Source organism: Salmo salar, chromosome 12, assembly GCF_965601325.2.
Source record: "Salmo salar chromosome 12, fSalSal1, whole genome shotgun sequence".
NCBI classification, from domain to species: Eukaryota; Metazoa; Chordata; class Actinopteri; order Salmoniformes; family Salmonidae; genus Salmo; species Salmo salar.
This window is the reverse complement of record NC_138302.1, coordinates 8,202,567-8,274,655: the sequence shown is the minus strand read 5'-3', so window position 1 is coordinate 8,274,655 and position 72,089 is coordinate 8,202,567. Positions and strand designations below refer to the sequence as shown.

Below are 72,089 nucleotides of genomic sequence, written 5' to 3'. Positions count from 1 at the left end.
TATTATTCATAAGAACCTTAAACTATCTTTTATTCTATGTGCTTTAATTTATACAACTCTGGACCAAATACAATCAGTGTCTACTCGCTGTTAATCTTTATGTGTATGCTATTTACTGTTATTAATCTAGAATTTTAGAATTATTATTCGCATGCTTCCTGACATATTATTTATATCTCACACGTATACGACTATAAGTTCTTCTTATTTTCCTGTCGTTCCCTGTGACTCTTGACTTTATCAATATATATTTTATGTGTAACAACACCTATTAATTTCCTTAATTATCAATATAGAGATGTTCTGCTAGAATGATTGATCCCCCACACCGATCCTGATATACAAACACCGCAACCCGTTTTATTTTTAGGTTTTACTGCCTGTTTTTCTTCTTCTCGCGATTGTTGACTGGATTCTCCTCACATGCAATCACTCATCCCAGCATAATAACTCTATCTCTCTCGAAACTTTATCTATAGAGGGGACTCTTGATCGGACATTAGGTCGCATACGTATGCAACTATAAACTCTTTTCCAGGGGTCGTAAAGCCCTAGTTAACAGCCTATTTATCTGTTGCTTCATGTAACTCTTGACACTAATATCTGTTTCTCACTCCGCCATATTAGGTTTCTCTTCTCCCATGGATATCAGACCTAAATAAACTCTATCTTTAGGTACCGACTATCCCCCTATGGACTCTTGACCCTTTTACTACGTTATCAGGTCTCACCAAAAGCCTTAGTTTAGTTTTATGCAGTGGCCACAGTTGCCCAGGGTCGTTTCGGACCCTGTATCTCTTTCGAATTCGTATCCTTTTGAATTTACAACTGATTCCTGCCTTTCATTCGCGCAGAATACTTGATTCCCTTTAAAACCGATTTTTCTCCACGCGAACTTCTGAAGCCAGGTCACCAGCTATAATATTCATCAATTTCAGCGTCTAACACCCAGAGTACATTAAAATCCTCTTCTTGCTCCCTCCTTTCACTCTCACATCAATCCTTTCACTCACAACAATCGCTTCCTCATCAAATGCCAACACCCAATTGTGTCCCTTATTCCATCATGCAATGCAGACATACAGGTGTATTTCTCATTTCATCATGTAATGCAGACCTATAGGTGCTTCACTCATTTCATCATGCAATGCAGACATACAGGTGTATCACTCACTCCTTATTTAATGTAATCATACAGGTGCTATTCCCCAAAACAATGAATAAAGCTTACTAACCTTGTTATTTGCAGCTGAGTTTTTCAATGTTCGTTGAATCTCGTCACCACCTCTGTCGCGTACCAGTTTGCCACCGGCCTGTAAAGAACCCACAGTAAAGGGCCAGGTCTTTGATTTACGGATATTTCCGCCCGTGCACGGTTTCCGTGTCTCCTTGGAACGACAGCGGCAGTTTGAGATCCGGCTCGAAGGACCAATTGTTATAAGAATTTTATATCTTGATGATAATAATCAATAATCAATTCGCCTTGACTAATGCCCAAGGTTTGTAAGAAAATGGGTTAAAATAATTAGGCAAGGACTTTCTGCAAAAGGTTTCTGTAGCTTTATTCAGAGAACGTTCTGCCGTCAGGATAACAAAACAGTCATTATATAGTTCTTGCTTACTTACGCACATGCATTTACACACAATCTGTTGGTGACCTGCAACCCCCATAGACTTCTCACACTGTTTATCACCTTCTGGCTCAGCCTGTTCCTTTCCTTCAAGGTTAGGAACTCTCTGAAGTTTTACTCCCTTGACCATCTGCTTCTCTAGCTCTCTATACTAATTGCATACACACATTTCTTTCCGGGACTTTCCGGGACTTTCCGGAACTAATCAGACCAATCGATCCCTACATTGATCATTACATTGATTATTTATTAACCATGCTGTATGACTAATAATTCATCATGGTTTATTGATTCATTTACCTTTATTAGATAATTCTCTTATCAAATACACACAGGGGAGAAATCTTACAAATGCTTAGATTGTGGAAAGATATATTACTCATCACAGTCACTTAATAGTCATGTGAGAATCCACACAGGGGAGAAGCCTTACCATTGCGCAAAGCTTTTTACCCATTTATGATGCCTGAAAGTTCATGAGCGAATTCACACAGGGGAGAAGCCTTACTGCTGCTCCCAGTGTGGAAAGCGTTTTACCCAGTTAGGAAACCTGAAAGCTCATGAGCAAATACACACCGGGGAGAAGCCCTACCACTGCTCCCACTGTGGAAAGAGATTTAACCATTCAGGAAAGCTGAAAGAACACATGAAACTGCACACAGGTGAGAAGTCCAATGAATGTTCAATACACACAATAGGTTGATCAGTAGCCAGCTAGCTAGATGTACAGTCCAATATGAATATTCCATACACACAATAAGTTGATCGGTAGCCAGTTAGCTGCTAAGTCTTAACACCGCTAGCTATCACAGCTAGCTATCAACAAAGTCAAAATGCACTCCAGAAATGGTGGTAAAGCCATACCGTATAAAAAACTCAAGACAGATGTGATGGAAACAGGTTTTCAGAAGACTGAGGTGGGTTTTCCTCAAACCTTTTACCTGGGCTTTGCTCCTTTCATATTTATTTTGATCCTGACAAACTCCCCAATCCCTGCCAGTGACAAGCATTCCCATAACATAATGCTGCCACCACAATACTTATTGTGTGGTTTACCTCCAGGTCATCAGACGGTTAAATAGTCACCTCTAGCCGGCCTCCGCCCAGTACCCTGTCCTGCACTTTAGTCACTGTGATTAGCCGTCTACCACCCAGTACTCCACCCTGTATTCTAGTCCAGGCTCATCCTATATAACTACTGCTGTACATACCTTTTCTATTCATATACGGTCCGTAATGTCTTTACACACCATCATGTACATTGTAAACAAACTATATATTTATATTCCACACTCTGGCATTGCTCGTTCTGCAATTTCTATATTTCTAAATCTTTAAAAGGAATCGTATGGATTTACATGGATTTTTTTGTATTGTTAGTTAACCTGTTAGGGACAGACGTTCCACTAGCGGAACGCCTCACCAATATCCAATGGTATAGAGTGGCGCGAAATACAAATACCTCAAAAATGCTATAACTTCAATTTCTCAAACATATGACTATTTTACTCCATTTTAAAGACAAGACTCTCCTTCATCTAACCACATTGTCCGATTTCAAAAAGGCTTTACAACGAAAGCAAAACATTAGATTATGTCAGGAGAGTACCCTCCCAAAAATAATCACACAGCCATTTTCAAAGCAAGCATATATGTCACAAAAACCAAAACCATAGCTAATTGCAGCACTAACCTTTGATGATCATCAGATGACACTCCTAGGACATTGTTATACAATACATGCATGTTTTGTTCAATCAAGTTCATATTTATATCAAAAAACAGCTTTTTACATTAGCATGTGATGTTCAGAACTAGCATACCCACCGCAAACTTCCGGTGAATTTACTAAATTACTCATGATAAACGTTCACAAAAAACATAATTATTTTAAGAATTATAGATACAGAACTCCTTTATGCAATCGCGGTGTCAGATTTTAAAATAGCTATTCGGTGAAAACACATTTTGCAATATTCTGAGTACATAGCCCGGCCATCACGGCTAGCTAATTTGACACCCACCAAGTTTGGCCCTCACCAAACTCAGATTTACTATAAGAAAAATTGGATTACCTTTGCTGTTCTTCGTCAGAATGCACTCCCAGGACTTCTACTTCAACAACAAATGTTGTTTTGGTTCGAAATAATCCATAGTTATATCCAAATAGCTCCGTTTTGTTCGTGCGTTCAAGTCACTATCCTAAGGGTGACGCGCCGGCGCATTTCGTGACAAAAAATGTCAAAATATTCCATTACCGTAATTCGAAGCATGTCAAACGCTGTTTAAAATACATTTTTATGCAATTTTTCTCGTAAAATAGTGATAATATTCCAACCGGGCGACGTTGTGTTCATTCAAACACTGAAAGAAAAAAATGGAGTCGTCTTGTGCACGCGCACTCCAGTGTCATTGTTCTCAGACGGACCACTCACAAAAACCCCTGCTGTTTTTCGCCCAGAGACTGCAGAGCTCTCATTCCACTTTCTGGCGCCTTCCTAGAGCCAATGGAAGCCTTAGAAAATGTCACGTTACAGCAGAGATGCTGTATTTTTGATAGAGATGCCCTAGAAGGAGAACAAATTGTCAGACAGGGCACTTCCTGTATAGAATCTTCTCAGGTTTTGGCCTGCCATATGAGTTCTGTTATACTCACAGAGACCATTCAAACAGTTTTAGAAACTTTAGAGTGTTTTCTATCCAAATCTACGAATTATATGCATATTCTAGTTTCTGGGCAGGAGTAGTAACCAGATTAAATCGGGTATGTTTTATATCTGGCCGTGAAAATACTGCCCCCTATCCCAACCAGGATATTACAGCACTGTTTCACTACACCTACGATAACATTGTAGAAATGTGTATGAGACCAATAACATTTGATTTGATCTGGTCAGAGGTGTATTATTGACTATATGTTTGTTTTACTCCATGTGTAACTCTGTGTTGTTGTATGTTGTCGAACTGCTTTGCTTCATCTTAGCCAGGTCGCAATTATAAATGAGAACTTGTTCTCAACTTGCCTACCTGGTTAACCTGTTGGGGGTAGGGGGCAGTATTGACACGGCCGGATAAAAAACGTACCCGATTTAATCTGGTTACTACTCCTGCCCAGTAACTAGAATATGCATATAATTATTGGCTTTGGATAGAAAACACCCTAAAGTTTCTAAAACTGTTTGAATGGTGTCTGTGAGTATAACAGAACTCATATGGCAGGCAAAAACCTGAGAAGATTCCTTACAGGAAGTGCCTTCTCTGACAAGATCTTGTTCTTCTTGTCTCTGTTTATTGAAGACTGAGGATCTTTGCTGTAACGTGACACTTCCTACGGCTCCCATAGGCTCTCAGAGCCTGGGAAAAAGCTGAATGATATCGAGGCAGCCCCAGGCTGAAACACATTTGCGCTTTTGGCAAGTGGCCGATCAGAGGACAATGGGCTTAGGCGCGTGCACGAGTCGACCCCATGCTTTATTTTCTTTCGTCTTTTTACCTAAACGCAGATTCCCGGTCGGAATATTATCGCTTTTTTACGAGAAAAATGGCATAAAAATTGATTTTAAACAGCGGTTGACATGCTTCGAAGTACGGTAATGGAATATTTAGACATTTTTTGTCACGAAATGCGCTGTGCTCGTCACCCTTCTTTACCCTTTCGGATAGTGTCTTGAACGCACGAACAAAAACGCCGCTGTTTGGATATTACAATGGATTATTTTGGACCAAACCAACATTTGTTATTGAAGTAGAAGTCCTGGGAGTGCATTCTGACGAAGAACACCAAAGGTAATCAAACTTTTCTAATAGTAAATCGGAGTTTGGTGAAGGCTAAACTTGCTGGGTGTGTAAATAGCTAGCCCTGTGATGCCGGGCTATCTATTTAGAATATTGCAAAATGTGCTTTCACCGAAAAGCTATTTTAAAATCGGACATATCGAGTGCATAGAGGAGTTCTGTATCTATAATTCTTAAAATAATTGTTATGCTTTTTGTGAACGTTTATCGTGAGTAATTTAGTACATTTTTAGTAAATTCACCGGAAGTTTGCGGGGGGTATGCTAGTTCTGAACGTCACATGCTAATGTAAAAAGCTGGTTTTTGATATAAATATGAACTTGATTGAACAAAACATGCATGTATTGTATAACATAATGTCCTAGGGTTGTCATCTGATGAAGATCATCAAAGGTTAGTGCTGCATTTAGCTGTCTTCTGGGTTTTTGTGACATTATATGCTAGCTTGAAAAATGGGTGTCTGATTATTTCTGGCTGGGTACTCTGCTGACATAATCTAATGTTTTGTTTTTGTTGTAAAGCCTTTTTGAAATCGGACAGTGTGGTTAGATTAACGAGAGTCTTGTCTTTAAAATGGTGTAAAATAGTCACATGTTTGAGAAATTGAAGTAATAGCATTTCTAAGGTATTTGAATAACGCGCCACGGGATTTCACTGGCTGTTACGTAGGTGGGACGAAATCGTCCGACTGGCCCTAGAGAAGTTAAATAAAGGTGAAATAAAAATAAATAAATAAACATCAATTTACAGAAATACTCAAACGTTGATAAAATATAAAATTGTTATGCATAGAATTAAAGATACACTTCTCCTTAATGTAACCGCTGTGTCAGATTTCAAAAAAGCTTTACGGCGAAAGCACACTTTGCAATAATCTGAGTACAGCGCTCAGTCACCAAAACAAGCCATACAGATGCTCGCCATGTTGTGGAGTCAACAAAAGTCAGAAATAGCATTATAAATATTCACTTACCTTTGATCTTCGTCGGAATGTCCATATTTATGTCCAAATACCTACTTTTTGTTCGCGTGTTCAGTTCACTATTCCAAATTCAGAAGGCGCATGCACTAAGTACAGACAAAAAGTCAAAAAAGTTGCATTACAGTTTGATTCTATACATCGTTTGACATGTTTCTACAATCTTTAGGATGTTTTATCATAAATCTTCAATAATATTCCAATCGGACAATTCCTTTGTCTTCAGAAATGAAAAGGAACTCAGCTCGCTCTCACGGCCGCGCACGTGACTGAGCTCATGGCATTTTTCCAGACACCTGGTTCAAACAGCTCTTATTCTCTCCCCATTCACTATTTTGGATAGGCAATCACTTGAAAAACTACAAACCTCAGATTTCCCACTTCCTGGTTGGATTTTTCTCAGGTTTTCGCCTGCCATATGAGTTCTGTTATACTCATAGACATCATTCAAACCGTTTTAGAAACTTCAATGTTTTCTATCCAAATCTACTAATAATATGCATATCCTAGCTTCTGGGCCTGAGTAGCAGGCAGTTTACTCTGGGCACGCTTTTCATCCGGACGTGAAAATACTGCCCCCCTACCCCAAAGAAGTTAAACAGCGTGTGTCGAACCCTTTCAACAACGGGGAGATTTTTTTGATGTGCTTTGTGTCTTTGACGTAAAAACAAGTTTTGGACTTCCACACAAAATTACTACTTTACTTATTTTATGTAAGTGTGTAGGACGCGTTCTGTATTATACAGCTATGAAAGTTATATATTTAGAACCACCTGCTCGATTGGAATCTAGCGAAGTCTGTTTCTTCAATGTCCTAGAACTGTTTAGTTTTTGTGTTCTGACTTCTAAAACAGACTTAATAAAATAAGTAATGTAAACATTATTAGTAGTTACCAGGAAGCTCTACATTTGTTTTAAAATCACATTAAGATTGTTAAAACTGGCCTGAGGTTATTGAGGGATCTGATTATTATTTACCCTCGTAGCAAGGCCGTTTTATCATGTGGAGGTTTCATTCAGGTCTCTATTTTTTTTTTTAAACACACTGGCTTTGGCAGGAGAAAGACCTGACTCAGAGGAACCAGAGCCAGGGACGTCCAAACCAGCAAGACGACTCCACTGTTCCCACTGTGGAAAGTGTTTCAATCATTTAGGAAAGAGTTTTAACTGGTTAGGTGCCCTGAAAAGACATGGAAGAATACACACAGGAGAGAAGCCTTACCACTGCTCCCAGTGTGGAAAGAGTTTTTGCAGGTTAGGTGGCCTGAAACAACACGAGAAAATACACACAGGGGAGAAGCCTTACCACTGTTCCCAGTGTGGAAAGTGTTTCAAGCAGCCAGGGGAGCTGAAAAGACACGCGAGAATACACACAGGGGAGAAAACTTACCACTGCTCCCAGTGTGGAAATAGTTTTGGGCTTTTAGGGAACCTGAAAAGACATGAGAGAATACACACAGGGGGAGAAGCCTTACCACTGCTCCCAGTGTGGAAAGAGTTTCAGCTGGTCAGGGTAGCTGAAACAACATGAGAGGATACACACAGGGGAGAAGCCTTACCACTGCTACCAGTGTGGAAAGAGTTTCATCTGGTCAGGGTCTGAAACGACATGAGAGAATACACACAGGGGTGAAGCCTTACCAATGCTCCCAGTGTGGAAAGGGTTGTAACCAGTTAAGGGATCTGAAACAACATGAAAGAATACACCCAGGGGAGAAGACTTACCATTGCTCCTAGTGTGCAAAGCGTTTGCCCATTTAGAAAGCCTGGAAGAACGCATGAGACTGCACACAGAGTAGAAGGCTTATAAAAATGCTCAGACTTTGGGAAAATATTACTCATCACAGTCACTTAAACGTCATGAGAGAATTCTCACAGGAAACAAGACATTCTTCTCCTAGCATGTATATTGATATTTCACATCACATTGATTTAAAATTCATCAGAGAACATACACAGTGCTCCCGTTATATTGTTCACTCAGAATGTTTACCTGTTTATACCATATGAAATTGAATTGTACAAAGTATACTGAAACATATATTTGTGTTTTTATTAGAAAACATGAAGTGAATATGGAGTATGTCAGTTTGAATATAGTGTAGATCAGATTCCATGTGTTTAAATGGTCCTTTTTTAAACTCTGACTGTGTGTGTGTTTATCTGGGTGTCATTCCTCCAGCATGACAGATAATCAAGTGATATTTGGATGTGATGCATTTGCTCCATTGTTTGCATTTGCATTGTTGGCCCACTGATGGTTTAATGAAATGAAAACGTTCACAGACTGTAATGGAAAATGGTAATTGTAAACTAAGCAAAAAAGAAACGTCCTCTCACTGTCAACTGCTTTTATTTTCAGTAAACTTAACATGCGTAAATATTTGTATGAACATAAGATTCAACAAATGAGACATAAACTGAACAAGTTCCACAGACTTGTGACTAACAGAAATTGAATAATGTGTCCCTGAACAAAGGGGGGGTCAAAATCAAAAGTAGCATTCAGTATCTGGTGTGGCCACCAGCTGCATTAAGTACTGCAGTGCATCTCCTCATGGACTACACCTGATTTGCCAGTTCTTGCTGTGAGATGTTACCCCACTCTTCCACCAAGGCACCTGCAAGTTTCCGAACATTTCTGGGGGGAATGTCCCTTAAAATGTTCAGACTCCGTAATGGAGAATATTAATTGTATGTGTCCACATAAATGAGTATGTGACTAACCTTGTGAAACTGTCCTATTATAATCTCCTGTTCTTGTGTGTAACTTCCTGTGTTGCAAACCAATTTGCACCTGCGTCCTTGTAGAAATAAAGTCCTTCCGAGGAACAGGAAACTATAAAGATATGTGTTCGTCTCCCAATGCTCCGGAATTCTCCACTTCGCTGTGTAACTAGTGTATAAGAGATCATACAAAGATTTTTCTGTGACTTGTGGATGATGTTATAATTATTTGTTGGTCTGATTTGATTAATGAGGAGCATCCAGACGCTGCACTTGATGACTTTATGAAATTGCTTCTTCCAATTATTGATAAACATGTACCTGTTAAGAAACTGACTGTTAGAACTTAATTCTCCATGGATTGATGAGGAATTGAAAAACTGTATAGTTGAAAGAGATGGGGCAAAAGTAGTGGCTAATATGTCTGACTGCAAATCTGTCTGGCTTACTTACTGCACATTGAGAAATGATGTGACCAAACTCAACAAAAAGAATAAACTTTATTATGAATCCTAGATCAATGATATAAAGAATGGTGGAAACAAACTTGTAAAAAAACATAATGAAAGAAAAGCAGTGCAAGTATTGAATTTTGTAAAGTTAGTGTGGGAGAGGTGGAAGAATTGTTATCGATCATGAATGACTGTCACGTCCTGACCATAGTAAGATGTTATTTTCTATGGTAGATTAGGTCAGGGCGTGACGGGGTGTTTTGTGTTTTTCTATGTTTTCTATATCTATGTTTAGTTCTAGTTTTCTATTTCCATGTTGTTTTTGGGGGGGATGATCTCCAATTAGAGGCAGCTGGTCCATTGACCATTGCCTTTCTAACACACAGTGACTTAGGGTTCATTTTGCACTTCCTAAGGCTTCCACTAGATGTCAACAGTTTTTAGAACCTTGTTTCAGGCTTTTGCAGGGAACAGAGAGCAAACAAGAAGGCCGGGAAGTCGGTGACTCAGAAAATGACATGAATTCATTGGCGCGCATTCACGTGAGCAGGTAGCTGTGTTCCATAACGTTTTTCAAGACATTGGAATCGTCCAGTTGGAATATTATTTACGTTTTATGTAAAAAGGCCCTAAAGATTGATGCTATACAACGTTTGACATGTTTCTACGAACGTAAATAGAACTTTTTTTGACTTTTCATCGTGAAATTTTGGGCGTGCTTCCTACATTTGGAGTAGCTTACTGAACGCGCAAACAACAAGGAGGTATTTGGACATAAATTATGGACTTTATCGAACAAAACAACATTTATTGTGGACCTGGGATTCCTCGAAGTGCCTTCTGATGAAGATCATCAAAGGTAAGTGAATATTTATAATGCTATTTTTGATTTTAGATGACTCCAAAATGGCAGGTATCTGTATTGCCTGATGTATTTTTCTGAGCGCCGGACTCAGATTATTGCAAAGTGTGCTTTCCCCGTGAAGATTTTTTGAAATCTGTCACAGCGGTTGCAGTAAGGAGATGTTTATCTATAATTCTTTGAATAACAGTTTAATATTTTATCAACGTTTATGGTGAGTATTTTTGTAAATTGTTGTGCTGATTCACCGGCAGTTTTGGAGGCAAAATATTTTCTGAACATCACGCGCCAATGTAAAATGGGTTTTTTGGATATAAATATGAACTTTATCGAACAAAACATACATGTATTGTGTAACATTGAGTCCTAGGATTGTCATTTGATGAAGATCGTCAAAGGTTAGTGCTTAATTTTAGCTGTATTTCTGGTTTTTGTGACCCCTCTCCTGCTTGGAAAATGGCTGTGTGGTGTTTCTTGTTGGCACTCTGTCCTAACTTCATGCTTTCGCCGTAAAGCCTTTTTGAAATCGGACAATGTGGTTGGATTAAGGAGAGGTGTATCTTTAAAATGGTGTAAAATAGTTGTATGTTTGAGAAATTTGAATGATGAGATTTTGTTGTTTTGAATTTGCCGCCCTGATATTTCACGCTAGCGTCCCACATAGCCCATAGAAGTTAAGGAAGTGTGTATGTCGCATTCTGTATCATAAAGCTATGAAAGTTATAAATTTAGAACCACCTGCTCGATTGGAATCCAGCGATGTCTGTGTCTTCAGTGTCCTAGAACTGTTTCATTTTTTGTGTTCTGACTTGTAAACAGAATGAATAAAATAAGTAATGTAAACATATCAGTAATTACCAGGAAGCTCTACAACATTTGTTTTGAAATTACACCAAGATTGTTAACTGGCCTCCGGTTATTGAGGGATCTGATTAGGATTTACTCTCATAGCAAGGCCGTTTTATCATGTGGAGGTTTTATTCAGGTCTCTATTTAAAAACAAATCAGTGTCTTTGGCAGGAGAAAGACCAGACTCAGAGGAACCAGAGCCAGGGACATCCAAACCAGCAAGACGACACCAGTGCTCCCAGTGTGGTAAGAGTTTTAACCAGAAAGGACACCTGAACCAACACGAGAGAATACACACAGGGGAGAAGCCTTACCACTGCTCCCAGTGTGGAAAGTGTTATAACCAGTTAGGGGACCTGAAACGACATGAGGGAATACACACAGGGGACAAGCCTTACCACTGCTCCCAGTGTGGAAAGCGTTTTAAGCAATTAGACACCCTCGAAGGTCATGACTGTATACACACAGGGGAGAAGCCTTACCACTGCTCCCTGTGTGGAAATACTTTTAGTCATTTAAGGGACTGCAAAAACCATGAGAGAATACACACAGGGGAGAAGCCTTACCACTGCTCTCAGTGTGGCAAGTGTTTTAACCTGCTAAGAGCCCTGAAACACATGAGAGAATACACACAGGGGTGTTCCCATTGTAAAAAAAAGTTTTAAACAGATAAGCTACTTGAAAAAACATGAGAGAATACACACAGGGTAAAAGTCTTACAAATGATCAGACTGTGGGAAGACATATTACTCATCACAGTCACTTAAAAGTCATGTGAGAATCCACACAGGAGAGAATAATTACTTATCCTAGTGTGTAAATTGATATTTCACATCACATTGACTTAAAATTCATCAGAGAACATACACAGTGCTCCCGTTGTCTTATATTTTTGACCGATAATGTGTTTACCTGTTTATACCATATGAAATTGAATTGTACAAAGTATACTCAAACATATATTTTTATGTTTTTATTAGAAAACATGAATTGAATATGGAGTATGTCAGTTTGAATATAAAGTAGATCAGATTCCTTCTGTTTTAAATGGTCCTTTTTTAAACTGTGTTTGTCATTCCTCCAGCACTACAGATAATCAAGTGATATTTGGACGTGATGCATTTGTTCCATTGTTTACATTTGCATTGTTGGCCCACTGATGGTTTAATGAAATGAAAATGTTCACAGACTGTAATGGAAATGTGTGTCCACATAACTGAGTATGTGACTAACCTTGTGAAACTGACCTATTATAATCTCCTGTTCCTGGAAGTATCATCCTGCGTTGCAAACTAGCTTGGACCTGTGTCCTTGTATGAATGAAGTCCCTCCCAGGAACAGGAAACTATAAAGATATGTGCTCATCACCCAATGCTTCAGGAATTCAGACTGTCTCCTCTGCGCTGTGAAACTCTGTTATTCTCTCTGAGCTCAGAAATAAACAATCTTGGTTTGACTTGGACTCCAGCAGATCCTTATTTTATAATATCCACCACAACTCTCCCACAGATTGCTGTTTCATCGTTGTCTCAATGAAGAGTTCTTTGTTTTACTTTCCTGGGGGCATTTACAAGCCTCCCACTGGTTGAAAAACATTATGTCCATGTCATTTCAACAAAACAAATCCATGTGATGATGTTTAATTAATGTGGAAAACTGATTGGATTTGTAAAAAGCCATGATCAGGTATTTTTTCACCGAACTGGCAACCTAAATCCAATGACATGTGACATTTTGTGTAGTAGTAGGACTGCGACTTCCTATCTGACTGGTAATAGGACTTCACTGCTACTTCCTATCTGACTGGTAATAGGACTTCACTGCTACTTCCTATCTGACTGGTAATAGGACTTCACTGCTACTTCCTATCTGACTGGTAATAGGACTTCACTGCTACTTCCTATCTGACTGGTAATAGGACTTCACTGCTACTTCCTATCTGACTGGTAATAGGACTTATATTTATTCAATCAATCAATCAAATTTGTATGGCCTTTTTTTTTTTTTTACCTCAGCAGTGGTCACAAAGTGCTTTTACAGTAATCTGGCCCAGAGAAACCTTGGACATACAGGGCACCACTGCTCCTGCCTTTCTCCCTGTGTGATGTCATATCCTTTTCCTGTTAAGGCACCTGACCAGCTGAGTGCAGGTGGGCACTCCTGTGAACATGGGGGTGAAGATCAGACAGTGAAGAGACTCCGGGGGCAGGGATGAAGGCTGTAGGAATGAAGATATAAGATAGCATAACTTTCTGTAGGCAGTATAGCATAACTTTCTGTAGGCAGTATAGCATAACTTTCTGTAGGCAGTATAGCATAACTTTCTGTAGGCAGTATAGCATAACTTTCTGTAGGCAGTATAGCATAACTTTCTGTAGGCAGTATAGCATAACTTTCTGTAGGCAGTATAGCATAACTTTCTGTAGGCAGTGTAGCATAACTTTCTGTAGGCAGTATAGCATAACTTTCTGTAGGCAGTATAGCATAACTTTCTGTAGGCAGTATAGCATAACTTTCTGTAGGCAGTGTAGCATAACTTTCTGTAGGCAGTGTAGCATAACTTCCTGTAGGCAGTGTTTGAAAGTAGTGGAATAAATGACATGGAATTAAAAGGTGTGGTGTTTACTAATGAGTATGTACAATGTTTATTGTGTGATCAAAATCTACTATAAAAATGATAGTCGTCTTAGTTTACCATACTTAATTGCCAATCAACTATCCCAGCATGAACAGCAGCCTCAGAACAAATTCTTATTTACAATGGCAAAATGCCTGCTGTTGGGCAGTAAACACAGATCAATGACAGCATGGCAAAATGCCTTCTGTTGGGCAGTAAACACAGATCAATGACAGCATGGCAAAATGCCTGCTGTTGGGCAGTAAACACAGATCAATGACAACATGGCAAAATGCCTTCTGTTGGGCAGTAAACACAGATCAATGACAACATGGCAAAATGCCTTCTGTTGGGCAGTAAACACAGATCAATGACAGCATGGCAAAATGCCTTCTGTTGGGCAGTAAACACAGATCAATGACAACATGGCAAAATGCCTTCTGTTGGGCAGTAAACACAGATCTGGTTATTTTGAAGATACTTTTTATGAAGTTGTTAGCAAGAATAAACAATGCAATTAACATTTTCCCAAACTAGTCAGCAGATGATTTTTTCAAGTTGTTTCTTGCGTGACGTATAATCTAGTGGACAGGACCGTTCGACACAAGGCTACTGATTCAGACAGATCAGTAGCTTGCTAGCCAACGTTCTATACTGAAAACGGGTACATTCTGAAAGATTTTGTTGATGTGATAACAAAAATGTTATTCACTTCTGAATTCAGGATAATGCTGTTTGTTTTATTTTACTTAAATGTTATTTATGTCTTATACTATGCGAATACACTACCAAGCAATGCAAGTAGATATTTGGAATGAACCCCAAAGCAGTTTTTGATCAAGAATTTAAGAAAACCAGTAGTCATGATCAGACTATGCTTCCTATTCAGGCATCATATAATGCACAGCCACATGCAAATACATGAACTCCACCAACATTTAAAAAAAAACTTTAACATGACTACTGGTGATGGTTAGATTGCATTATTTTTCTTTGTACATGGTGTGCCCGCCTCCTGAGTCTGACTAAAAGTCCACTCGGAATACCTCTTCTCTACCGTCGGCGACGAGCCCTGGGGGGTACGAACAAAGGATGCAATTCTGGAAAGTCGTATTCTTGGTCGTAATGCTGGTGAGTTACCGCCGCTCTGATATCCAAATGTTATTTCCGGCTGTATTTAATAACACAACAAACATTCTGGGCTAACAGAAATAACACACACAAAACACTGCAAAGTTGCTAAGGAGCTAGAAGCAGAGTTTAGAATATGTCTCTTGGGAATATTTTAACTTGGCACATACTGTGCATTGGGAAAGTATTCAGACCCTTTGACCTTTTACCTTATTCTAAAATGGATTAAATAGTTTTTTTCCCTACACACAATACCCCATAATGACAGAGCGAAAACAGGTTTGTATTTTTTTGCAATGTTGTTAACAATTATAAATGTACGCGACCCACCATTAACAGGGTCATGACCCATACTTAAGAAAGGCGGTTGTAGGGTCATACCCAAAACTCGATGCAGTAATCGCTGCCAAAGGTGCTTCAACAAAGTACCGAGTAAAGGGTCTGAATAGTTATGTAAATGTGATATTTTCATTTTTTATTTTAACCTGTTTTTGCTTCGTCATTCCTGTTTCCATCACAGCTGTTGAGTTTTTTACATGGTATAACTTCATTCACATAAAAACTTTCCGTAATGGTTAATCAAGCTATATACAGCCTAATTATTTTCCACTCAGGAAGCTCTGGTAAACAGTGGATGTAGTGCACTGCTTCCACCACCAGGCCAGGAGGGCATTTTGACTTAGCAAGCTAGCTGTGTTAACAAGCTAGCTGTGTTAGCAAGTGTTCGAATCTGATATAGGAACAAAGAGTCAATTATATTTTATATTAATGTCAATATTTATTCAGCAGTTAATAAATGGCAAATGCAAATTCCGTATACGTGTTCACTGTAACATCACGCAGGATGAAAATAGGGAAGCCCCAACACCCCAAAATCCCCTTGCTTTATACTCTAACAGAGATAGTTCCTGTTTCTGAACAGGCCTGTTAGAGTAGAGGCTCAGCGTGGTTTAAACTTACTGGCCCATCGCTGGTGTTGGCGCTTAAGCTAGTCCAGCCCCTTAGCGCTGTAGCTCCGTGGTCATCTTTGCAGAAGCTGGGTCTCGGGTTTGCGCCCTCGTTGTTGTGCACTGAAGTTTCCTGTTATGTTCTTTCTCAGTGTTTTTCCATTGTCCTTTCACAACCCTTTAAGCTGTTGCATTTAACACCGTTTCGATCACGCCTGTCTGCACCCTACTTCCCTACACACACACACATCTTTGCATTATACCAGTTCTTTGTTTTAATATTGCGCTACAAAGTTTCATTATACTTAACAGCTTAAAAGTATAGCTTAAAGCTTAGCACCCCATTATGAAGGGCCAAATCTCACACAAGCTAGCTGTATTAACTAAAGACGTAGCAGCTAGCTAACTGGCAACTGATCAACCTATTGTGTGTATTGAACATTCATATTGGTCTGTAGCAGCTAGCTAACTGGCTACTGATCAACCTATTGTGTGTATTGAACATTCATATTGGACTGTAGCAGCTAGCTAACTGGCTACTGATCAACCTATTGTGTGTATTGAACATTCATATTGGACAGCCTTACCTATAGAGTAGCACCACCACCCATCAGCCCATTCTCTTCTTGATGTCAAAGCTGCAGTGTATTGTTGCTATAGGAGATTATGAAAATAGAAGTGTATAATTATTACTTGTAAACTTCAAGATACTGTTTGTCTCTATGCAGATGTAGAAGCTGAATAGGACAATACATTATCAATAAATAGGTGATTGTTCTTTTTTCACATCATACTAAGCATACTGAGCCACAATCTGTAAAATGTGACCATACTATTTATTTCAAGCCCCACTAAGCTGTCACCATACTATTCCTTTAAAGCCCCACTGTCAGATATAAATCATCAGAGTGGGAAACCAACTGAAATGGAAACAGTTAACAGAAGAAAAGAAAGAGAAAATCAGGACAGAAGAAAAAGGATATCAAAGTGAAACAGTTCTCTAAAGACACAAGAGACAATAATACAAGAAACAACACTTCTGTAGCTTGTCAACTATGTGTCTGTCTATCCCTGTTCTCTCCTCTCTGCACAGGCCATACAAACGCTTCACACCGCGTGGCCGCTGCCACTCTAACCTGGTGGTCCCAGCGCGCACGACTCACGTGGAGTTCCAGGTCTCCGGCAGCCTCTGGAACTGCCGGTCTGCAGCCAACAAGGCTGAGTTCATCTCAGCCTATGCTACCCTCCAGTCCCTAGACTTCCTGGCGCTGACGGAAACATGGATTACCACAGATAACACTGCTACTCCTACTGCTCTCTCTTTGTCTGCCCACGTGTTCTCGCATACCCCTAGAGCATCGAGCCAGAGGGGTGGTGGCACTGGAATCCTCATCTCTCCCAAGTGGACATTCTCTCTTTCTCCCCTGACCCATCTGTCTATCTCCTCATTTGAATTCCATGCTGTCACAGTTACCAGCCCTTTCAAGCTTAACATCCTTATAATTTATCGCCCTCCAGGTTCCCTTGGAGAGTTCATCAATGAGCTTGACGCCTTGATAAGTTCCTTTCCTGAGGATGGCTCACCTCTCACAGTTCTGGGTGACTTTAATCTCCCCACGTCTACCTTTGACTCATTCCTCTCTGCCTCCTTCTTTCCACTCCTCTCCTCTTTTGACCTCACCCTCTCACCTTCCCCCCCTACTCACAAGGCAGGCAATACGCTTGACCTCATCTTTACTAGATGCTGTTCTTCCACTAATCTCATTGCAACTCCCCTCCAAATCTCCGACCACTACCTTGTATCGTTTTCCCTCTTGCTCTCATCCAACACTTCTCACTCTGCCCCTACTCGGATGGTATTGCGCCGTCCCAACCTTCGCTCTCTCTCTCCCGCTACTCTCTCCTCTTCCATCCTATCATCTCTTCCCTCTGCTCAAACCTTCTCCAACCTATCTCCTGATTCTGCCTCCTCAACCCTCCTCTCCTCCCTTTCTGCATCCTTTGATTTTCTCTGTCCCCTATCCTCCAGGCCGGCTCGATCCTCTCCTCCTGCTCCGTGGCTCGACGACTCACTACGAGCTCACAGAACAGGGCTCCGGGCAGCCGAGCGGAAATGGAGGAAAACTCGCCTCCCTGCGGACCTGGCATCCTTTCACTCCCTCCTCTCTACATTCTCCTCTTCTGTCTCTGCTGCTAAAGCCACTTTCTACCACTCTAAATTCCAAGCATCTGCCTCTAACCCTAGGAAGCTCTTTGCTACCTTCTCCTCCCTCCTGAATCCTCCTCCCCCTCCCCCCCCTCCTCCCTCTCTGCGGATGACTTCGTCAACCATTTTGAAAAGAAGGTTGACGATATCCGATCCTCGTTTGCTAAGTCAAACGACACCGCTGGTCCTGCTCACACTGCCCTACCCTGTGCTTTGACCTCTTTCTCCCCTCTCTCTCCAGATGAAATCTCGCGTCTTGTGACGGCCGGCCGCCCAACAACCTGCCCACTTGACCCTATCCCCTCCTCTCTTCTCCAGACCATTACCGGAGACCTTCTCCCCTTCCTCACCTCGCTCATCAACTCATCCTTGACCGCTGGCTACGTCCCTTCCGTCTTCAAGAGAGCGAGAGTTGCACCCCTTCTGAAAAAACCTACACTCGATCCCTCCGATGTCAACAACTACAGACCAGTATCCCTTCTTTCTTTTCTCTCCAAAACTCTTGAACGTGCCGTCCTTGGCCAGCTCTCCTGCTATCTCTCTCAGAATGACCTTCTTGATCCTAATCAGTCAGGTTTCAAGACTGGGCATTCAACTGAGACTGCTCTTCTCTGTGTCACGGAGGCTCTCCGCACTGCTAAAGCTAACTCTCTCTCCTCTGCTCTCATCCTTCTAGACCTATCTGCTGCCTTTGATACTGTGAACCATCAGATCCTCCTCTCCACCCTCTCCGAGTTGGGCATCTCCGGTGCGGCCCACGCTTGGATTGCGTCCTACCTGACAGGTCGCTCCTACCAGGTGGCGTGGCGAGAATCTGTCTCCGCACCAAGCGCTCTCACCACTGGTGTCCCCCAGGGCTCTGTTCTAGGCCCTCTCCAATTCTCGCTATACACCAAGTCACTTGGCTCTGTCATATCTTCACATGGTCTCTCCTATCATTGCTATGCAGACGACACGCAATTAATCTTCTCCTTTCCCCCTTCTGATAACCGGGCGGCGAATCGCATCTCTGCATGTCTGTCAGACATATCAGTGTGGATGACAGATCACCAGCTCAAGCTAAACCTCGGCAAGACGGAGCTGCTCTTCCTCCCGGGGAAGGACTGCCCGTTCCATGATCTCGCCATCACGGTTGACAACTCCCTTGTGTCCTCCTCCCAGAGTGCTAAGAACCTTGGCGTGATCCTGGACAACACCCTGTCATTCTCCACTAACATCAAGGCGGTGACCCGATCCTGTAGGTTCATGCTCTACAACATTCGCAGAGTACGACCCTGCCTCACACAGGAAGCGGCGCAGGTCCTAATCCAGGCACTTGTCATCTCCCGTCTGGATTACTGCAACTCGCTGTTGGCTGGGTTCCCTGCCTGTGCCATTAAACCCCTACAACTCATCCAGAACGCCGCAGCCCGTCTGGTGTTCAACCTTCCCAAGTTCTCTCACGTCACCCCGCTCCTCCGCTTTCTCCACTGGCTTCCAGTTGAAGCTCGCATCCGCTACAAGACCATGGTGATTGCCTACGGAGCTGTGAAGGGAACGGCACCTCCATACCTTCAGGCTCTGATCAGGCCCTACACCCAAACAAGGGCACTGCGTTCATCCACCTCTGGCCTGCTGGCCCCCCTACCTCTGAGGAAGCACAGTTCCCGCTCAGCCCAGTCAAAACTGTTCGCTGCTCTGGCACCCCAATGGTGGAACAAGCTCCCTCACGACGCCAGGACAGCGGAGTCAGTCACCACCTTCCGGAGACACCTGAAACCCCACCTCTTTAAGGAATACCTAGGATAGGATAAAGTAATCCTTCTAACCCCCCCCCCCCCCCTTAAAAGATTTAGATGCACTATTGTAAAGTGGTTGTTCCACTGGATATCATAAGGTGAATGCACCAATTTGTAAGTCTGCTAAATGACTTAAATGTAAATGTAATGTAATGAAACAATGGAGCAAATGGATCACTATCAGAGGGGTGTATTATGACATCAGATAGAACTACTCAGACATTCCAAATATCACTTGATTATCAGAGGGGTGTATTATGACATCAGATAGAACTACTCAGACATTCCAAATATCACTTGATTATCAGAGGGGTGTATTATGACATCAGATAGAACTACTCAGACATTCCAAATCAAGCTTCATCCAAATCATGAAGGTGGATATTGATCCAACCATTTCAAAAGTAATGACCGGGCTGATGGAAACAGGATATGCCTTTCCAATTTTATAAATGCTGACAGACGATTTGTTAGTTCGTTTGACGTGGTGGGGTCTTTTTGTGTCAGTTAACATGTATAAGCGAGAATTGGTGGTGGTAACTCCTTTATGAGCAAATATTTAGAGTCACGCGATGATATGTTGTGTGGTCCTCCCACTACGACTTAGGAAACCATGCAGTTTATTAGGCTACAGATGAAATAAGTTATGAACTTCACAGTGTGGTGAAAGTGCATGTGATGAGCTTGATGCTCCTTTCCAATACACTTTGAGGGTCTTATTCTGGTGAAATGATGAATGATGCTTGGCTGCCATTTGACATTAAAATAATATCGTTCTTATCCATAATAATCTCATCATGTAGGTAGCCTACCAGCACTGTATCTGTGAGCTGCTGGCTACAGTGCACGGGACAAGAGCAGGTTTGCTATTTCACGCAACAGTTTAAAACCATCAGTAGAGTTGAAAATGTGATGGAAACCCATTTAACTTGTATTTTTCATTCGGTACAGATGGGAATTTAACAGTAAACGTTCTTGTTTTGTGCATTACGTCATCACGCAAAGCCTTTAATCCGCAATAAGTCTGTTTGATGGAAACATTTCTGGTGGGAAAGCGCGTATATTGTTATATGCAGATTTGAGAATATTCACATGGAAATCTGTCGCAAATTGCATGGAAACTTAGCTACTAAGGTGGATATTGATCCAACACCTGCCGCTTATTCAAACCATCACACGGCACAGACGTCAGTTCAACATCTAGTTTCTATTTACATTTCTTTGAGTCATCAACTACAGTGAATTCAACATGAAATCAACACAAATGTATTTATTTATTTCACCTTTATTTAACCAGGTAGGCTAGTTGAGAACAAGTTCTCATTTGCAACTGCGACCTGGCCAAGATAAAGCTTAGCAATTTGACACATACAACAACACAAAGTTACACATGGAATAAACAAAACATACAGTCAATAATACAGTATAACAAAAGAAAACAAAAAGTCTATATACAGTGAGTGCAAATGAGGTAAGTTAAGGCAATAAATAGTAATTACAATATAGCAATTAAACACTGGAATGGTAGATGTGCCGAAGATGAATGTGCAAGTAGAGATACTGGGGTGCAAAGGAGCAAGATAAATAAATAAATACAGTATGGGGATGAGGTAGGTAGATAGATGGGCTGTTTACAGATGGGCTATGTACAGGTGCAGTGATCTGTGAGCTGCTCTGACAGCTGGTGTTTAAAGCTAGTGAGGGAGATATGAGTCTCCAGCTTCAGAGATTTTTGCAGTTCGTTCCAGTCATTGGCAGCAGAGCACTGGAAGGAAAGACGACCAAAAGAGGAATTGGCTTTGGGGGTGACCAGTGAGATACACATGTAGGTTGCCAGTTCGGTGAAAAATAAAAAATACCTGATGTTGATGGCTTTTTACAAATCCAATCATTTTTCCACATTAATCAAACATCATCACATGGATTTATTTTGTTGAAATGACATGGACATAACGTTCATTCAACCAGTGGGAGGCTTGTAAATGTCCCCAGGAAAGTCGAACGAGGAACTCTTCATTGAGACAACGATGAAACAGCAATCTGTGGGAGAGTTGTGTTGGATATTATAGAATAAGGATCTGCTGGAGTCCAAGTCAAACCAAGATTCTTTACTTCTGAGCTCAGAGAGAATAACAGAGTTACACAGCGCAGTGTAGACAATCTGAATTCCTGAAGCATTGGGTGATGAGCACATATCTTTATAGTTTCCTGTTCCTGGGAGGGATCATTTTAATACAATGACGCTGGTTTGCAACGCAAGATGATACTCCCAAGAACAGGAGATTATAATAGGACAGTTTCACAAGGTTAGTCACATATTCAGTTATGTGGACACATACAATTAACATTTTGCATTACAGTCTGTGAACATTTTCATTTCATGAAATCATCAGTGGGCCAACAATGCAAATGTAAACAATGGAACAAATGCATCACATCCAAATATCACTTGATTATCTGTAGTGCTGGAGGAATGACACACCCAGATAAACACAAACACAGTGTCAGAGTTTAAAAAGGACCATTTAAACACATGGAATATGATCTACTCTATATTCAAACTGAAATACTCCATATTCACTTCATGTTTTCTAATAAAAACAAAAATATATGTTTGAGTATACTTTGTACCATTTAATTTCATATGGTACAAACAAGTAAACACATTCTCAGTCAATAATAAAAGACAATTGGAGGACTGTGTATGTTCACTGATGAATTTCAAGTCAATTTGATGTAAAATATCAATATTCACACAAGGAGAAGAAATTATTCTCTCCTGTGTGGATTCTCACGTGACGCTAAAGTGACTGTGATGAGTAATATGTCTACCCACAGTCTGAGCATTTGTAAGACTTCTCTCCTGTGTGCAGTCTCATGTGTTCTTTCAGGTTCCATAACCGGTTAAAACACTTGCCACACTGGGAGCAGTGGAAAGGCTTCTCCCCTGTGTACTCGCTCATGTCGCTTTTTCAAGTCCCCTAACTGGTTAAAACACCTTCCACACTGGGAGCAGTGGTAAGGCTTCTCCCCTATGTGTATCATTTCATGTTGTTTCATGTTCCCTAAACGGGTAAAACTCTTTCCACAATGGGAGCAATTGTAAAGCTTCTCCCATGTGTTTTCAAGTAGATTTTCCATTGAAAACCTTTTTCAGACTGGGAGCAATGAAAAGGCTTCTCCCCTGTGTGTATTCGCTCATGTATTTTCAGGTTTCCTAACTTGGTAAAACTCTTTCCACATTGGGAGCAGAGGTGTCGACTTGCTGGTTTGGACATCTTTGGTTCGTCCATGTTTGGTTTTCCTCCTGCCAAAGACAATGTTTATTTTAAGACAGACCAGAATGAAATCTCCACATGATAAAACTGCCTTGCTATGAGGTTTAAACCAAATCAGATCCCTCAATAACCTGAGGCCAGCTTTCAAACATTTCATAATTTAAAACAATCTTTGTGTGATTTTATAACAAATGTTGTAGAGCATCCTGGTAATTATTGATATGTTTACATTACTTATTTTTATTTCTGTTTCATAAGTCAGAACACAAAACACTAGACAGTTCTATGGCACAAGACACAGACATCACTGGATTCCTATCAAGCAGGTGGCTGTAAATATATAACCTTCATAGCTGTATGATACAGAATGGGACCTACACACTTCCTTAAAACCTAAAATAAGGTTTTAAGAAGACCAACATTTTTTTTTACATTGGAGACAGACACAAAGCACATCAGTAACACCTCCCCATTGTCGATGGGGTCGACACAATGGCATTTCTTTATTTAGACGTTCACACATTTGAACTATCGTTAATGTCATGATATTTTGGGTAATGTAAAAAAGAAAGTGAAATATTTTGGGTAGATGTTATTAAAAATATAAATGTGTAAAGTGTTGGTCCCATGTTTCATGAGCTGAAATATCCCAGATTTTTTCAATACGCACGAAAGCTTATTTCTCTCAAATTTGGTGCACAGATTTGTTTATATCCCTGTTAGTTAAAATTTCTACTTTGCCAAGGCAATCCATTTACCTGACAGGTGTGGCATATTGTTTAACACTTTTTTGGTTACCCTATGATTCCATAAGTGTTATTTAGTAGTTTTGATGTCTTCACCATTATTCTACAATGTAGAAAATAGTAAAAATAAAGAAAAACCCTTGAATGAGTAGTTGTGTCCTAACTTTTGACTGGTACTGTATATGGTTGATTCTGTGGGAAAGTCAACCTGAACATGTGTAACGGAGGTAAGAACGTGCCGTAAGATCACTCCACAGCTAGCTTGAAACGTCACAGATGGAGCTATCCAACTGGTACCTTTTGTATAGCTCAATAGGTTTATTGTCAAGGAGAGAGGTCACGCATGTTGAGAAGCAGAGGATCACTAGTTTGAGCCAAGTATGGGGACAGTGGAGGAAGCTAAACTGTAAGCAGCACACTAATGTCAGTTACATGAATAAAAAAAAGTTAATCAACAATGTTCTTTAAAGTCTATATGTTGGAGTTTATTTGACCTGGTAAAGTAGATTTCACAGCTTAAAGAAAAGGCTTACACAGCTTGTTTAAAAATATATACATACAGTTGAAGTCGGAAGATCACATACACTTATGTTGGAGTCATTAAAACTCGTTTTTCAACCACTCCACACATTTCTTATTTCACTTATAATTCACTGTATGACAATTCCAGTGGGTCAGGAGTTTACATACACTAAGTTGACTGTGCCTTTAAACAGCTTGGAAAATTCCAGAAAATTATGTTATGGCTTTATAAGCTTCTGATAGGCTAATTGACATCATTTGAGTCAATTGGAGGTGTACATGTGGATGTATTTCAAAGGTCTACCTTCAAACTCAGTGCCTCTTTGCTTGACATCATGGAAAAATAAAAATAAAAATCAGCCAAGACTCCTAGAGATGAACGTACTTTGGTACGAAAAGTGCAAATCAATCCCAGAACAACAGCAAACGACCTTGTGACGATGCTGGAGGAAACAGGTACAAAAGTATCTATATCCACAGTAAAAAAGTCATATATCGACATAACCTGAAAGGCCGCTCAGCAAGGAAGAAGCCACTGCTCCAAAACCGCCATAAAAAAGCCAGACTCCGGTTTGCAACTGCACATGGGGACAAAGATCGTACTTTTTGGAGAAATGTCCTCTGGTTTGATAAAACAAAAACAGAACTGTTTGGCCATAATGACCATCGTTATGTTTGGAGGAAAAAGGGGATGCCTGCAAGCCGAAGAACACCATCCCAACCCTGAAGCACGGGGGTGGCAGCATCATGTTGTGGGGGTGTTTTGCTGCAGGAGGGACTGGTGCACTTCACAAAATAAATGGCATCATTAGGGAGGAAAATTATGTGGATATATTGAAGCAACATCTCAAGACATCAGTCAGGAAGTTAAAGCTTGGTCGCAAATGGGTCTTCCAAATGGACAATGACCACAAGCATACTTCCACAGTTGTGGAAAAATGGCTTAAGAACAACAAAGTCAAGGTATTGGAGTGGCCAAAACAAAGCCCTGTCCTCAATCCTTTCGAAAATTTGTGGGCAGAACTGAAAAAGCATGTGCGAGCAAGGAGACCTAGAAACCTGACTCAGTAACACCAGCTCTGTCAGGAGGAATGGGCCAAAATCCACCCAACTTATTGTGGGAAGCTTGTGGAAGGCTACCCGAAACATTTGACGCAAGTTAAACAATTTAAAGGCAATTCTACCAAATACGAATTGAGTGTATGTAAACTTCTGATCCACTGGGAATGTGATGAAATAAAAGCTGAAATAAATCTCTCTCTACTACTACTATTCTGACATTTCACATTCTTAGAATAAAGTGGTGATCCTAACTAACCTAAAACAGGGAATATTTACTAGGATTAAATTAAATTAATTAATTAAAATTCAATACTTGCACTGCTATTCTTTCATTATGTTTTTTCTTCCAGAGTTTTTTTTCCATCATTCTTTATATCATTGATCTTGGCTTCATAATAAAGTGATTTTTTTGTTGTTGAGTTTGGTCACATCATTTCTCAATTTGCAGTACGTAAGCCAGCCAGATGTGCAGCCAGACTTATTAGCCACTCCTTTTGCCCCATCTCCTTCAACTATACAGTTTTTCAATTCCTCATCAATCTATGGAGCCTTAACAGTTCTAACAGTCAGTTTCTTAACAGGTACATGTTTATCAATAATTGGAAGAAGCAATTTCATATGGTAAAAACAGGTAAAAACATTATCAGTCAACAATATAAGACAACAGGAGCACTGTGTACGTTCTCTGATGAGTTTTGAGTCAATGAGATGTGAAATATCAACATACACGCTAAGAGAAGTAATTTCTCTCTCCTGTGTGGATTGTCTAATGACGTTTAAGTGACTGTTATGAGTAATATGTTTTCCCACAGTCTGAGCTTTTGTAAGCCTTCTCCTCTGTGTGCAGTCTCATGTGTTCTTTCAGGCATCCTAAATGGGCTTTGCACCCTGGGATTAGTGGTATGGCTTCTCCCCTCTGTGTATTTTATCGAGTTCTGGTAAAAACTCCTTCCACACTGGGAGCAGTGTTAAGGCTTCTCCCCTGTGTGTATTCTCTCATGTTTTCTCAGCTCCCCTGACCGGTGGAAACACTTTCCACACTGGGAGCAATGGTAATGCTTCTCCCCTGTGTGTATTCTCTCATGTTTTTTCAGATCCCCTGACCCGTTGAAACACTTTCCACACTGGGAGCAGTGGTAAGGCTTCTCCCCTGTGTGTATTCTCTTGTGTTGTTTCAGGGCCCCTAACTGGTTAAAACACTTGCCACACTGGGAGCAGTGGTAAGGCTTCTCCCCTGTGTGAATTATCTCATGAGCTTTCAGGTTCCTTAAATGGCTAAAACTCTTTCCACAATGGGAGCAGTGGTAAGGCTTCTCCCCTGTGTGTATTATCTCATGAGCTTTCATGTGTCCTTTCTGGTTAAAACTCTTTCCACACTGCGAGCAATGGTAAGGTTTCTCCCCTGTGTGTATTCTCTCATGTTGTTTCAGGTGCCATACGAGGTTAAAACTCTTGCCGCACTGGGAGCAGTGATAAGGCTTCCCCCCTGTGTGTATTCTCTCATGTTGTTTCAGCTCCCATAAGAGGTTACAACCCTTTCCACACTGGGAACAGTGGTAAGGCTTCTCCCCTGTGTGTACTCGCTCATGTCGTTTCAGGTATCCTAACAGGTTAAAACTCCTTCCACACTGGGAGCAGTGGTAAGACTTCCCCCCTGTGTGTATTCTCTCATGTTGGTTCAGGTATCCTTTACTGCTAAAACTCTTTCCACATTGGGAGCAGTGGTAAGGCTTCTCCCCTGTGTGTATTCTCTCATGTCGTTTCAGCTCACATAAGTGGTTACAACCCTTTCCGCAGTGGGAACATTGGTGTCTTCTTGCTGGTTTGGACATCCCTGGCTCTGGTTCCTCCGAGTCTGGTCTTTCTCCTGCCAAAGACAGTGTGTTTTTTAAAATAGAGACCCGAATGAAACCTCCACATGATAAAACGGCCTTGCTACGAGGGTAAATCCTAATCAGATCCCTCAATAACCTAAGGCCAGTTTTAACAATCTTGGTGTGATTTTAAAACAAATGTTGTAGAGTTTCCTGGTAATTACTGATAATGTTTACATTACTTATTTATTCATTCTGTTTTACAAGTCAGAACACAAAAAACTAAACAGTTCTAGGACACTCAAGACACAGATGTCACTGGATTCCAATCGAGCAGGTGGTTCTAAATATATAACTTTCATAGCTGTACGATACAGAATGCAACCTACAGTCATGGCAAAAAAAATTGAGAATGACAAATATTAATTTCCACAAAGTTTTCTGCTTCAGTTGTCTTTAGATATTTTTGTCAGATGTTACTATGAAATGCTGAAGTATAATTACAAGCATTTCATAACTGTCAAAGGCTTTTATTGACAATGACATTAAGTTCATGCAAACAGTCAATATTTGCAGTGTTGACCCTTCTTTTTCAAGACCTCTGCAATCCGCCCTGGCATGCTGTCAATTAACTTCTGGGCCACATCCTGACTGATGGCAGCCCATTCTTGCATAATCAATGCTTGTAGTTTGTCAGAATTTGTGGGTTTTTGTTTGTCCACCCGCCTCTTGAGGATTGACTACAAGTTCTCAATGGGATTAAGGTCTGGGGAGATTCCTGGCCATGGACCCAAAATATTGTTGTTTTGTTCCCCGAGCCACTTAGTTATCACTTTTTCCTTATGGCAAGGTGCTCCATCATGCTGGAAAAGGCATTGTTCGTCACCAAACTGTTCCTGGATGGTTGGGAGAAGTTGCTCTCGGAGGATGTGTTGGTACCATTCTTTATTCATGGCTGTGTTCTTAGGCAACATTGTGAGTGAGCCCACTCCCTTGACTGAGAAGCAACCCCACACATGAATGGTCTCAGGATGCTTTACTGTTGGCATGACACAGGACTGATGGTAGCACTCACCTTGTCTTCTCCGGACAAGCTTTTTTTCCGGATGCCCCAAACAATCATAAAGGGGATTCATCAGAGGAAATGACTTTACCCCAGTCCTCAGCAGTCCAATCGCTGTACCTTTTGCAGAATATCAGTCTGTCCCTGATGTATTTGTCCTGGAGAGAAGTGGCTTCTTTGCTGCCCTTCTTGACACCAGGCCATCCTCCAAAAGTCTTCGCCTCACTGTGCGTGCAGATGCACTCACACCTGCCTGCTGCCATTCCTGAGCAAGCTCTGTACTGGTGGTGCCCCGATCCCGCAGCTGAATCAACTTTAGGAGACTGTCCTGGCACTTGCTGGACTTTCTTGGGTGGCCTGAAGCATTCTTCACAACAATTGAACCGCTCTCCTTGAAGTTCTTGATGATCCGATAAATGGTTGATTTAGGTGCAATCTTACTGGCAGCAATATCCTTGCCTGTGAAGCCCTTTTTGTGCAAAACAATGATGACGGCATGTGTTTCCTTGCAGGTAACCATGAGAGGAAGAACAATGATTCCAAGCACCCCCCTCCTTTTGAAGCTTCCAGTTTTGGGGGGGGATTCAGTTCATTTGCATGGCAAAGAGGGACTTTGCAATTAATTGCAATTCATTTGATCACTCTTCATAACATTCTGGAGTATATGCAAATTGCCATCATACAACCTGAGGAAGCAGACTTCGTGAAAATTAATATTTGGTTCATTCTCAAAACTTTTTTTAATCAAAAAACTGATTGAACAGCTTCATTATTACACAGGTGCACCTTGTGATGGGGATAATAAAAGGCCACAGATGTCTCAAGTTTTGAGGGAGAGTGCTATTGGCATGCTGACTGCAGGAATATCCACTAGAGCTGTTACCAGATAATTGAATGTTCAATGCTCTACCAGAAGCCGCCTCCAACGTCGTTTTAGAGAATTTGGCAGTACATCCAACTGGCCTCACAACCACAGACCACATATAACGACACCAGCCCAGGACCTCCACATCGTCTGAGACCAGCCACCCGAGTTGTATTTCTCTTTGTAATGAAGCCCTTTTGTGGGGAAAATCTCATTCTGATTGGCTGGGCCTGGCTCCGTAATGGGTGGGTGTATGCCCTCCAGGGCCCACCAATGGCTGCGCCCCTGCCCAGTCATGTGAAGTCCATAGATTAGGGCCTAATTTATTTATTTACAATGACTGACTTATATGAACTGTAAATTGTTGTTTATATTTTGGTTCAGTACACACACACACACACACACACGTTAAGCATTCAGACCCTTTCACCTTTTCCAAATTTTGTTACGTTTCAGCATTATTCTAAAATTTATGAAATTGTTTTTTCCCCCCTCGTCAATCTAAACTCAGCAAAAAAAAGAAACGTCCTCACTGTAAACTGTGTTTATTTTCAGCAAACTTAACGTGTAAATATTTGTATGAATATAAGATTCAACAACTGAGACATAAACTGAACAAGTTCCACAGACATGTGACTAACTGAAATGGAATAATGTGTCCCTGAACAAAGGGGGGGGGGATAATCAGTAACAGTCAGTATCTGGTGTGGCCACCAGCTGCATTAAGTACTGCAGTGCATCTCCTCCTCATGGACTGCACCAGATTTGCCAGTACTTGAGATGTTACCCCACTCTTCCACCAAGGCACCCGACATTTCTGGGGGGAATGGCCCTAGCCCTCACCCTCCGATCCAACAGGTCTCAGACGTGCTCAATGGGATTGAGATCCGGGCTCTTCGCTGGCCATGGCAGAACACTGACATTCCGGTCTTGCAGGAAATCACGCACAGAACGAGCAGTATGGCTGGTGGCATTGTCATGCTGGAGGGTCATGTCAGGATGACCCTGCAGGAAGGGTACCACATGAGGGAGGAGGATGTCTTCCCTGTAACGCACAGTGTTGAGATTGCCTGCAATGACAACAAGCCCAGTCTGATGACGCTGTGACACACCGCCCCAGACTATGACGGCCCTTCCACCTCCAAATCGATCCCGCTCCAGAGTACAGGCCTCGGTGTAACACTCATTCCTTCGATGATAAATGCGAATCCGACCATCACCCCTGGAGACAAAACCGCGACTTGTCAGTGAAGAGCACTTTTTGCCAGTCTTGTCTGGTCAAGTGACGGTGGGTTTGTGCCCAGAGGCGCGTTGTTGCCGGTGATGTCTGGTGAGGACCTGCCTTTCAACAGGCCTACAAGCCCTCAGTCCAGCCTCTCTCAGCCTACTGTGGACAGTCTGAGCACTGATTGAGGTATTGTGCGTTCCTGGTGCAACTTGGGCAGTTGTTGTTGCCATCCTGTACCTGTCCCGCAGGTGTGATGTTCAGATGTACCGATCCTGTGAAGGTGTTGTTACATGTGGTCTGCCACCGCGAGGACGATAAGCTGTCCGTCCTCTCTCCCTGTAGCGCTGTCTTAGGCGTCTCACGGTACGGACATTGCAATTTATTGCCCTGCCACATCTGCAGTCCTCATGCCTCCTTGCAGCATGCCTAAGGCATCTTCACGCAGATGAGCAGGGACCCTGGGCATCTTTCTTTTGGTGTTTTTCCAGAGTCAGTAGAAAGGCTTCTTTAGAGTCCTAGGTTTTCATAACTGTAACCTTAATTGCCTACCGTCTGTAAGCTGTTTGTGTCTTAACGACCGTTCCACAGGTGCATGTTCATTAATTGTTTATGGTTCATTGAACAAGCATGGGAAACAGTGTTTAAACCCTTTACAATGAAGATCTGTGACAAACCAACTGTACATTTCGGTGTTCCTCAAGGTTCCGTTTTAGGACCACTATTGTTTTCACTATATATTTTACCTCTTTGGGATGTCATTCGAAAACATGTTAAATTTCACTGCTATGCGGATGACACACAGCTGTACATTTCAATGAAACATGGTGAAGCCCCAAAATTGCCCTCGCTACAAGCCTGTGTTTCAGACATAAGGAAGTGCTGCAAACTTTCTACTTTTAAACTCGGACAAAACAGAGATGCTTGTTCTAGGTCCCAAGAAACAAAGAGATCTTCTGTTGAATCTGACAATTAATCTTGATGGTTGTACAGTCGTCTCAAATAAAACTGTGAAGGACCTCGGCATTACTCTGGACCCTGATCTCTCTTTTGAAGAGCATATCAAGACTGTTTCAAGGACAGCTTTTTTTCCATCTGCGTAACATTGCAAAAATCAGAAACTTTCTGTCCAAAAATGATGCAGAAAAATTAAACCATGCTTTTGTTACTTCTAGGTTGGACTACTGCAATGCTCTACTTTCCGGCTACCCGGATAAAGCACAAAATAAACTTCTGTTAGTGTTAAATACGGCTGCTAGAATCCTGACTAGAACCAACAAATGTGATCATATTATTCCAGTGCTAGCCTCCCTACACTGGCTTCCTGTTAAGGCAAGGGCTGATTTCAAGGTTTTACTGCTAACCTACAAAGCATTACATGGGCTTGCTCCTACCTATCTTTCCGATTTGGTCCTGCCGTACATACCTACACGTACGCTACGGTCACAAGACGCAGGCCTCCTAATTGTCCCTAGAATTTCTAAGCAAACAGCTGGAGGCAGGGCTTTCTCCTATAGAGCTCCATTTTTATGGAATGGTCTGCCTACCCATGTGATAGACGCAGACTCGGTCTCAACCTTTAAGTCTTTACTGAAGACTCATCTCTTCAGTAGGTCCTATGATTGAGTGTAGTTTGGCCCAGGAGTGTGAAGGTGAACGGAAAGGCTCTGAAGCAACGAACCGCCCTTGCTGTCTCTGCCTGGCCTGTTCCCCTCTCTCCACTGGGATTCTCTGCCTCTAACCCTATTACAGGGGCTGAGTCACTGGCTTACTTTGTGTTCTTCCATGCCGTCCCTAGGAGGGATGCGTCACTTGAGTGAGTTGAGTCACTGACGTGGTCTTCCTGTCTGGGTTGGCGCCTCCCCTTGGGTTGTGCCGTGGCGGAGATCTTTGTGGGCTATACTCGGCCTTGTCTCAGGATGGTAAGTTGGTGGTTGAAGATATCCCTCTAGTGGTGTGGGGGCTGTGCTTTGGCAAAGTGGGTGGGGTTATATCCTGCCTGTTTGGCCCTGTCCGGGGGTATCATCGGAAGGGGCCACAGTGTCTCCTGACCCCTCCTGTCTCAGCCTCCAGTATTTATGCTGCAGTAGTTTATGTGTCGGGGGGCTAGGGTCAGTCTTATATCTGGAGTATTTCTCCTGTCTTATCCGGTGCCCTGTGTGAATTTAAGTATGCTCTCTCTAATTCTCTCTTTCTCTCTCTCGGAGGACCTGAGCCCTAGAACCATGCCTCAGGACTACCTGGCATGATGACTCCTTGCTGTCCCCAGTCCACCTGGCCTGCGGCTATGGAACCCTGACCTGTTCACTGGACGTGCTACCTGTCCCAGACCTGCTGTTTTCAACTTTCTAGAGACAGTAGGAGCGGTAGAGATACTCTCAATGATCGGCTATGAAAAGCCAACTGACATTTTACTCGAGGTGCTGACCTGTTGCACCCCCGACAACTACTGTGATCATTATTATTTGACCATGCTGGTCATTTATGAACATTTGAACATCTTGGCCATGTTCTGTTATAATCTCCACCCGGCACAGCCAGAAGAGGACTGGCCACCCCTCATAGCCTGGTTCCTCTCTAGGTTTCTTCCTAGGTTTTGGCCTTTCTAGTTTTTCCTAGCCACCGTGCTTCTACACCTGCCTTACTTGCTGTTTGGGGTTTTAGGCTGGGTTTCTGTACAGCACTTTGAGATATCAGCTGATGTAAGAAGGGCTTTATAAATAAATTTGGTTTGATTTGTGACGTTATTTGGATTTTTACGAATAATCTTTGAATGACAGGGTCCTGAAAAAGATACGTTCATTTTTTTGCTGAGTTTATTTGTATATGTTTTATGGGTAAAAAAGTTTTTTTTTTCTCAGACATAAATAAACAACTCCAGGTGAAAGGGCCATAGCTTTAATAAAATAACAAATTAACTGGCAAAGCAGCAGAGTGAGGCCCGCATGCAGCAACATCACAAGTCACGTTTCTGCAGCTGTTTCAGTACAGCACTACAGGGAGAGAGAGGGGGAGAGGGCAAACTCCACGGGACTAGTTTCAATCTGTGGAATCACTTAGGAGTTTCTGGATTCTGGGTAAACTTCTCCTTTAACTTCTTTGGGAACGGGGGCAGTATTGAGTAGCTTGGATGAATAAGGTGCCCAATGTAAACTGCCTGTTACTCAGGCCCAGAAGCTAGGATATGCATATAATGTGTAGATTTGGATAGAAAACACTCTAAAGTTTCCAAAACTGTTAAAATAATGTCTATGAGTATAACAGAACTCATATGGCAGGCGAAAACATGAGAAAAATCCAACCAGGAAGTGGGAAATTTGAGTTTTGTAGTTTTCAAGTGATTCTCTATCCAATATCCTGTGTCTGTGGCGTCACTGGACTAGTTTCAATGTATGAAATCACTTAGGAGTTTCTGGATTCTGGGTAAACTTCTCCTTTAAAGCATCATTGAGCAATAATGAATTGAAGTTGAAACATTTGTAACATTTGTAGACTAGCAGTTAAGAATGTTGGGCCAGTAACCAAAAGGTCTCTGGTTCGAATCCCCACGTCAGCAAGTTGGAAAAATCTGCCGTCCTGAACTTGAGCAAGGCAGTTAACCCCCAGCAACAACTAATCCCCGGGCACCAATGACGTGGACGTCGATTAAGGCTCTGAATCAGAGGGGTTGGGTTCAATGCGGAAGACACATTTAGTTATACAACTGACTAGGTATCCCCTTTCCATCATTAGACTCCTTAATGTTTCATCATTAGATGCTACAGTCCTCTTTTAAGACTCCATAATGTTTCATCTGTAGGTGCTACAATCCTCCTTTAAGACAATCATATTTGAATATTTGAAGAATTTAAGATGTGTAGATCAAATGTTAACCTCTCTTGGTTAGGGGCAGTATTTTCACGGCCGGATGAAAAACGTAAACGGCCTACTACTCGAGCCCAGAAACTAGAATATGCATATTATTAGTAGATTTGGATAGAACACACTCTGAAGTTTCTAAAACTGTTTGAAAGATGTCTGTGGGTATAACAGGTATAACAGAACTCATATGGCAGGCAAAAACCTGAGAAAAATCCAACCAGGAAGTGGGAAATCTGATGCTTGTAGTCTTTTCAAGTCATTGCCTATCTAACACACAGTGATTTTGGGTTCATTTTGGGTTCATAAGGCTTCCACTAGATGGCAACAGTCTTTAGAACAGGCTTTTGCAGTGAACAGAGAGCGAACAAGAAGGCCGGGAAGTTGGTGACTCAGAAAATGACATGAGTTTTGTGGCGCACATTCACGTGATGAGGTAGTTGTGTTCCATAACGTTTTTCAAGACATTGGAATCGTCCGGTTGGAATATTATTGAGTTTTATGTTAAAAAGGCCCTAAAGATTGATGCTATACAACGTTTGACATGTTTCAACGAACGTAAATATAAATTTTTTTAGACTTTTCGTCGCAAAATTTTGGGCGTGCTTCCTACATTTGGAGTAGCTTACTGAAGGCGCAAACAACAAGGAGGTATTTGGACATAAATTATGGACTTTATCGAACAAAACAACATTTATTGTGGACCTGGGATTCCTGGAAGTGCCTTCTGATGAAGATCATCAAAGGTAAGTGAATATTTATAATGCTATTTATGATTTTAGATGACTCCAAAATGGCGGGTATCTGTATTGCCTGGTGTATGTTTCTGAGTGCCGGACTCAGATTATTGCAAAGTGTGCTTTCCTCGTGAAGCTTTTTTGAAATCTGTCACAGCGGTTGTATAAAGGAGATGGTTATCTATAATTCTTTGAATAACAGTTGAATATTTTATCAAAGTTTATGATGAGTATTTTTGTAAATTGTTGTGCTCATTCACCGGCTGTATTGGAGGCAAAATATTTTCTGAACATCACGCGCCAATGTAAAATGCTGTTTTTCGATAGAAATATGAACTTTATCGAACAAAACATACATGTATTGTCTAACATTGAGTCCTAGGAGTGTCATCTGATGAAGATCGTCAAAGGTTAGTGCTTAATTAATTTTAGCTGAATTTCTGTTTTTTGTGACCCCTCTCCTGCTTGGAAAATGGCTGTGTGGTTTTTCTTGTGTTGTCCCTGTCCTAACATAATCTAACTTTATGCTTTCGCCGTAAAGCCTTCTTGAAATCGGACAATGTGGTTACATTAAGGAGAAGTGTATCTTTAAAATGGTGTAAAATAGTCGTATGTTTGAGAACTTTGAATTATGACATTTTCTTGTTTTGAATTTGGCGCTCTGATTTTTCACTGGCTGTTGAATAGTGTGAACCGTGGGTGGGATGGTAGCGTCCCACCTGCCCGAGAGAAGTTAATGAAGCAATACAGACCACATTGAAGTGTCTGGAGTTTTGTTTGCCTGTTCTAGAGTCTTGTAAAGATAGGGGGGGTTGACTGGGACAGGCAATGTAACATCCATAATGTTTTTAGGAAAGTTTTTGTAAAACATGCACCTTACATCAGATCATCTTGAAACGTTCTAAATCTAACTTTCATCAAGGTTTTATATGGTTTATTGGTTTCTCTCTTTTCATTGGCAGAATCCTAGTTCAGTGTTATGATATTCATAACATCCATATCCACCAGTCTATCTTCATGTCAACTAACAGAACTCTGCTGGTTGTCCTGGTAACAGATACCAGTGGGCAGATCTATTGTATTTGTTCAAACTAAACTACAGCACTTACTTTGATGTGTCAAATCTGATCCTTTCTTCTCTTCTCCTCCTCTCACAGTTCCACTCAGCCCCGTTGTTTTCCTGCAGTCCACCAGCAGCACAGACAACCTCTTCATACCCAGCAGTAAGGCGCTACCAGGAGAGGCACGACACGGGGACTCCAGGAGAGAGGAAGGGCTAGCGTTGTCCTGGTAACCATAAAGAGGGGACACAGACACATATCATTATGGATGCTGATGTCACTGTTGTCATAAAGTGCTTTACAGAAACCCAGCCCAGACCCTGATAGAACAAGCTGTATGCTAGACCAGACCAAGCTGTACCATCTGGTGTTCTGATCTGGAAAGACTCTTCTCTGACTCGTCAGCATCAGGATGTTGTTGAGGCTCCCCAAAGGATCCACAATAGTCACGTCTCTGTCCTGTGTGAACGAGAACATCAAACCGATTGTAAACCCATGACCATCTATTGCAATCAAGAGGCATGAATACGTCTTAAATGGCCACTTTCATCATGATTTTGTAAAACATTGTTTATGTTGCAAATGTAGTCATTTCCATAAAATGGGTGCCTTTTACGTCCCTTTGATATTTTAAGTAGAAATAATGCACCTATTTTAAAAGCCTGTTATATTAGATGAGGTGAACTTTAATGTAGACCACATGAAGAATGAGAATTCAACATGTCGAAGTCCCAAAAATATATGTACCAATGGCAGATTGCCCCTTAAACAATTCCTACAGTACTGAACAACATATTCAAGTGTAGAACTTCAGTAGAATGCCCCTTTATAACAACATTTCAAGAACTGCATAGTTTGTGCCCCTGTTTTTAAGACAGTACTCACTGGTGGTAATCTGATCTTCAGCCTCCTCCTCCTCCTTTTTCACTTCCAAAACGTCTTCCTCCTCTTTTATTGAGATAGCCTCCTCTTCCTCTTTTATTCCAAAAGGTTCTTCCTCTTCTTTCAATATGGCATCTTCCTCCTTTTTGATTCTGAAAGATTCTGCCTCTTTTTCCACTTTGACAACCTCTTTCCCATATTCCTCTTTCACTGTAATATCATCCTCTTCTTCTTTCAATGTAATCGCCTCCTCTTCCTCCTTTTTCATCCTAAAAGCTTCTTCTTTCTCCGTCGAGCTTAGTGAGCTCATGCTCCGGTCGATTAGCCTAGTGCATTATCAATTTAACACATTTGCTAGTTTAACAAGCAAATTACGTTTAAATGAATTAGTAGTTAAGTAAACAAAATTATATTCAAAATACTAAGAGTGATATAGACAAGATTGGTCTAAAGAGCTTCAATGTTTCAGATTTATGTTCGCTAGCAAACCATGGCGTTGGTTGAATCAGAAGCCTTTTGTCGCTGTTGAAGAAGCCTCCAGTTCCGTCCACTAGATTATACGTCACTCAAGAAGCATCACCTGTAAGACTCATAACGCCATCTGCTGACTAGAGTGGGTATCGCAGATTGGAAAAATATTAATTACAATGTTTATTCTGGCAAGCAATGTCATAAGTAGTCATTTAAAAACAACCAGATGTTATGTTTTCTCTTACTTCTTACAGCCAATCATTTCCTCCAGGTCTGACCTGCCCATTAGGCAGGATTAGGTGACAGATTAAAGAGTATTCATTTTTTGGTAATAGTTATACTGAACCAACTGCCTGCAAGCCGTTGTTAAATTTGTCTAAGTGATTTGTATTTTCCTTAAACTTTCTGAAGAGGAAACAGCCCAGAAAAGTCCCTGTCTGAGTGCATTTGTCTACCACTATGTGTAGCTGTTAGCGATGATGCAAATGACAACCATCTTCTGGTTGATGGAAAAGCTTAACAAGAAACCTTGTCAATTAAATGTTAACTACAAAGTAGTCTATGCCTAGCTGGCAGAATGATATCATGGTTATTTGCATCAATCCAGTTGTGATTTTATCAGCAAACTCTGCAATCACATGTGTGCTACAGAGATACCACTAACCAAGCAAGGCTCTTGCTGGTGCCACTTGAATTAAAGGGTATCTACACCCCAAAATGAAAATGTCTTAGATTTTTCTCAGACTTCAAAAGTGGTCTCCTGATGTGGTTTAAGTATTGTTGTGGACTTCCAATGTTGTTGTTTTTCTATTAACAGTGTGATTTAGAGAGAAAAACAGGGACAAATCAGAAACCTGGAAAAACTAAACGGAGAAAATGGAATTAGGTAAAAAAAGAAAAGAAAACAGATTAGATAGAGATGGTATATACAGATAGAGATGTTATAGGGCCCTAAATATTCTAGACATTTTCTCTCATTATTGCATTATCTAGGGATGGTGTAGAGTAACAGCTGTAGCCTGAAGTGACCTTTAACCTCCCTGCTCCTCAATACTTCTTCCACTGGATCAAAGCTTCAGCCAAGTAGGATACATGATAGTGGCAACACATGGAGTTGGGTTGGATATAGTCATGGTAGGATACATGATAGTGGCAACACATGGAGTTGGGTTGGATATAATCATGGTAGGATACATGATAGTGGCAACACATGGAGTAGGGTTGGATATAGTCATGGTAGGATACATGATAGTGGAAACACATGGAGTTGGGTTGGATATAATCATGGTAGGATACATGATAGTGGCAACACATGGAGTAGGGTTGGATATAGTCATAGTAGGATACATTGAGCGGCAAGATGTTCTTTACGATTCGGCCATCAGATTTGCCACCAATGCTCCTTATAGGACACATCACTGCACTCTATACTCCTCTGTAAACTGGTTCTCTGTATACCATTTACATCATTTAGCAGACGCTCTTATCCAGAGTGACTTACAAATTGGTGCATTCACCTTATGATAACCCACTGGTTTAATGCTTATTTATAAAACCCTCTTAGGCCTCACTCACCCCTATCTAAGATATCTACTGCAGCCCTCATCCTTCACATACAACACCCGTTCTGCCAGTCACATGCTGTTAAAGGTCCCCAAAGCACACATCCCTGGGTCGCTCCTCCTTTCAGTTCGCTGCAACAAGCGATGGGAACAAGCTGCAAAAAACACTCAAACTGGACAGTTTTATCTCCATCTCTTCATTCAAGGACTCAATCATGGACACTCCTACTGACAGTTGTGGCTGCTTCGCGTGATGTATTGTTGTCTCTACTTTCTGGCTTTTGTGCTCTTGTCTGTGCCCAATAATGTTTGTACCATGTTGTCCTGCTACCATGTTGTGTTGCTGCCATGTTGTGATGCTACCATGTTGTCATGTGGTGTTTCTACCATGTTGTGTTTCTACCATGTTGTGTTCCTACCATGTTGTGTTGCTACCATGTTGTGTTGCTACTATGTTGTGCTGCTGCCATGTTGTTGTCATGTGGTGTTGCTGCCATGTTGTGTTTTTACCATGTTGTTGTTGTTATGTGGTGTTGCTACCATATTGTGTTGCTACCATGGTGTTGTCATGTTGTGTTTCTACCATGTTGTTGTTATGTGGTAATGCTACCATGTTGTGCTGCTACCATGTTGTCATGTTGTGTTCCTACCATGTTATTGTTATGTGGTGTTTCTACCATGTTATGTTTCTACCATATTGTTGTTATGTGATGTTGCTACATGTAATAATAACATGTGTGATTTATATACAGTTCTTTAGTAATAAAACATTAGTGACGTAATTTGGTATTTAATATTAAATAGTAAACTTTAATAATTGTAATATGTATATTTAAATGTCTGTACAACATTTTTTCAACAAAATAAAAGGTTTGAAAGAAAATGTAATTGATGTTCAATGCATTAAATCTTTCTCTTTCTCCCCCTCTATCTCCCCCTTGGCTGGGAATGTTAAGGGTCAAGAAGTTGTGAATCTCGGGGGGCCCTTGCACACAGGGGAACTATATATGTACGCAAAATAATTAACAACCTGGACCCCCAGGTGTCTTTGAAAACAGATGTTTTACTAACGGCCTAAACAGATCATTTTTACCCTTTTAAAAATAGTTATATGGGAGATGTCCGGGGGATGTCTCTCTTTGAAAGGGTCATTGTAATATTTAAGATGTCCCCTTTACTGATGACCTAAACAGATTCATTTTACCCTTTAAAAAATAGTTGTCAGCTATCCATATTTAATGGTCAAGTGGTTGTGAACCTAGAGGGGCCCTTGCAGACATGTGTTTAGGTAAACATATGTTTTCTGTTTATGAAGGAATAAATGATTGAGAGGATATAGACCACAAAACAAAATAAAAGATAACTGAATTGTTAACGATGTGTCCTTTACTAATGACTTAAACAGATAATTACACCCCATGAATATCCTTTTACTACAGGGGGCTAAAACAGGGGCCTTCAATGCTGCAGAAATGTTTTACCCTTCCCCAGATCTGTGCCTCAACACAATCCTGTCTCGGAGCTCTACGGACAATTCCTTCAACCTCATGGCTTGGTTTTTGCTCTGACATGCACTGTCAACTGTGGGACCTTATATAGACAGGTGTGTGCCTTTCCAAATCATGTCCAATCAATTGAATTTACCACAGGTGGACTCCAATCTAGTTGTAGAAACATCTCAAGGATGATCAATGGAAACAGGATGCACCTGAGCTCAATTTGGAGTCTCATAGCAAAGGGTCTGAATACTTATGTAAATCATTTTTTTTTGTTTAATACATTTGCAAAAATGTATAAAAAGCTTGTTTCCGCTTCGTCATTATGGGGTATTGTGTGTAGATTGCTGAAGAAATTGTTTAATTTAATCCATTTTAGAATAAGATGTAACGTAACAAAATGTTTAAAAAGTCAAGGGGTCTGAATACTTTCCAAAGAAACTGTAAGTGATTGAGGAGAGAGCATCATTGCTATATTCTAATTAAAATCATTGACCCATAAGAGAACACATGACCAAAGCAATGCGTGACCCATATAGAATTAAAACAACATTCATCTTAATGAGAAATATAATGGAATAAACAAATGTTTGCATAACTAAAGACATGAAAACTGGTGGGAACATTGTATTTAGCTAGGATTTCATAAGGCCAGGAAAGTCATTGAGAATAACAATAGACAATAGTTATTGTTGCTAGTTTAGGGATGAAGATAGTGAAGGTTCATCAATGTTAAGGATGTTTTTTAATTTGACGTGGAAACAATGTTTATTCAACCAGTGGGAGGCTTGTAAATGCCCCCAGGAAAGTGGAATGAGGAAGTCTTCATTGAGACAATCATGAAACAGCAATCCGTGGGAGAGTTGTGTTGGATATTATACAATAAGGATCTGCTGGAGTCCAAGTCAAACCAAGATTCTTTATTTCTGAGCTCAGAGAGAATAACAGAGTTTGTTATTTTATTAGGATCCCCATTAGCAGTTGCAAAAGCAGCAGCTACTTTTCCTGGGGTCCACACAAAACATGACACATAATACAGCACATCAATAGACAAGAACAGCTCAAGGACAGAACTACATACATTTTGTAAAAGGCACACGTAGCCTACATATCAATGCATACACACAAACTATCTAGGTCAAATAGGGGAGAGGGGCTGTGCTGCGGGGTGTCTTTATATTAGCAACTTTTAATTATGAGCTTATATGGTATTAAAGTTAAGGGACATCACCCTGGGCGGGGTGATCCTCAGTAGGGGATAAAAAGGGAAAACACCATCTTTTGAACTGAGTCTCTTGCTTGCAAATTGCTGTAAGTGTATACTCCAGGTTGCAATCCTTACTAAACAAACTAACCTCTGATCAAATAAGTTTTCCTGTGGTCTCTTCTGTGCACATAGGGCAGAATTCCCTTACAGACTATGCAAACAATTTGGGATTTTCAACACATTCATGTTTCTTATAAAAATAAGAAGTGATGCAGTCAGTCTCTCCTCAACTCTTAGCCAAGAGAGACTGGCATGCATAGTATTTATATCAGCCCTCTGATTACAATTAAGAGCAAAACGTGCCGCTCTGTTCTGGGCCAGCTGCAGCTTAACTAGGTCTTTCCTTGCAGCACTGGACCACACGACTGGACAATAATCAAAATTAGACAAAACTAAAGCCTGCAGAACTTGCTTTTTGGAGTGTGGTGTCAAAAAAGCAGAGCATCTCTTTATTGCGGCTAGACCTCTCCCCATCTTTACAACCATTGAATCTATATGTTTTGACCATGACAGTTTACAATCTAAGGTAATGCCAAGTAAGTTAGTCTCCTCAACTTGTTCAACAGCCACACAATCCATTACCAGATTCAGCTGAGGTCTAGTTGGCAGATCTACTTTATTTGTTCTAACTAAACTACAACACTTACTTTGATGAGTGAAATCTGATCCTTTCTTCTCTTCTCCTCCTCTCACAGTTCCACTCAGCCCCGTTGTTTTCCTGCAGTCCACCAGCAGCACAGACAACCTCTTCATACCCAGCAGTAAGGTGCTACCGGGAGAGGCACAACACGGGGACTCCAGGAGAGAGGAAGGGCTAGCGTTGTCCTGGTAACCATAAAGAGGGGACACATATCATTATGGATGCTGATGTCACTGTTGTCATAAAGTGCTTTACAGAAACCCAGCCCAGACCCCGATAGAGCAAGCTGTATGCTAGACCAGACCAAGCTGTACCATCTGGTGTTCTGATCTGGAGAGACTCTTTTCTGCCTCATCAGCATCAGGATGTTGTTGAGGCTTCCCAGAGGATCCACGATAGTCATGTCTCTCTCCTGTGTGAATGAGAACATCAAACAGTAAACTTATGACCATTGTCGTGGAAATATTGTATCAAATATTTCTCAGATACCAGAGCTTGTGAATTCAAATAGACTTCATTACAAAATCAACAAAGCCGAGCATTTACATTGAAGAACTGACTCTCCCTTACATAACATCGTCACCCCACTTTTATGCAAATGATTGATACCTTCTAGCCTTGGCCACCCTAGTCTTGCTGCCTTTCTTATTGGCTCAGACATTAGGGCATAGATTCTATTGGTGGCGTGACACACAGACATGCTCACTCCCACTGCAGGTCTAATGGTGCCTATAAGTGATTAGCTAATGTTCCTGTCCAAAGGTCTTCACAAGTTCAGGCCGATGTTGTCTATGTATGATTAACCCATGTGCGTCTCCAGTAGCCTTCACAAGATCACATATGGCCCAGACCAGTCACATCTTGTGTTGGTCTACCTTGCCTCATCCACACAGATTCTGCTTACGTTCTGTTTTTTACATGTCTAATGGTTAACTCGATGTTGATCCAGCTCTGTACATTCACAAGGGCTCAGCCTTCATTCTGCTTAGACATGTCTAATATTTAACCTAATATCGATTCTGCTTTCTACTTCAAAGAAGACAGTATGGGTACGAAAAAAAATCCAGATGACTGGAAATTCTCTAACACCATCTATTACAATCACAGAGTCTTACAAGAGGCATTAATATGTCTAAAAAGGGCCTAAAATGGCCACTTTTATCATGATTTTGTAAAATATTGTTTGTGTTGTAAATGTGAAAGGGTCGTTCCACTAAATGGGTGCCCTTGATATTTTAAGTAGAGATTATGCACCGACATTGAATTTTAAAAGCCTGTTGTATTTGATGAGGGGAACTTTAATGAAGACCACATGGAGAATTCAATACATCTAATTGAAAAGTCCCCAAAATATATGTACCAATGGCGGATTGCCCCTTAAACAATTCCTACAGTACTGAACAACATATTCAAGTGTAGAACTTCAGTAGAATGCCCCTTTAAAACCACACATTAGTTCAACAACGGCATAGTTTGTGCCCCTGTTTTTAAGACAGTACTCACTGATATTAATCGGATATTCAGTCTCCTCCTCCTTTTTCACTCCCAAAACGTCTTCCTCCTCGTCTTTTACTGAGATAGCCTCCTTTCCCTCTTTCACTCCAAAAGGTTCTTCCTCTTCTTTCAATCCATTCTCCTCTTTCAATGTGATAGCCTCCTCTTCCTCCTTTTTCATTCTGAAAGCTTCTTCCTCTCCTTTCATCAGAGCTTCTTTATCAGTCTAGTTTACTGAGCTCATGCTCTGGGCCATTAGCCTAGTGCAGTATCAATTTAACACATTTGCTAATTAAACAAGCAAATTACGTTTAGAATGAACGTGTAGATACGTAAACAGAATTATGTTCAAAACACAAAGATCAATATACACAAGATTGGTGTAAAGAACTTCAATGTTTCGGTTTTAAATTCACTAGCAAGCACCCGCTTGGATAAATCAGCAGTCTGTTGTCGCTCTTGAATAAACCTTTTCTTCTTCTTTTCGCTGTTGAAGAAGCCTCCAGTTCCGTCCACTAGATTATACGTCACGCAAGAAGCATCACCTGAAAGACGCACATCTCTATCTGCTGACTGGAGTGGGTAAAGCAGATTGGATTTTTTTAAATTATAAGGGTGGCATATTCCTAGCTAAATTGACCAAGGCTCATTACTAACAACACATAATAACACCTCACATAATGCTGCCCAAAAATAATGGAATATTCTCTCACCCAGTGGCATATGGACTATTTAGGTGAGTGTAGGTGTTACCACATGAAGCAGTGCCCACTTTGTTAAAGGCTACATGGACAGATAGGGCTCTACCTGTGTAGAACACATGACCCTTTACCCTTCCTGTCTCTAAAGTGTCCTTTTGGGTGGTGGTATAATTTGGATGAACTTTTCCTCATAGTTATTCTGAACCCACTGCCTGCAAGTCGTCGTTAAATTAGCCTCAGTGATTTGTATTTTCCTTCAACTTTTTTAAGAGGAAACAGCCAGGAAATGCCCCTGTTTGAGTGCATTTGTCTACCACTATGTGTAGCTGTTAGCGATGATGCTAATGAAAACCATCTTCTGGTTGATAGAAAAGCTTTCCCAAAAACCTTGTCAATTAAACGTTAACTACAAAGTAGTCTATGTTTACCTGGCAGAATGATATCATGATTATTTGCATCAATCCAGTTGTGATTTGTTCAGCAAACTCTGCAATCACATGTGTGCTACAGAGATACCACTAACCAAGCAAGGCTCTTGCTGGTGCCACTTGCATTAAAGGGTATCTACACACAAAAATGAACATATCTTAGATTTTTCTCAGACTTCAAAAGTTGTCTCCTGATGTGGTTGAAGTATTATTGTGGACTTAGAACATCCAATTTTGTTGTTTTTCTATTAACAGTGTGATTTTGAGAGCGAAAAACAGAAAAACAGGGACATCAGAAACCTGGAAAAACTAAATGGAGAAAACAAAAAACAAAAAACAAAAAAACAGAATTAAGTTAAAAAAAATAAACTGATTTAATAGGTCTTTACATATTCTATACATTATCTCTCATTACTGGATTATCTAGGGATGGTGTAGAGTAACAGCTGTATCCTGAAGTGACCTTTAACCTCCCTGATCCTCAATACTTCTTCCACTGGATCAAAGCTTCAGCCAAGTAGGATACATGATAGTGGAAACCCATGGAGTTGGGTTGGATATAGTCATGGTAGGATACATGATAGTGGAAACACATGGAGTTGGGTTTGATATAGTCATGGTAGGATACATGATAGTGGCAACACATGGAGTTGGGTTGGATATAGTCATAGTAGGATACATGATAGTGGCAACACATGGAGTTGGGTTGGATATAGTAATGGTAGGATACATGATAGTGGCAACACATGGAGTTGGGTTGGATATAGTCATGGTAGGATACATGATAGTGGCAACACATGGAGTTGGGTATGATATAGTCATGGTAGGATACATGATAATGGAAACACATGGAGTTGGGTTGGATATAGTCATGGTAGGATACATGATAGTGGCAACACATGGAGTTGGGTTAGATATAATGGTAAGCAAAATACTTTCCACAACATATTGTGCAGCTTTCTGTTGCAGGATCTTTTTATGGGGGGGTGCCCTTTTTTGTTGACACATCACACACATGGTTATGGGCTTAAAAAAAGAAGACACCAGTACCATGTCAGATATAGTTTAAATGTATTCATGTTTGAGTTTACATCCCAATATGACACTTCAAATACATCACAGAAGACTGAAATGTACCAAAACTCCTATTGTGTTTATTGAGCTGTACACTGAGATGCTCAGTTGGTCAATATTCCCCTCCAGTGATTCACCAACATCTTGTCAACATGTTCCCCAAAAATGGATCAGATATCTAATACCAGTCTATCTTTATAGGCATTTATCCATAAGAAGACTTAGGCCTCCCATATAGTCTGCAGAAACCTCTCCAAAATGACAAATCTTTTAAACATCTTTATTTTCATGTAATCTGTCGTTCTGCCCCTGAACAAGGCAGTTAACCCACTGTTCCTAGGCCGTAATTGAAAATATATTTTTTTCTTAACTGACTTGCCTAGTTAAATAAAAGGTTAAAAAAAACAAAAAAAACAATAATAAAACAATATATATCAAATTTAAAAAACGGTCAAAAATAATTGTTATGACCTATTTCACATTCTTTAGTGTAGACTACATTTTTCTCATGTTTTCAGTGTTTGAGATTAGGTCCCCGAATGGTCAAATCTCTTCAAATAGAAGTACGTTTATAACACAAAATATCTCTCTCATCATGTCACAGGCTGACAGGCTCCCAGAAGAAGGGCAATAAAAGGCCCCAGCTCACTCAACTGCTCCTCCCCTCTCCAACAGCCATCAACCCAGAACATCCTGAAGACAGAACATCTAAAGATCATCTGGGAATCCTTTCTTCCTCATGGAGCTTTTTGAAAGTGAGTTGAATATTCAATGTGATGTTTGTACAGTGCCTTCAGAAAATATTCAGACACCATGACTTTTTCCAAATTTTTTAATGTTATAGCCTTATTCTAAAATGTATTAAATTACATTTGTTCCTCATCAATCTACACATAATACTCAATAATAATTGCATTTACCAGAAGTGGACTCCAATCAAGTTGTAGAAACATCTCAAGGCTGATCAATGGAAACAGGATGCACCTGAGCTCAATTTCGAGTCTCATTTACGTAAATAAGGCTTCTATTTTTTAGCTTTTAATACATTTGCAAAAATGTCTAAAAGCCTTTTACCGCTTCATCTTTATGGGGTATTGTGATGTCATTATGGGGTATTGTGATGTCATTATGGAGTATTATGTGTAGATTGCTGAGGAAATGGTTTAATTTAATAAATTTTAGAATAAGATGTAACGTAACAAAATGTGGAAAAAGTCAAAGGGTCTGAATACTTTCCAAAGAAACTGTAAGTGATTGAGGAGAGAGCATCATTGCTATATTCTAATTAAAATCATTGACCCATAAGAGAACACATGACCAAAGCGATGCGTGACCCATATAGAATTAAAACAACATTCATCTTAATGAGAAATATAATCGAATAAACAAATGTTTGCATAACTAAAGACATGAAAACTGGTGGAAACATTGTATTTAGCTAGGATTTCATAAGGTCAGGAAGGTAACTGAGAATAACAATAGACAATAGTTATTGTTGCTAGTTCAGGGATGAAGATAGTGAAGGTTCATGAATGTTAAAGATGTGTTCACAGTGTGGATGTTGACAGAGGGGGATTAGAACCCCAAAGTAATAGTGGTATAAAATATCATAAAGGTCATTTAACATTCTGGTTTAGGGGGGTAATAACTTTATGGAAACCACTATTCACACTATGTACAGACATAGAAAACCATCACATCAAGGAGGTGTAACAGTGATGAATGTCTATTCAATGTGCAACAGTAGTCTTCTGTAACAAGTAATACCTGGTAAATATGTTTACTGTAGTTCAGATAGAGCCTGATCAGCAGGGCGGGCAATATAGTACACAACTGTATCGTCTACATACAGATGTAGGTAACAGTTTATTATGACAAAACAACATTGTTAATGTATACAATATAGTTGTTTATTAGACATTCTAACATATAACCCAATGCCTAGGTACTAAAGATTTTATATGCAACATTTGAACAACAATTTTGACCACCCTTGGGTTATGATGTATATGACATGACAAGATACATTGGCAACTTTAGTAATCTTTTTTTATTGACATGTTTATAATCCAAAAGTATGTTTTCAGACAGGAGGGAAATACAGTTTATGTCAAACTGTAGAAAACAAGAACCTTTGGTGAATCAAGGACTCCCTGATATTTTATATACTACACACGTCCAGAAGGCTGGTTCTGACAATAAACTTTTCCATTTCAAACGAGGCTGTCAAGACAGGACCGTACTGTAGTACTACACTATTACACTGTTATGTACTACTAATGTACTAGTATCTAAGATGTTAAGGAATATCTACAAGGGGAACATGTACACAATATAACACATTCCCACAGCATCTAAGGCTGCATATACTGACACTGACATTGTATTTTGTTATGTGACAGTAGCATAAGTATACAGAACCAGTCAAAAGTTTGGACACACCTACTCATTCAAGGATTTTTCTTTATTTTTACTATTTTCTATATTGTAGAATAATGGATGAAGACATCAAAACCATGAAATAGCAGTGAAGTCCTATTACCAGTCAGGTAGGAAGTAGCAGTGTCAACACTGCCAAGTGGCTGGGATGTCCTCCACTGAGTCCACAGTCCTCTCCACCATAAACACCTCTACCACCGTCTGTTGTCTGCACACCTCTGACCAGATCAAATCAAATGTTATTGGTCTCATACACATATTTCTATGATGTCATTGCGGTAATATCTAACAAACCAAAACATGCAAATTCCCACAATTTATTTTAAGGATGAAGAAATATAGAAATAGAAGAACGATTCATGTCAGAGTCCGGAATATAAATACATATACAGTTAGTTTACAATGTATATGGTGGTGTGTATAGACATTATGGACTGTATATGAATATAAAAGGTGTGAACAGCAGTAGTTATATAGGATGAGCCTGGACTAAAATACAGGGTGGAGTACTGGGTGGTAGACGGCTAGTAACAGTGACTAAAGTTCAGGGCAGGGTACTGGGCGGAGGCCGGCTAGTGGTGACTATTTAACAGTCTGATGACCTGGAGATAGACCACACATTAACCACACAATAAGTATTGTGGTGGCAGCATCATGTTATGGGAATGCTTGTCACCGGCAGGGATTGGGGAGTTTGTCAGAATCAAAATAAATATAAAAGGAGCAAAGCCCAGGTAAAAAGTTTGAGGAAAACCCACCTCAGTCTTCTGAAAACCTGTTTCCATCACATCTGTCTTTAGTTTTTTTTATACGGTATGACTTTACTCAAATAAAAACTTTGGATGGTTAATCAAGCAAAATACAGCCTAATTATTGGCTAGCTGCTGTGTGGACAAAGACGTAGCAGCTAGCAAACTGGCTACCGATCAACCTATTGTCTGTATTGAACATTCATATTGGACTGTAGCAGCTAGCTAACTGGCTACTGATCAACCTATTGTGTGTATTGAACATTCATATTGGACTGTAGCAGCTAGCTAACTGGCTACTGATCAACCTATTGTGTGTATTGAACATTCATATTGGACTGTAGCAGCTAGCTAACTGGCTACTGATCAACCTATTGTGTGTATTGAACATTCATATTGGACCGTAGCAGCTAGCTAACTGGCTACTGATCAACCTATTGTGTGTATTGAACATTCATATTGGACTGTAGCAGCTACCTAACTGGCTACTGATCAACCTATTGTGTGTATTGAACATTCATATTGGACTGTAGCAGCTAGCTAACTGGCTACTGATCAACCTATTGTGTGTATTGATCATTCATATTGGACTGTAACAGCTAGCTAACTGGCTACTGATCAACCTATTGTGTGTATTGAACATTCATATTGGACAGCCTTACCTATAGAGTAGCACCACCACCCATCAGCCCATTCTCTTCTTGACGTCAAATGGAGCAAATGTATCACATGTAAATATTACTTGATTATCAGAGGAGTAAACTATGAAGCCAGCAAGAACTACTCAGACATTTCAAATATCACTTGATTATCAGAGGGGTGTATTATGACATCAGATAGAACTACTCAGACATTCCAAATATCACTTGATTATTAGAGGAGTGTATTATGACATCAGATAGAACTACTCAGACATTCCAAATATCACTTGATTATCAGAGGGGTGTATTATGACATCAGATAGAACTACTCAGACATTCCAAATATCACTTGATTATCAGAGGGGTGTATTATGACATCAGATAGAACTACTCAGACATTCCAAATATCACTTGATTATCAGAGGGGTGTATTATGACATCAGATAGAACTACTCAGACATTCCAAATATCACTTGATTATCAGAGGGTTGTATTATGACATCAGATAGAACTACTCAGACATTCCAAATATGCACTTGATTATCTAGAGGGGTGTATTATGACATCAGATAGAACTACTCAGACATTCCAAATATCACTTGATTATCAGAGGGGTGTATTATGACATCAGATAGAACTACTCAGACATTCCAAATATCACTTGATTATCAGAGGGTTGTATTATGACATCAGATAGAACTACTCAGACATTCCAAATATCACTTGATTATCAGAGGGGTTATTATGACATCAGATAGAACTACTCAGACATTCCAAATATCACTTGATTATCAGAGGGGTGTATTATGACATCAGATAGAACTACTCAGACATTCCAAATATCCCTTGATTATCAGAGGGGTGTATTATGACATCAGATAGAACTACTCAGACATTCCAAATATCACTTGATTATCACTTGCTCTCATCCAACACTTCTCACTCTGCCCCTACTCGGATGGTATTGCGCCGTCCCAACCTTCGCTCTCTCTCTCCCGCTACTCTCTCCTCTTCCATCCTATCATTTCTTCCCTCTGCTCAAACCTTCTCCAACCTATCTCCTGATTCTGCCTCCTCAACCCTCCTCTCCTCCCTTTCTGCATCCTTTGATTTTCTCTGTCCCCTATCCTCCAGGCCAGCTCGGTCCTCCCCTCCAGCTCCGTGGCTCGACGACTCACTACGAGCTCACAGAACAAGGCTCCGGGCAGCCGAGCGGAAATGGAGGAAAACTCGCCTCCCTGCGGACCTGGCATCCTTTCACTCACTCCTCTCTACATTCTCCTCTTCTGTCTCTGCTGCTAAAGCCACTTTCTACCACTCTAAATTCCAAGCATCTGTCTCTAAACCTAGGAAGCTCTTTGCTACCTTCTCCTCCCTCCTGAATCCTCCTCCCCCTCCTCCCCCCCTCCTCTCTCTCTGCGGATGACTTCGTCAACCATTTTGAAAAGAAGGTTGACGATATCCGATCCTCGTTTGCTAAGTCAAACGACATCGCTGGTCCTGCTCACACTGCCCTACCCTGTGCTTTGACCTCTTTCTCCCCTCTCTCTCCAGATGAAATCTCGCGTCTTGTGACGGCCGGCCGCCCAACAACCTGCCCACTTGACCCTATCCCCTCCTCTCTTCTCCAGACCATTTCCGGAGACCTTCTTCCCTTCCTCACCTCGCTCATCAACTCATCCTTGACCGCTGGCTACGTCCCTTCCGTCTTCAAGAGAGCGAGAGTTGCACCCCTTCTGAAAAAACCTACACTCGATCCCTCCGATGTCAACAACTACAGACCAGTATCCCTTCTTTCTTTTCTCTCCAAAACTCTTGAACGTGCCGTCCTTGGCCAGCTCTCCTGCTATCTCTCTCAGAATGACCTTCTTGATCCTAATCAGTCAGGTTTCAAGACTGGGCATTCAACTGAGACTGCTCTTCTCTGTGTCACGGAGGCTCTCCGCACTGCTAAAGCTAACTCTCTCTCCTCTGCTCTCATCCTTCTAGACCTATCTGCTGCCTTTGATACTGTGAACCATCAGATCCTCCTCTCCACCCTCTCCGAGTTGGGCATCTCCGGCGCGGCCCACGCTTGGATTGCGTCCTACCTGACAGGTCGCTCCTACCAGGTGGCGTGGCGAGAATCTGTCTCCGCACCATGCGCTCTCACCACTGGTGTTCCCCCAGGGCTCTGTTCTAGGCCCTCTCCTATTCTCGCTATACACCAAGTCACTTGGCTCTGTCATATCCTCACATGGTCTCTCCTATCATTGCTATGCAGACGACACACAATTAATCTTCTCCTTTCCCCCTTCTGATAACCAGGCGGCGAATCGCATCTCTGCATGTCTGTCAGACATATCAGTGTGGATGACGGATCACCAGCTCAAGCTGAACCTCGGCAAGACGGAGCTGCTCTTCCTCCCGGGGAAGGACTGCCCGTTCCATGATCTCGCCATCACGGTTGACAACTCCCTTGTGTCCTCCTCCCAGAGTGCTAAGAACCTTGGCGTGATCCTGGACAACACCCTGTCGTTCTCCACTAACATCAAGGCGGTGACCCGATCCTGTAGGTTCATGCTCTACAACATTCGCAGAGTACGACCCTGCCTCACACAGGAAGCGGCGCAGGTCCTAATCCAGGCACTTGTCATCTCCCGTCTGGATTACTGCAACTCGCTGTTGGCTGGGCTCCCTGCCTGTGCCATTAAACCCCTACAACTCATCCAGAACGCCGCAGCCCGTCTGGTGTTCAACCTTCCCAAGTTCTCTCACGTCACCCCGCTCCTCCGCTCTCTCCACTGGCTTCCAGTTGAAGCTCGCATCCGCTACAAGACCATGGTGATTGCCTACGGAGCTTCGAAGGGAACGGAACCTCCATACCTTCAGGCTCTGATCAGGCCCAACACCCAAACAAGGGCACTGCGATCATCCACCACTGGCCTGCTGGCCCCCCTACCTCTGAGGAAGCACAGTTCCCACTCAGCCCAGTCAAAACTGTTCGCTGCTCTGGCACCCCAATGGTGGAACAAGCTCCCTCACGACGCCAGGACAGCGGAGTCAATCACCACCTTCCGGAGACATCTGAAACCCCACCTCTTTAAGGAATACCTAGGATAGGATAAAGTAATCCTTCTAACCCCCCCCCCCCCCCCCTTTAAAAGATTTAGATGCACTATTGTAAAGTGGTTGTTCCACTGGATATCATAAGGTGAATGCACCATTTTGTAAGTCGCTCTGGATAAGAGCGTCTGCTAAATGACTTAAATGTAAATGTAATGTAATGTTACGCCCTCATCTTTATTTCAGCCTTTGAATGCATCACTGCATTATTATGACATCAGATAGAACTACTCAGACATTCCAAATATCACTTGATTATCAGAGGGGTGTATTATGACATCATATAGAACTACTCAGACATTCCAAATATCACTTGATTATCAGAGGGATGTATTATGACATCAGATAGAACTACTCAGACATTCCAAATCAGGCTTCATCCATATCATGAAGGTGGATATTGATCCAACCATTTCAAAAGTAATGACCAGGCTGATGGAAACAGGATATGCCTTTTCAGTTTTATAAATGCCGACAGACAATTTGTTTGTTCGTTTGACATGGTGGGGTCTTTTTGTGTAAGTAAAAATGTATAAGCGAGAAATGGCGGTGGAAACTCCTTTTATATGCAAATATTTATATAATAACCATCACATCTTAGTTAACTTGGAGTCACGCGATGATATGTTGTGTGGTCCTCCCACTACGACTTGGGAAACCATGCAGTTTATTAGGCTACAGATGAAATAAGTTATGAACTTCACAGTGTGGTGAAAGTGCATGTGATGAGCTTGATGCTCCTTTCCAATACATTTTGAGGGTCTTATTCTGGTGACATGATGAATGATGCTTGGTTGCCATTTGACATTTGAAATAATATCGCTCTTATCCATAATAATCTCATCATGTAGGTAGCCTACCAGCACTGTATATGTGAGATGTTGGCTACAGTGCACGGGACAAGAGCACGTTTTCTATTTCACACAACAGTGTTTAAAACCATCAGTAGAGTTGAAAATGTGATGGAAACCCATTTAACTTGTATTTTTCATTCAGTACGTGGGAATTTAACAACAAAAGTTTTTTTTATTTGTCACACAAAGCCTTTTATCCGCAATAAGTCTGTTTGATAGAAACATTTATGGTGGGAAAATGCATATATTATTTTATGCAGATTTGAGAATATTCACATGAAAATCTGTGGCAATTTGGATGGAAACTTAGCTACTAAGGTGGATATTGATCCAACACCTGCTGCTTATTGAAACCAGCCCACTGGGCACAGACGTCAGTTCAACATCTAGTTTCTATTTACATTATTTTGAGTCCTCAACTAAAGTGAATTCAACATGAAATCAACACAAAATGTCACCTGTCATTGGATTTAGGTTGCCAGTTGGGTGAAAAATAAAGATTCCTGATGTTGACGGCTTTTTACAAATCCAATCAGTTTTCTGCATTGATCTAACATCACATGGATTTGTTTTGTTGAAATGACATGGAAAGAGTGTTTATTCATCAGTGGGAGGCTTGTAAATGTCTCACGAAGTCGAACAAAGAACTCTTCAATGAGACAATGATAAACAGCAATCTGTGGGAGAGTTGTGGTGGATATTATAGAATAAGGATCTGCTGGAGTCCAAGTCAAACCAAGATTCTTTATTTCTGAGCTCAGAGAGAATAACAGAGTTACACAGCGCAGTGTAGACAGTCTGAATTCCTGAAGCATTGGGTGATGAGCACATATCTTTATAGTTTCCTGTTCCTGGGCGGGACTTTATTCATACAAGGACGCAGGTGCAGCTGGTTTGCACCACAGGATGATACTCCCAAGAACAGGAGATTATAATAGGACAGTTTCACAAGGTTAGTCACATACTCAGTTATGTGGACACATACGATTAAAATGTTCCATTACAGAGTCTGTGAACATTTTCATGTCATTAAATCATCAGTGGGCCAACAATGCAAATGTAAACAATGGAGCAAATGCATCACATCCAAATATCACTTGATTATCTGTAGTGCTGGAGGAATGACACATGCAGATAAACACACAGTTTAAAAAAGGACCATTTAAACACATGGAATCTGATCTACTCTATATTGAAACTGACATACTCAATATTCAATTCATGTTTTCTGATAAAAACATACAAATATATGTTTGAGTATACTTTGTACCATTTAATTTCATATGGTATAAACAAGTAAACACATTCTCAGTCAACAATATACGACCATGGGAGCAGCGTGTATGTTCTCTGATGAATTGTAAGTCAACGTGATGTGAAATATCAATATACACACTAGGAGAAGTACTTATTCTCTCCTGTGTGGAGTCGCACATGATGTTTAAGTGACTGTGATGAGTAACATGTCTTCCCACAGTCTGAGCATTTGTAAGGCTTCTCCCCTGTGTGCAGTCTCATGTGTTCTTTCAGGTTTCCTAATTGGATAAAACGCTTTGCACACTGGGAGCAGTGGTAAGGCTTCTCCCCTGTGTGTATTCGCGCATGAGCTTTCAGGCTTCCTGACTGGCTAAAACGCTTTCCACACTGGGAGCAGCGGTAAGGCTTCTCCCCTGTGTGTATTCGCTCATGAGCTTTGATGGTGTCTAACCGCTTAAAACTCTTTCCACACTGGGAGCAATGGTGTGGCTTTTCTCCTGTGTATACCCTCTCATGTCTTTTCAAGCTAACAACCTGGCTAAAACTCTTCCCACAATGGGAGCAGAGGTGATGTTTTGCTGGTTTGGAGTAAGGCTTCTCCCCTGTGTGTGTCCTCTCATGTCTTTTCAGTCTTCCTAACTTGGTAAAACTATTTCCAATCTTGGAGCAGAGGTGTCGTCTTGCTGGTTTGGACGTCTTTGGTTCCTCCAAGTTTGGTTTTTCTCCTGCCAAAGACAGTGTTTATTTAAAGAGAGAACTGAATGAAACCTCCACATGATAAAACTCTGAGGTTTTATCTCTGAGGTTTAATCCAAATCAGATCCCTCAACCTGAGGCCAGTTTTCAAAGATTTAATCATTTAAAACAAATGTTGTAGAGCCTCCTGGTAATTACTGATATGTTTACATTACTTATTATTCTTTCTGTTTTATAAGTTGGAACACAAAAACTAGACAGTTCTACATCACTAAAGACAGACATCGCTGGATTCCTATCGAGCAGGTTGTTATAAATATATATAACCTTCATCGCTGTATGATACAGAATGCGGCCTACACACTTCCTTAAAAATATGTAAAGAAGTAATTTTGCGTGGAAGTTTCTTTTTTACATTGGAGACAGACACAAAGAACATCAGTAACATCTCCCCGTTGTCGATAGGGTCGACGCATACCAAGATGGCGTAGCAGTCGGACGTGTGTTTTGTCTTGTCTTGTCCTGTGTAAATATCATTTAATATATATTTTTCTTTTCATATTTTCAACCCGCCTCACCCAACGTGGTTCGGATCTGCTATTTTTATACTTTAGAACCGGAACCCCCATCAGAAGCTCGCCAGCTAACTAGCTACTAGTCAGTTAGCCACTGTTAGCGGTCTTCACCGTTAACTCAGACACCAGCCAGCTTCAGCTCGGTCAATACCTGCCAGTCTGCACAGCGCGATATCAACCCAGAGCATATCAGACTGCTTTTTCTCTACCACATCTCCGGATTCCTACCGCAAGCTCTGAACCTTTACACCGAATCATCACAGCTCGCTAGCTGCAATCTGAGTGGCTACTCCTGGCTAACGTCTCTGTCCCGAAGCAAGCACCAGTTAGCCTTGAGCTAGCCTCGAACTAGGCCCATCTCCCGGCTTACCGAAGTGGTCCACCAGCTAATTCTTGGGCTACAATACCTCTTTTGCCAATTGGCCTGGACCCATTACTGCCGACACGGAGCACCGCCAATCTATCATGACTGGTCTGCCGACGTAATCGTCCGAGGTGGTTTCAACAGGCTCTCCTGTTGCGACATAGCCGAAGGCCCATCTGCTAGCCCCTGCCCACTAGCTGTCTGAATTGCCGTGTCTCCAGCTCGCCTAGCGTAGTAGCAACTACTGAATCGGCACCCTGACTCACCTATTGCTGCTCATTGGACCCTATGATCACTCAGCTACATATGCCTCTCCCTAATGTCAATATGCTTTGTCTATTGCAGTTTAGGTTAGTTATTATTGTCTTATTTTACTGTAGAGCCCCCAGCCCTGCCCAACATGCTTAGATAGCCCTTTTGTCCCACCCCCCACACATGCAGAGACCTCACCTGGGTTTACTGGTGCCTCTACAGACAAAACCTCTCTCATCGTTACTGAATGCCTAGGTTTACCTCCACTGTACTCACATCCTACCATACCCTTGCCTGTACATTATGCCTTGAATCTATTCTTCCACGCCCAGAAATCTGCTCCTTTTACTCTCTGTTCTGAACGCACTAGACGACCAGTTCTTATAGCCTTTAGCCGTACACTTATCCTACTCCTCCTCTGGTAATGTAGATGCTAACCCAGGCCCTGCAGCCCCCAGCACCACTCCCATTCCCCAGGCGCTCTCATTTGTTGACTTCTGTAACTGTAAAAGCCTTGGTTTCATGCATGTTAACATCAGAAGCCTCCTCCCTAAGTTTGTTTTATTCACTGCTTTAGCACACTCCGCCAACCCTGACGTCATAGCCGTGTCTGAATCCTGGTTTAGGAAGGCCACCAAAAATCATGACATTTCCATTCCCAATTACAACATTTTCTGACAAGATAGAACTTCCAAAGAGGGCGGAGTTGCAATCTACTGCAGAGATAGCCTGCAGAGTTCTGTCATACTATCCAGGCTGTGCCCAAACAATTAGAGCTTCTACTTTTAAAAATCCACCTTTCCAGAAACAAGTCTCTCACCGTTGCCGCTTGTTTTTGATCCCCCTCAGCCCCCAGCTGTGCCCTGGACACCATATGTGAATTGATTGCGCCAGATCTATCTTCAGAGTTCGTACTGTTAGGTGACCTAAACTGGGATATGCTTAACACCCCGGCCGTCCTACAATCTAAGCTAGATGCCCTCAATCTCACACAAATTATCAAGGAACCTACCAGGTACAACCCTAAATCCATTACCATGGGCACCCTCATAGATATCATCCTGACCAACCTGCCCTCTAAATATACCTTTGCTGTCTTCAACCAGGATCTCAGCGATCACTGCCTCATTGCCTGCGTCCGTAATTGGTCCGCGGTCAAACAACCACCCCTCATCACTGTCAAACACTCCCTAAAACACTTCAGCGAGCAGGCCTTTCTAATCAACCTGGCCCAGATATCCTGGTAGGATATTGACCTCAACCCGTCAGTAGAGGATGCCTGGTTGCTCTTTAAAAGTAATTTCCTCACCATCTTAAATAAGCATGCCCCATTCAAAAAATGTAGAACTAAGAACAGATATAGCCCTTGGTTCACCCCAGACTTGACTGCCCTTGAACAGCACAAAAACATCCTGTGGCATTCTGCATTAGCATTGAATAGCCAGCGATATGCAACTTTTCAGGGAAGTCAGGAACCAATATACACAGTCAGTTAGGAAAGCTAAGGCTAGCTTTTTCAAACAGAAATTTACATCCTGTAGCACTAATTCCAAAATGCGCTACCCAGGCGGAAAAAATCCTGGACCATTGTTACTCTAACTTCCGCGACGCATACAAAGCCCCGCCCTCCTTTCGGAAAATTTGACCACGACTCCATTTTGTTGCTCCCAGCCTATAGACAGAAACTAAAACAGGAAACGCCCATGCTCAGGTCTGTTCAACGCTGGTCTGACCAATCTGATTCCATGCTTCGATCACGTGGACTGGGATATGTTCCACATAGCGTCGGACAATAACATTGATGAATACGCTGATTCGGTGAGCGAGTTTATTAGCGAGTGCATCGGTGATGTTGTACCCACAGCAGCTATTAAAACCTCCCCCAACCAGAAACTGTGGATTGATGGCACCCTTCGTGCAAAACTGAAAGCGCGAACCACTACTTTTAATCAGGGCAAGGCGACCGGAAACATGACCCAGTAAAACAGTGTAGCTATTCCCTCCGCAAGGCAATCAAACAAGCTAAGCGTAAGTATAGAGACAAAGTAGAGTCGCAATTCAACAACTCAGACACGAGAGGTATGTGGCAGGGTCTACAGTCATTCACAGACTACAAAAAGAAAACCAGCCCTGTCGCAGACCACAATGTCCTGCTCCCAGACAAACTAAACAACTTCTTTGCTCGCTTTGAGGACAATACAGTGCCACTGACACGGCCCGCTACCAAAACCTGCGGGCTCTCCTTCACCGCAGCCAACGTGAGTAAAGCATTTAAACGTGTTAACCCTCGCAAGGCTGCCGGCCCAGACGGCATCCCTAGCCACGTCCTCAGAGCATGCTCAGACCAGCTGGCTGGTGTGTTTACGGACATATTCAATCAATCCTTCTCCCAGTCTGCTGTTCCCATATGCTTCAAGAGGGCCACCATTGTTCCAGTTCCCAAGAAAGCTAAGGTAACTGAGCTAAATGATTATCGCCCCGTAGCACTCACCTCCATCATCATGAAGTGCTTTGAGAGACTAGTCAAGGATCATATCACCTCCACCCTAACCGACGCCCTAGACCCACTCCAATTTGCTTACCGCCCCAATAGGTCCACAGACGACGCAATCGCAATCACACTGCACACTGCCCTAACCCATCTGGACAAGAGGAATACCTATGTAAGAATGCTGTTCATCAACTACAGCTCTGCATTTAACACCATAGTAACCTCCAAACTCGTCATTAAGCTCGAGACCCTGGGTCTCGACCCCGCCCTGTGCAACGAGGTTCTGGACTTCCTGACGGGCTGCCCCCAGGTGGTGAGGGTAGGTAACACCATCTCCACCCCGCTGATCCTCAATACTGGGGCCCCACAAGGGTGTGTTCTCAGCCCTCTCCTGTACTCCCTGTTCACCCATGACTGCGTGGCCATGCACGCCTCCAACTCAATCATCAAGTTTGCAGACGACACTATAGTGGTAGGCTTGATTACCAACAACAACGAGACGGCCTACAGGGAGGAGGTGAGGGCCCTCGGAGTGTGGTGTCAGGAAAATAGCCTCACACTCAACGTCAACAAAGCAAAGGAGATGATCGTGGACTTCAGGAAACAGCAGAGAGAGCACCCCCCTATCCACATCGATGGGACAGTAGTGGAGAAAGTGGAAAGTTTTAAGTTCCTCGGCGTACACATCACCAACAAACTGAAATGGTCCACGCACACAGACAGCGTGGACCAGGAGGCTGAAGAAATTCGGCTTGTCACCAAAAACACTCACAAACTTTTACAGATGCTCAATCGAGAGCATCCTGTCGGGCTGTATCGCCGTGGCAACTGCTCCGCCCACAACCGTAAGGCTCTCCAGAGGGTAGTGAGGTCTGCACAACGCATCACCGGGGGCAAACAACCTGCTCTCCAGGACACATACACCACCCGATGTCACAGGAAGGCCAAAAAGATCATCAAGGAGAACAACCACCCGAGCCACTGCCTGTTCACCCCGCTATCATCCAGAAGACGAGGTCAGTACAGGTGCATCAAAACGGGGACCGAGAGACTGAAAAACAGCTTCTATCTCAAGGCCATCAGACTGTTAAACAGCCATCACTAACTGAGTGGCTGCTGCCAACATACTGACTCAATCTCTAGCCACTTTAATAATAAAAATTGGATGTAATAAATGTATCACTAGTCACTTTAAACTATGCCACTTTATATAATGTTTACATACCCTACACTACCCATCTCATATGTATATACTGTACTCTATACCATCTACTGCATCTTGCCTATGCCGTTCGGCCATCGCTCATCCATATATATTTTTATGTACATATTCTTATTCATTCCATTACACTTGTGTGTAAATAATAATTTCAATAAGCATTTTTCTACGGCTGGCCATGCTTTCCACCTGTCTATCCCTACCCGGCCAACAGCTCTGCACCCCCTGCAGCAACTTGCTCAAGCCCCCCCTCCCACCCAAATCCAGACAGCTGATGTTCTGAAAGAGCTGCAAAATCTGGATCCCTACAAATCAGCTGGGCAAGACAATCTGGAACCTGTCTTTAACCAAATTGTTGCAACCCCTATTACTAACCTGTTCAACCTCTCTTTTGTATTGTCTGAGATCCCCAAAGATTGGAAAGCTGCTGCGGTCATCCCCCTCTTCAAAGGGGGAGCCACTCTAGACCCAAACTGTTATAGACCTATTCCCATCCTGCCCTGCCTTTCTAAAACCTTTGAAAGCCAAGTTAACAAATAGATCATCGACCATTTCAAATCAAACCGTACCTTCTCCACTATGCAATCTGGTTTCTGAGCTGGTCATGGGTGCACCTCAGCCATGCTCAAGTTCCTAAATGATATCATAACCGCCATCGATAAAAGACAGTACTGTGCAGCCGTCTTCAACAACCAGGCCAAAGCTTTCGACTCTGTCAATCACCGCATTCTTATCGGCAGACTCAATAGCCTTGGTTTCTCAAATGACTGCCTCGCCTGTTTCACCAACTACTTCTCAGATGGAGTTCAGTGTGTCAAATCACAACTCTGGCAGTCTCTATGGGGGTGCCACAGGGTTCAATTCTCGGGCCGACACTTTTCTCTGTATATACAGTTGAAGTCGTTAGTTTACATACACCTTAGCCAAATACATTTAAACTCAGTTTTTCACAATTCCTGACATTTAATCCTAGTAAAAATTCCCTGTAATAGGTCAGTTAGGATCACCACTTTATTTTAAGAATGTGAAATGTCAGAATAATAGTAGAGAGAATTATTTATTTCAGCTTTTATTTATTTCAACACATTCCCAGTAGGTCAGAAGATTACATACACTCAAATAGTATTTGGTAGCATTGCCTTTAAATTGTTTAACTTGGGTCAAACGTTTCAGGTAGCCTTTCACAAGCTTCCCACAATAAGTTGGGTACATTTTGGCCCATTCCTTCCTGACAAAGCTGGTGTAATTGAGTCAGGTTTGTAGGCCTCCTTGCTCGCACATGCTTTTTCAGTTCTGCCCACAAATTTTCTATGGGATTGAGGTCAGGGCTTTGTGATGGCCACTCCAATACCTTGACTTTGTTGTCCTTAAGCCATTTTACCACAAATTTGGAAGTATGCTTGGGGTCATTGTCCATTTGGAAGACCCACTTGCGACCATGCTTTAACTTCCTGACTGATGTCTTGAGATGTTGCTTCAATATATCCACATAATTTTCTTCCTCATGATGCCATCTATTTTGTGAAGTGCACCAGTCCCTCCTGCAGCAAAGCACCCCCACAACATGATGCTGCCACCCCCGTGTTTCATGGTTGGGATGGTGTTCTTCGACTTGCAAGCCTCCCCCTATTTCCTCCTAACATAACGATGGCCAAACAGTTCTATTTTTGTTACATCAGACCAGAGGACATTTCTCCAAAAAGTATGATCTTTGTCCCCATGTGCAGTTGCAAACCGAAGTCTGGCTTTTTTATGGCGGTTTTGGACCAGTGGCTTCTTCCTTGCTGAGTGGCCTTTCAGGTTATGTCGATATAGGACTCGTTTTACTGTGGATATAGATACTTTTGTACCTGTTTCCTCCAGCATGTTCACAAGGTCCCTCGCTGTTGTTCTGGGATTGATTTGCACTTTTCGCAACAAGGTACGTTCATCTCTAAGAGACAAAATGTGTCTCCTTCCTGAGAGGTATGACGGCTGTGTGGTCCCATGGTGTTTATACTTGCATACTATTGTTTATACAGATGAACATAGTTCCTTCAGGCGTTTGGAAATTACTCCCAAGGATGAACCAGACTTCTGGAGGTCTACAATTTTTTTCTGAGGTTTTGGCTGATGTCTTTTGATTTTCCCATGATGTCAAGCAAAGAGGCACTGAGTTTGAAGGTAGGCCTTGAAATACATCCACAGGTGCACCTCCAATTGACTTAAATGATGTCAATTAGCCTACCAGAAGCTTCGAAAGCCAATGACATAATTTTCTGTAATTTTCCAAGCTGTTTAAAGGCACAGTCAACTTCTGACCCACTGGAATTGTGATACAGTGAATTAAAAGTGAAATAATCTGTCTGTAAACAATTGTTGGAAAAATGACTTGTGTCATGCACAAAGTAGATGTCTTAACCGACTTGCCAAAACTATATATTGTGAACAAGAAATGTGTGGAGTGGTTGAAAAACAATGATTTCGCTCTTGCTGCTGGTGATTCTCTGATCCACCTCTACACAGACGACACCATTCTGTATACATCTGGCCCTTCTTTGGACACTGTGTTAACAAACCTCCAAACGAGCTTCAATGCCATACAACACTCCTTCTGTGGCCTCCAACAGCTTTTAAATGCTAGTAAAACCAAATGCATGCTCTTCAACCGATTGCTGCCCGCACCCGTCCGCCCGACTAGCATCACTACTCTGGACAGTTCTGACTTAGAATATGTGGACAACTACAAATACCTAGGTGTCTGGTTAGACTGTAAACTCTCCTTCCAGACTCACATTAAGCATCTCCAATCCAAAATTAAATCTAGAATCGGCTTCCTATTTCGCAACAAAGCCTCCTTCACTCATGCTGCCAAACATACGCTCATAAAACTGACTATCCTACCGATCCTTGACATCGGCGATGTCATTTACAAAATAGCCTCCAACACTCTACTCAGCAAATTGGATGTAGTCTATCACAGTGCCATCCATTTTGTCACCAAAGCCCCATATACTACCCACCACTGCGACCTGTATGCTCTCGTTGGCTGGCCCTCTCTACATATTCGTCGCCAAACCCACTGGCTCCAGGTCATCTATAAGTCTTTGCTAAGTAAAGCCCCGCCTTATCTCAGCTCACTGGTCACCATAGCAACACCCAACCGTAGCACGCGCTCCAGCAGGTATAGTTCACTGGTCATCCCCAAAGCCAACACCTCCTTTGGCCGCCTTTCCTTCCAGTTCTCTGCTGCCAATGACTGGAACAAATTGCAAAAATCGCTGAAGCTGAAGACATATCTCCCTCTCTAACTTTAAGCATCAGTTGTCAGAGCAACTTACCGATCGCTGTACCTGTACACAGCCTAACTATAAATAGCACACCCAACTACCTCATCCCCATATTGTTATTTTGATTTTTTGCTCTTTTTCACCCCAGTATCTCTACTTGCACATCATCATCTGCAGATCTATCACTCCAGTGTTAATGCTAAATAGGCCTATGGCCTATTTATTGCCTTACCTCCCTAATCTTACGACATTTGCACACGCTGTTCATAGACCTTTTCTTTTGTGTTGTTGACTATACGTTTGTTTATCCCATGTGTAACTCTGTGTCGTTGTTTTTGTAGCACTGCTTTGCTTTATCTTTGCCAGGTCGCAGTTGTAAATGAGAACTTGGTTAAATAAAGGTGAAAAAAAAGGCATTATTTATTTATTTAGAAGTTCACATATTTTAATGTCATGATATTTTGGGTAAAGTAAAAAAATATATATATATTTTGGGTAGATGTTCCAAAAAATATAAAAATGTCAAGTGTTGGTCCCATGTTTCATGAGCAGAAATAAAACATTCCAGAATTTTTCCACACGCATGAAAGCTTATTTCTCTCAAATTTGGTACACAAATTTGATAACATCCCTGTCAGTGAACATTTCTCCTTTGCCAAAATAATCCATTCACCTGACAAGTGTGGCATATCAAGATGCTGATCAAACAGCATGGTCATTACACAGGTGCACCTTGTGCTGGGGACAATAAAAGGCCACTAAAATGTTCAGTTTTCTCACACAACACAACGCCACAGATGTCTCAAGTTTTGAGGGAGCGTGCAATTGGCATGCTGACTGCAGGAATATCCACTGGAGCTGTTACCAGAGAATGTAATGTTAATTTCTCTACCATAAGCCGCCTCCAACGTTGTTTTAAAGAATTTGCCAGTACATCCGACCGGTCTCAGAACCACAGACCACGTATAACAACGCCAGCTCAGGACTTCCACATTGTCTGAGACCAGCCACCCAGAGCTATTTGACCAATTAGGAGAGTGATGTGGTGCTGCAGCAGCTGACCTGGCCTCCACAATCAACCGACCTCAACCCAATTGAGATGGTTTGGGATAAGTTGGACCGCAGAGTGAAGGAAAAGTATCCAGTCTTGAAGGAACTCCTTCAAGACTGGTTGTCCTGGTAACAGATACCAGTGTATCTTCATGTCAACAAAACTCTGCTGGTTGTCCTGGTAAGAGATACCAGAGGGCAGATCTATTTTATTTGTTCAAACTAAACTACAGCACTTACTTTGATGAGTCAAATCTGATCCTTTCTTCTCTTCTCCTCCTCTCACAGTTCCACTCAGCCCCGTTGTTTTCCTGCATTCCACCAGCAGCACAGACACCCTCTTCATACCCAGCAGTAAGGTGCTACCGGGAGAGGCATGACACGGGGACTCCAGGAGGGCGGAAGGGCTAGCGTTGTCCTGGTAACCATAAAGAGGGGACACAGACACATATCATTATGGATGCTGATGCCACTGTTGTCATAAAGTGTTTTACAGAAAACCAGCCCCGGAGAGAGCAAGCTGTATGCTAGACCAGACCAAGCTGTACCATCTGGTGTTCTGATCTGGAGAGACTCTTCTCTGCCTCGTCAGCATCAGGATGTTGTTGAGGCTCCCCAGAGGATCCACGATAGTCATGTCTCTCTTCTGTGTGAATGAGAACATCAAAGGGATAAACTTATGACCATCTCAATCATAGGGTCTAACAAGAGGCATGAACATGTCTAAAACGGGCCTAAAATGGCCACTTTCATCATGATTTTATTAAATGTTTGTGATGCAAATGTAAAAGGGTCGTTCCATGTATTGGGAGACTTTTGCATTCCTTTTAAGTAGAAATTATGCACCAATATTGACTTTTAAAAGCCTGTTATACTAGATGAGGTGCACTTTAACGTAGACCACATGGATAATTCAATAAATCTAATTTAAAAGTCTCAAAAATATACGTACCAATGGCAGATTGAAACTTTTAACAATTTATACAGTTCTGAACAACATATTCAAGTGTAGAACTTCAGTGGAATTCCCCTTTTAAACCACATATTAGTGTTTTTAAGACAGTACTCACTGGTGTTAATCTGATCTTCTGTCTCCTCCTCTTTCACTCCCAAGACATCTTCCTCCTTCACCTTTATTGAGATAGCATCCTCTTCCTCTCTAAAAGGTTCTTCCTCTTTTTCCCTTATAACATCCTCCTCTTTCATTCTGAAAGCTACTATCCCCTCTCTCACTCCTAAAGGTTCTTTATCTTTTTTCACAGCAACATCCTCTTCTTCTTTCACTTTAACAGCCTCCTCTTCCTCCTTTTTCATTCTGAAAGCTTCTACCTCCTCTTCCACTGTGACAGCCTCTATCCCCTCTTCCACTACAATAGGTTCTTTCTCATCTTTCACTGTAATACCCTCATCCTGTTCTTTCAGTGTGATATCCTCCTCTTCCTCCTTTTTCATTCTGAAAGCTTCTTCCTCTCCTTTCACTGTAATATCCTCCTCTTCTTCTTCTTTTACGACAATGTTAAGCTCTAGAGCTTCTTTCTCCGTCCAGTAGACATCCTCGTATTTACCAAGGTAGGAGTAGTTTAGTGAACTCATGGTCAGGGATGTTAGTTAGTTAGTTAGTTAACATTAGCGACTTGCCTAGTGCTAGGCTCAGTATCACTCTTTAACAAGTTTGCAAATTGAACAACCACATTAGCTTAAAGTTAAACAGTAGATACGTCAATTGGACTGCCTTTACAACACTGAGATTAGCTAATGTACATTAACATGGTCTAAAGCGTCAATGTTTAGCATTTAAGTTAGCTAGCAAGCTACCGAGGTAATTGAAAGAGTAGCCGTGTTGTTGTTCCTGAAGAAGCGTCCCGTCCAGTCCATTATACGTCACGCAAGAAGCGACACATGAGACGCACATCGCCATCTGATGGCTGGAGTGGGTAACGCAGTTTGAAACAATAGTAACTACACTTTTTGTATTGGAAAGAACGTCATAATAATTTAACAATAAGCTGATATATTTTCTTTTGCATCTTACAAATAATACTTTCCTGTACAGAGAAGTAGAAGCTCAACATGAACATGTATGTTGATTGAATTTATTTGACAATTTGTAAAATACATACATAAGGGCGCTCCAGCTGGTGACGCCTCCACATACAATTTAAGAAAATCATGAAGGATAACACAATAATGTTTAACAGATATATACATGGAGGTCCTTTTGAAGAGGGAAAGGGGAAGGGGGAATATAACAATGTTAGGCAGCGATTGTAATGACAACAGACAATGACAGACACAATTGTTGTTTGTTTCACAACATCCAATAATTAATACAATTTCCCTTCCTAATAAACAACTATGGTACATCTTCCTTGTCTCACATACCCTTGATATATAAACAATCAATCCCTAATATACACAAGACAATCACAATCTAATAAACAACAGGCACCAAAAGGCCATATGCTATACCGGGCATTTCCCTCTCCCCGGCACCTACTAATCTTACCACTCACTTTTGAGACATGCTACAATTAAGCCATTTTTTCAGTGAGAACTTGAAACTACCTACGGCAGTTACAAGTACCAAATTCTTTGGAAGATTATTCAGAAAGGCAGCTGAGTATAAAAAAATGTCTTGCCCCATACCACTTTAAATCTAAAAGGAACAACGCCAGTCTCACTCCTTCTAGTTGAATAGCTATGGTTATCCCATAACTTCTACACCTGCATTGCTTGCTGTTTGGGGTTATAGGCTGAGTTTCTGTACAGCACTTTGTGACATCAACTGATGTAAGGGCTTTAAAAATACATTTGATTAAATTTGATTGATTACTAAGTCAAAGTAGTTACATAAGTATCTGGGAACCATACTGTGGACAATCTGATGTACAAGACAATTTTATCTGAGCGACTCTCTCCTCCACTTTAAGCCATCTAAGGTGTTCAAAGTGGGAATAGTCAAGATGCGTAAGTGCTGGAAGTTTAAGAATAATCCTTATCTTGGGAGCACTATTGTCCCAGGAAGAGCATGCATAGTCAAAGTGGCACTGAAGAAGAGCCCCTGCCAATGTCCACATTGCATTCTTATCCAGGTATTTGGAGGTTCTAGCCAGGAACCTAATTTTATTGTTCACTTTGGTAATAACATTTTGTGCCATGCTCTCCCCTGTCAGATGGTTATCTGGCACACATCCAAGATACTTAATATAGTCTTTTGCGGTGACTACTATGTCACCTACTACAACATTAAAATCGTGGGATTTCCTCAGTTTCACTTTGGATCCGAACAAGATGGACTCTGTTTTTCCAAGGTGAAGAGACAGCTTATTGTCATATAGCCATTTACTGACATTCAGAAGTTCAGCACTAAGGGCTTTCTCAACCACATTTTTGTCTTTGGGAAACCAACAGTGCAGATTCATCTGCATATAGGAAAAGGTCACATGTACAGGCAGACTTCAGATCATTTATATACAATAGAAATAAAGTGGACCCAGCACACTCCCTAGGGGAACCCCGCAGTTCCAGATTTTGGGTTTAGACAGGGTCTCATCCACATTCCACCATCTGTTTTCTTCCTTGCAGGTAAGAGCTGACCCATTTTACTGCTAAGTTGTTAAAGCCCATGGCTCTTAGTTTGATTAACAGAATCTCATGATCCACTGTATCGAACGCCTTTTGGAGATCTAACATAACCGTACCACAAAATGTTCCTCCGTCTACTTCCTTCCTTATGTGGTCAGTCAGATATAGTAGGCAGGTTTCAGTGGAATGGGATTTCCTGAAGCCAGATTGGAGCTCATATAATAGGTACTGTAAGGAAATACAACTCTCAATCTGCTTGAACATAATCTTTTCCATGACCTTCGATAAAGCACACGGGATTGAGCTAGGCCGATAGTTTCCATGATCTAACTTATAAAAAGAGAATATAAAGGAATGACCCTTGCAAGTTTTAGTTCACTGGGAAAACCCCCTAGTTCAATAGACAGATTCACAATGTGAGTTACACAGGGGGTGATAATTACCGCAGCATCCTTTAGAAATTTGTCAGGAATCTTGTCAAGGCCAGTTGCTTTGGAACGGTCAAGTTCTTTCAGCCTCTCTAGCACAGTTGACTCAGACACCTTTTCAAATGAAAAATCATCTAATTGAATACCCTGCTGTGAGTAAAACTGCTGGACATGACTCTCCCCATAGCAACCTGATTGACAAGGTAACTTGCTAACTAATGTATTAGCTATAGTTGTAAAATGATGGCGCCGACGGAGATGGCAGCATCGTAACTAGTTCTCAAGCAGCTCTGCGGTATTTTGTTTGTTTATGTACTATTTTTTTTACGTTATTAGCTCAGGAATTGTTTTGTGTCATTATATACAGCCGGGAAGAACTATTGGATATTAGAGCGATGGTAACTCACCAGAACTTCCAGCATTACGACCAGGATTACATCTTCCCTGGAGCGGATCCTTTGTTTGCTCTCCCCAGAGCAATTGAACATATTCCAGAGGCTGACCCCAAAACAACACCGGCGGAGGAGAGGTATTCCAGGCGGTGTTCTGGTCCGACTTAGGAGGCGTGCACACCACCCACCGCTCCCGAGTATTTGACTCGCTAATGTCCAATCTCTGGATAAAAAAAAATGATGAGCTCAAGGCGAGAGTTGCTTTTCAGAGAGACACCAGGGATTGAAACATACTCTGCTTCACGGAAAAAATGGCTCTCTCGAGATATACTGTCTGACTGTAAAGCCAGTTGGGTTCTCTGTACATCGCACCGACAGGAACAAACATCTCTACGGGAAGCAGAAGGGTGGAGGTATATGTTTTATGATTAACGACTTATGGTGTAACTGTGATAACATACAGGAACTCAAGTCCTGCTGTTCACTCGGCCTAGAATATCTCACAATCAAATGCAGACCGTACTATCTCCCAAGATAATTTTCATCAATAGTAGCCACAGCGGTCAATATCCACCCCAAGCCGATACCACGACGGCCTTCAAAGAACTTCACTGGACTTTAGCAAACTAGACACCACATATCCTGAGGCTGCATTTATTGTAGCTGGGGATTTTAACAAAGCAAATTAGAGGAAAAGGCTCCAGAATTCTATCAACATATTGATTGTTGTACTCGCGCTGCTGAAACCCTCGGACATTGTTATACTACCTTCCAGAATGTCCATCCTCCATTCGGAAAATCGGACCATGATTCATCTTGCTCCTCCCCTCCTATAGGTAGAAACTCAAACAGGAAGCACCCGTGGTGAGGACTATTCAACGCTGGTCTGACCAATCGGAATCCACGGTTCAAGACTGTTTTGATCACGCAAACTGGGATATGTTCAGAGTAGCTTCAGAAAATAATATCGACAAATATACCAATACGGTGAATGAGTTTATCAGGAAGTGCATAGGAGATGTTGTTCCCACTGTGACTATTAAAATCTACCCCAAGCAGAAACCGTGGATAGACGGGAGCGTTTCTGCAAAACTGAAAGCGCGAACCACCGCATTTAACCTGGGCAAGAAGACTGGGAATATGGAAGAATACAAACAGTGTAGTTATTCCCTCCGCAAAGCAATCAAGCAGACTAAACGTCGGTATAGGGACAAAGTTTAGTCCCAGTTCGACAGCTCAGAGACGAGACATATGTGGCAGGCTCTACAGACAATCATGGATTATAAAAGGAAAACCAGCCACGTCCCGGACACCGACGTCTGGCTTCCGGACAGGCTGAACACTTTCTTCACTCGCTTTGAGGATAATACAGTGCCACCGACGCGGCCCGCTATAAAGAACTGTGGGTTCTCCTTCTCCGTTGCCGACTTGAGTAATACATTTAAGCGTGTTAACCCTCGCAAGGCTGCTGGCCCAGACGACATTCATAGCCGCGTCCTCAGAGCATTCTCAGACCAGCTGGCTGAGGTGTTTACAGACATATTCAATCTCTCCCTATCCCAGTCTGCTGTCCCCACATACTTCAATATGTCCACCATTGTTCCCAAACCCAAGAAAGCTAATTAACTACCATCCTGTAACACTCACTACTGTCATCATGAAGTGCTTTGAGAGACTAGTCAAGGTTCACATCACCTCTACCTTACCTTACACCCTAGACCCACTTCAATTTGCTTACCGCCCCAATAGATCCACAGATGATGCAATTGCCATCCCACTGCACCCTACACTATCCCATCTGGACAAGAGGAATACCTATGTAAGAATGCTGTTCATTGACTGTAGCTCAGCATTCAACACCATAGTACCCTCCAAACTCATCATTAAGCTCGAGGGCCTGGGTCTGAACACCGCCCTGTGCAACTGGGTCCTGGACTTCCTGACGGGCTGCCCTCAGGTGGTGAAGGTAGCAAACAACACCTCAACTTCAATGATTCTCATCACTGGGGCCCCACAAGGATGCGTTCTCAGCCCCCTCCTGTACTCCCTGATCACCCATGACTGCGTGGTCATGGTATTGTTATTTTACTGCTGCTCTTTAATTACTTGTTACTTTTATCTCTTATTTTTAAACTGCATTTTTGGTTAGGGGCTCGTAAGTAAGCATTTCACTGTAAGGTCGACACCTGTTGTATTCAGTGCATGTGACTAATAAAATTTGATTTGAAGACGGAACTGAGCTGTCCCTACAAGACCTGATCCAGAAACAGAGAAGAGGGATAGAAGAGGGAATGAGGTCCTGAGCTGTCCCTACAAGACCTGATCCAGAAACAGAGAAGAGGGATAGAAGATGGAACGAAGTCCCAAGCTGTCCCTACAAGACCTGATCCAGAAACAGAGAAGAGGGATAGAAGATGGAACGAAGTCCCGAGCTGTCCGTACAAGACCTGATCCAGAAACAGAGAAGAGGGATAGAAGACGGAACGAAGTCCCGAGCTGTCCC

General features: G+C 41.7%; 3 protein-coding genes and 1 pseudogene across 3 annotated transcripts; 1 reads left to right on the top strand and 3 right to left on the bottom strand.

Moving 5' to 3' along the window:
* Positions 1-2,277: 2,277 nt before the first annotated feature.
* LOC106564082 (uncharacterized) lies at positions 2,278-8,142 on the top strand (annotated as a pseudogene).
* Positions 8,143-23,465: 15,323 nt separating this feature from the next.
* Positions 23,466-37,617, bottom strand: LOC145850183 (uncharacterized). The gene is made up of 4 exons (XM_014130044.3): positions 37,091-37,617; positions 36,567-36,664; positions 36,254-36,431; positions 23,466-27,449 (listed from the first exon to the last, which is right to left on the bottom strand). Exons 1-4 carry the CDS (start codon positions 37,395-37,397, stop codon positions 26,551-26,553), a joined length of 1,482 nt encoding a protein of 493 aa, XP_013985519.3. The 5' UTR covers positions 37,398-37,617; the 3' UTR covers positions 23,466-26,550.
* A 3,904-nt stretch (positions 37,618-41,521) lies between these two features.
* Positions 41,522-44,488, bottom strand: LOC106564067 (uncharacterized). Its single transcript, XM_045690601.2, has 3 exons — positions 44,027-44,488; positions 42,838-42,935; positions 41,522-42,708 (listed from the first exon to the last, which is right to left on the bottom strand). Exons 1-3 carry the CDS (start codon positions 44,223-44,225, stop codon positions 42,028-42,030), a joined length of 978 nt encoding a protein of 325 aa, XP_045546557.2. The 5' UTR covers positions 44,226-44,488; the 3' UTR covers positions 41,522-42,027.
* Positions 44,489-54,738: 10,250 nt separating this feature from the next.
* On the bottom strand, positions 54,739-67,051 carry LOC106594343 (uncharacterized). The gene is made up of 4 exons (XM_014185702.3): positions 66,252-67,051; positions 65,730-65,827; positions 65,422-65,599; positions 54,739-55,990 (listed from the first exon to the last, which is right to left on the bottom strand). The coding sequence occupies exons 1-4, from the start codon at positions 66,772-66,774 to the stop codon at positions 55,404-55,406; spliced, it is 1,386 nt and encodes a 461-aa protein (XP_014041177.1). The 5' UTR covers positions 66,775-67,051; the 3' UTR covers positions 54,739-55,403.
* Between the last annotated feature and the right edge of the window lie 5,038 nt (positions 67,052-72,089).

Coding starts and splice junctions, on each gene's coding strand:
- LOC145850183 (XM_014130044.3), bottom strand. CDS start 37,397: ATGAGCTCACTAAGCTCGACGGAGAAAGAAGAAGCTTTTAGGATGAAA. Junction 36,432..36,566: donor CCAGATCAGAACACCAGATG/GTACAGCTTGGT, acceptor TATGGTTACCAG/GACAACGCTAGCCCTTCCTC. Junction 27,450..36,253: donor ATCAGATTTGACACATCAAA/GTAAGTGCTGTA, acceptor TGTCTTTGGCAG/GAGAAAGACCAGACTCGGAG.
- LOC106564067 (XM_045690601.2), bottom strand. CDS start 44,225: ATGAAAGGAGAGGAAGAAGCTTTCAGAATGAAAAAGGAGGAAGAGGAG. Junction 42,936..44,026: donor TGAATATCCGATTAATATCA/GTGAGTACTGTC, acceptor TCATTCACACAG/GAGAGAGACATGACTATCGT. Junction 42,709..42,837: donor CCAGATCAGAACACCAGATG/GTACAGCTTGGT, acceptor TATGGTTACCAG/GACAACGCTAGCCCTTCCTC.
- LOC106594343 (XM_014185702.3), bottom strand. CDS start 66,774: ATGAGTTCACTAAACTACTCCTACCTTGGTAAATACGAGGATGTCTAC. Junction 65,600..65,729: donor CCAGATCAGAACACCAGATG/GTACAGCTTGGT, acceptor TATGGTTACCAG/GACAACGCTAGCCCTTCCGC. Junction 55,991..65,421: donor ATCAGATTTGACTCATCAAA/GTAAGTGCTGTA, acceptor TGTCTTTGGCAG/GAGAAAAACCAAACTTGGAG.